This window comes from Olea europaea, chromosome 5 (assembly GCF_002742605.1).
Source record: "Olea europaea var. sylvestris chromosome 5, O_europaea_v1, whole genome shotgun sequence".
Taxonomy (NCBI): Eukaryota; Viridiplantae; Streptophyta; class Magnoliopsida; order Lamiales; family Oleaceae; genus Olea; species Olea europaea.
Window position 1 is genome coordinate 7,924,924 of NC_036241.1, and position 72,089 is coordinate 7,997,012.

Consider the following 72,089-nt stretch of genomic DNA (forward strand, 5'->3'; position numbering starts at 1 on the left):
GATATAGATTATGTAATTTTGAAGTACAATCTAACATATTAAGATTATAATCATTTCATGATAAAAATGAAATGGTAATAAAAACCCCTTTTTTGAAAAATAAATATATTCATTTGTTATCATGTTTGATCTTCATTTTTTAAAATTTATTTTTCTTTAAACATATTTTCAATCATATATTTATGGAATTCACACTTTTGCTCTTGAATTAACCCCCTCAATAAATTATTATTTAAACGGTTCGTAAACATTTTGATTTATATTATTTTTTGGTCTACTGTGACATAATCCTCCACGCCGCGTAAATTGAGGAAAAGCAACAAAGTCACTGTATCAAATACGTAAAATAAATGACGTCGTTTCTTTCTCTCAAGTGAAAAAAAAAAAAGCTACAGTGAGACAAATGAAAGAATCTACTGTTTTTTCTACAGTAGTGAAACATTGCCCTTTATATATATAAGACTCTCAAGAGACAAAATACCAACCTACTTGCGCACTCAATTTTTTTAAAGATTTTTTCGTTGGAGTAAAATTTGGTTTAGATCCATCCACTAGGATGTAAAAGTTGTTCTAGATCTACCAATTTACACTCAATTTTATACCACTATTGAAGATGCTCTTATGTTTCTTTATAAAAAATTACTTTCATCGTCACTTTTTTTGTATTACATTATCCCACAAAGGAAATATAACATTTCAATGATAAAATATAGTACAATAGGTTTAATACAATTTTGTCATCTCCAAATATATATAGTATGGCCCTGCTTGAGCCACATTTTTCAAAAAAAAAAAAAAAAAACATTTTTAGGCAATGATTTGACATCATTTCAACCATACATTTTTCAATAAAATAATATTACACACAAATTCAAAAAAATTCCTTATTAAAATTTAATCACACATTTCTCATCAATACAATATATTTGCTCAAGTTTAAAAAAGAATACAGAGATGGATTACTTAAAAGGTTACGAACTAATTGAATTGTGCTTACTCCACAACCGTCCCTCATTTAAGAGTTGAGACTGAGCTATTTGCAAATAAATGGCTTATGTAAGTGTATTCGAATAATTATTTATTTCTTGAACTACAATCAATGTGTTAAATTACCACTTTGCACACATGAACATGTAGTACTGTTGCATATTATTAGGAGAATTGGCTGGCATTATATTTGAGCTGTTGGTTTCATTTATCTTTTGTCTTTCTAGGATTTTAGGGTCGTCGTCTTCAATAATTTGTTACCGTTGCATATAATTTATTATTCAATTGCTCTTTGATGTATCTAAATTCGTCTTGCTTGTGAATTCTAAAACTCATAGTATCAGTTCAGTGTCAAAACGGAGCAAATGTGACGGTCATAAACTAGGCTATAGATAATTTTCAAAAGATATATCTTTGAAATTTTATGGAGGGTGTCGATATTATGGTTTCATTCGAGCCATATTTTTTGGAAAAATAAAATTTGTAATAGTGATTTTTTAGAAAACGTGTGGTTAAGAAATGAGAAAAACTTTTGAATTTATATGTAAATTATTTTATTGGGAGAATGTGCGGTTGAAATGAGTTTGAGAAAAAATGAATTTTTAATAATAAAACTGCCTATATGCTTGAGCTTGTCTGTTCCTCAATTTAGTGCCCCTTTTCATGTTTTGATATTTAAAATTATTTAATTTGAAAACTTAAATTACAAAAAGATAAGCCGGCACCCCAACGAGCTCTTTGACCCATTCTCTAGGAATCAAAGCTTAAGAAATTGGTTAAACGAGCTTTTAGAGTTCTTTTCATTTATTTATTTATTTTTAACTTATAAGTACTTTTCGCCTGATTTTTGTTAAAAAATGATTTCCTATTGAATCAATTATAGATAGGAACATACATCTCATTGTATACTCTTGTTATTTATCCGCCATACTATCGACGTTTACATGTAACACCCTAAACTTTTATGTTGAATTTTTAAATTTGGAATTGTATATTTAACTATACGTAGAGGGAAAGAAATTTATATTCACTTGTGCACACCCACAACACACGCATATAGATATATATAGGGATAGAGATAGAGAGAGGGAGACTCATAGAGATGTGTAGTTACACATATAGACACGTACATACAAAATCTACACTCAATGATGAACTATTTCTTCCAATATTTCTTTTATCTTCAAAGTAATCTTGAAATTAATTTTAAGACAATTATTGTACATATAACGGGAACAAGAATCACAAAACAATTATTTAAGGTAAGTGGAATTTAGAATGGAAGATGATATTTCGGTTGTAAGTATTATTCAGGTGTAGTTTTTCATGAAATTTATGTGAAACCACTATCTATGAACTCCATGAAATGGTTAAAGTAAATTGCTGTTAATCTGTTAAAGGTATGAAATAGATTACAATATAATCATGAATTATATATTATTTTTATTATGATAAGAATATGATATTGTAGCATGTTACGATCACGATCACGGTTGTAGAATATTATAATTGCAATACGTTAAAGATATGTTTAAGATTGACATTCGGGACAACACATGCATATTTACATGAATGTACCAATCTTATGTTGTTATGTTATGATGGTGACCCATTATATAATACATGATCGTGAGACACACGGTCATGGAGAAATCTCTGATCGAGTAATGTTATGCTTAGTGTAGGAAAAACCAATATGCATAGTTCTGTTCACTGAACTATTTTTCATTTTCGCTAAATGTTGATGTTTTTAGATATGTTGACAACGATGTATCAAAGTTAGTGGAAGGCTCTTCGATGACTTTTAAGAAAACTATATGCAATCGAGCTAGATGACTTGGCTACAATCTAAAGAGTAATATTTGTAAATAGTACGTAAAAATAGTGACTTTATACTCTAAAAAAATTGTACGTTTTATCGTTCAAGATCTATAATCCAATATAATGTTAAAAAATTTCAATTACCTTGATAGGATAACACCAACAAATTCCTTAAAACATCTTCAATACTTGATAGATGTTAGTAAGTTCAAGTTTCGTTAACGATTTTCAAAAATTTGATATTCAAATTTCTGTAAGCCTTTTATATGGTCAAGGCTTAAAATTTTCCAGATATAAGTTTTTATGTAGTCAAAGCATTGATATTATACTTAATTTAGTTTAATTTCCTTTCGTTATAGTTTTGGACATGTTTCTAATCAATTGAAAAAGAAAAATGGGTGAAACTCCAAGTATGGGGACTAACTTGCATCATTTTAATTGTTCATTTGGACCACAAAATGAAGATTGAAGATATTGCGGGTTCAATTGAATTCAATTAGAAGTTGAATGATTGAAATTGCAAGAGAAAATGACTTTAAAAAATTAAGAATTGAATTCAAGGACCAAAATAAAGAGTTTGAAAGTTTTTATAATTGGGCGACTGCCCAACTATAATATCCGAGTGATTGTGTAGAACCCCAAATAATTTTAAACACCTTAGTGGCACTAAAACATGAATATTGGATGGCTAAAGTATACTTGAGATTTTTAGTCTCATTTGAGACCCATTTACGACATAGAAAACATTCGGTTGGAAAATGATATCTAAAGAAAATTTGTAGCTCTTTGAGTTAGCTTTCCAATGCACTTTGAATTACTTCAATCGGATATCGGGAGGAGAAGTTATGATAGAAATACTAAAGGCTGTACAATATCAACCGAAATACGCGGAATATGAAAAATCAAATTTCTACACGATTTTCTAGCACCTTCTTAAACCTATAACTCCCACATAAATATCACCCATATTAATGAGTATTAGACGCTTCACTTGCCCTTAAATTGTGAGATTTTCACCTATAAATAGGCTCCAATGCATACACATTTCTCACACCAAGACAAAAGCTTCTAAGCATAAAAGATAGAGTTTTCAAGTCTAGAAAAAAGAGAAAGGAGAGGGAGGAAAATTAGTTTTTTCTAGAAGTTTTGGTACTATCAAGAAGTGTTTTCTAAGCATCAATTCTCAACGGAGTGTTTTTTTTTTTAACATCAATGGAGTGCATTTTTCAACAAGGTTCAAAGCATCAATCAAGGTAGGTAGAAGTACAAAGTGCTAATTCGTGTTAAGTTATAAGTTTCTTGCAAATGAAGATTTATATTAATGTTTGTATGTCTAGACCTCCGGTACGACATACACCTCCATGTCTAATGGTACCTCCGGGTACGGCATGTACTTCCGGTCGAGGCGTCATGTTAAGTCATGACTCTACGTGTTTGGGATTCTACCGAAAATTCTACTATGAAAAGGTTTCTAAAGTTACAGCTTTGAAATGTATAGCTTGATCACGAATGCACCAATGATATCTATTGAGTTTTTTTAACTCACGGGTTTAACCCCTTCTCTACAGATTAATATGATTCTACCTTGGGCCTGGATGATGGAAAAGATGGAGAGTGGTGCAACGAGCCCATGGAAAATCTAGTGAACAAGTTATTTATATTTATTTTTGTGAACGTTTTCAATATTATTTCTTTAAAGTATTTGAATAACGCTGAACGCGAGAACAAGTTGTGTTTTCTTCAAATAAATTATGTTCCGTTATTTTTTTTATTCAATATTTTATTTAAAGTATTCGAAAGGTTGTTGTTAAAATTATCATTGTAAAAATTAAACTTCCGCTAAAACATATTCTCCTATGACTAAATCACCGATTAGTTAAGTAAGTAAGTAGCGTTCCGGTCTACAAGGGGTCGAGGAGTTACAGATTGTCCGGCTTGATTAATCAAAAGTAGAGGCAAAATTTCATGCCTAGGCGACCAGTTGGCTGTTGCCAATACACGACCAGAATGCTATTATTCGTTTCGAATTTGATTTACGGGACTCTTTGAAGAGAGTATATTTTCCAACTATCAACTCTAAATTAGGGTTGGAAAATTGATTGCAAAAGAGGGGAAGAACACATCAAGATCGAATACAAGAATTTGACATTGGAATTTAAAAATTTTCGGGTGATGAACAATGTTTATTTATTTTGCTTTCTTCTTCACAATATCGTAGGCTAATCAAATTTAGTGCTAAGATTACGATAAATCTTGTATCATGAACATTTGATTCTTATTTTTAATTTTTGACATTTTAACATGTTTATCATTATTGAATGCTTCTCATGGAAATAACAACTTTTTATTTTTAAATACAATTATGTGCACAATAGTTGTATTAATATTGTGATTTGTTTTACCTTCAAAAGATGGAAAATAAGTTAGGCATAGTGTTAGTCGTCGTAGAGTCCGATTGTGAATAGAAATATATTGCTATGCTTCACATAATTTTTAAGTACTTATAAATTTTTAATGCATTCTTGTATGTTCGCATCCATCATAAAAATATAATTGGGCCACATGTGAGAATATGTTTAATTTTACTTAAGAGAGATTGTTGGACATTGTTGGACACTTTAGGAATAGTTATCTTCATAAATGAATTGTATTGTCAAATTGTAAATTCAGGGTTAAAGGGGATTTGGGATCCTAATGTGCTTTTCATCAATTGATTATCAAAAAACTTGCATTACTCGTATCTTTGCATTGAATTTAGTTAATTTAGGTCTTGAATTCATAATTGAGTTCTTTAATTTACAATTTAGTTATAGAAAATATCACAATTTCCATTGTTTCAATTAAGGCTAAGTTTATTTGAATTTGAACGAATACAATTCTATGGGGAAGATACTTGGACTCAAAATCCATTTTATAACTTATTAACGAATCGTGCACTTGCGGTATTTCAAATGAAATAAATATTTGCCTAACAACTGGGGAAAGCAACAATATCATAACTAGCTCTTTGCGAATTTGATTTTATGCTTAGAATATGACTTCATGAAGTGATCTGATTTGAGTTTATTGCATAAGAAGAATGATAGAACGAGCTCTGCATTCACTCAGGATTAATTATAACTTCTGCATTATAGTAGTAAAATTTGTTGGAATTGGTTCAATAATAACCAAAAAGTGGTTAAGTGTAAAAGTGGAAAATGAATAGGTGTGACTTTGTGTCAATTTCGACCAAATATTCGGACTTGATCCAATAGTCAAATTACAAAAGTAAATAGACCAACTTATTTTACTCGTCAAGTATATCGTTGTGGTATATTTGAAATTTTGAAACCAATTCCGAATGAATGAGAAATTGCGGTCCAAAATTGGAAGAAATGAAGTGTTGCAACTTTTTGAAAAGATGTAGGTTTTGGCCAAGTGTTGCAACTTTTTGAAAGGATGCATGTTTTGGCCCACACTACTTTATTTGCACCCTTTCTACATCTATAAATAGGACCCTATGGACATGATTTCAGGTACACCAATTGCATTGAGTACTCATTCTCCTCTTTCCTTTGTAAAGGGAAAATTCTGTCAAAAGTTCGCCGATTTCTTGTGGTTTGAAGTGCTACTACCACAAGTTGTGAATTCATTGTATCTTAGGAGATAAGTGTCATTCACCATGAATATAGTAGCGGGGCAATTTGTTTTAAGGAAAGAGATAACGTCTCGCCTTGGATTATTCTCTATTTTCTACTCCTTAATTCTTATTTTGCATAATCGTTTACCCATTTATATATACCAAAACTCTGTCCAAATTTCTGTTCATATAAATTGTGTTTAGATCATGCTCTTGCTGTTTAAAATTGGTCGAACAAATATATTAAAAACCAACTCTTACATAACCCGTCTCTAAAAAATTTAAGACAAATTTTTGTGTTTTTATGGTTGGTTGTGGACAAAACATTCCTTTGTTTGAATAGTACTTTGTGTACTATTCCTCCACTAATGTTATCATCATTTTGTTGAACTTCTGTTTGTGTAACAGAAATGACTACCATCGGGATTTCGTCAAGTCAAAATAGTTCCAATAATATGATACCGCCCGTGGCCATATCGTTACATAATTCAACCATCTCACATGGGGAAAACTGAAAAAAAAAATTACAGGAGTGGACTTCAAGAGGTGGCAACAAAAAATGCTGTTTTATCTCACTGCTCTTAATTTGGCTAAGTTTCTAAAGGAAACTACACTGGCTGTACAAGAAGGAAAAAATAATCGTGAATTGATTATTGCTTTGGATGCATGAAAATACTCGAACTTCCTATGCAAGAACTATATCCTAAACGGATTTGATAATAAACTATATGGGGTGTATAGTTCAAAGAAATCGGCCAATGAACTATAAGATTCTTTGGAGACAAAGTACACGATCGAGAATGCCAAAACAAAGAAGTTCATTGTGGCAAATTTTTGGACTACACGATGGTGGATTCTGAAACTGTGATTAGCCAAGTGCAAGAGATTCAAGTCTTATTGTATGTCATCCATTAGAGAAAATGGAATTGAGTGAATCATTCTAAGTGGCTGGCATTATTGAGAAACTCCCTCCTATTTGGAGAGATTTCAAAAATTACCTCAAGCAAGGAAATGAATTTGGAAGAATTGATTGTGCGCTTGAGGATTGAAGAGGACAATCCAAAAATCGAACGAAGGCTGGTTGATCAAGATGGTGCAAACTTTGTTGAGATGGAACCAAAGGCAACAAATAAGAAACGAAAGACTCCTAATTATGCACTGCGAAGAGACAATTCCAAAAAAGCTAAGAAGTTCAAAGAGAATTGTTATAACTTTGGCAAGACTGGACATCGTTCAAATGAATGTCGAAAGCCAAAGAAGAATGATCAAGCCCACATGGTTGCAAATGACACTGTATCCAATGGGCTGTAGAAATGAGTTTATCTGTAGTAATGTCCAAATGCAACATGATTGGAAATACTAGAGAATGCTGGATTGACACCGGCGCTACCCGTCATACGTGTACGGACAAGGCGATGTTGTCCAACTATCAAGAATTGAATGGGGAACAACATACATGGGAAATTCTGTAAGTTTCAAAGTTAAAGGGCAAGGCAAAGTCACTTTAAAAATGACATTCGAGAAAGAACTCGTCCTCAACAATGTCCTATATGTGCTTGATATACGAAAGAATTTAGTGTCTAGGTCTCTATTTGGTAAAAATGGTTTTAAACTTGTATTTGTATCCGATAAATTTGTGTTGTCGAAGAATGAGATGTATGTAAGAAAATGATACATGTGTAATGGAATGTTCAAGTTGAAAGTTCTTACAAGTATACCAAAGGAAGTCGTTATGAATAAAACTATAAATTCTATTTTACTTGTTTGAGTCTTCATGTTTGTGGCATTGTCGATTAAGACATGCGAATTACAAATCATTACGCAAACTAACGAATCAAAATTTAATTCCGGCACATAAAATCAATCATAATCATAAATGTGAAAAATGTGTTGAAGCAAAATTGACTAAAATACCGTTCCATTCAATACAAAGGAACACAACCCCTCTTGAATTGATCCATAGCGATATATGCGATCTAAAATTTATACAAACTCGTGGTAAGAAATACTTTATGACATTTATTGATGATTGTACAAAGTTTTGCTATGTCTTTCTTTTGAGAAGTTAAGATGAAGCCTTGGATGCATTCAAAATCTATAAGGTTGAAGTTGAAATACAACTTGAAAAAGAAATAAAGAATATTTGTAGTGATAGATGAGGTGAATATGGGGCACCGTTTGAAAACTTTTGTTCCGAATATGGAATTGTTCATCAAACGACACCTTACTCTCCTAAATCAAATGGTGTTGCAGAAAGAAAAAATCAAATAATTAAAGAAATTATGAATGTCATGTTAATAAATTTGGGTTTACCACAACATATGGAGGGAAGCTATTTTAAGAGCAAATAATCTTTTTAATAAAATATCTCTTAAGAAAATGGAAGAGACACAATATAAACTATGGAAATATCATCTTCCATCCTACCAATACTTGAAAGTGTGGGGGTGTTTGGCTGAGGTTGAGCTACCTAAGCCTAAACAAGTAAAATTTGGTCCTAAAAAGATAGATTGCATATTTATTGGATACGCCAATAATATGACATGTTGATATCTTGTACAAAAATCTGAAATACAAAATGTACACGAAAGGACCATAATTGGATCAAGGAATGTAACATTCTATAAAAATATTTTTCATTGCAAAGATAAGGAAAATACAAGTTCTAATAAGAGAACATATGAAACTACCAATGGAGTTTCAAATGAGGAAGAACCAAGGCACAGTAAAATGGTTCGGACTTTTAAGACGTCTGGCCTAGATTTTCTAACCTATATGGTAAAAGATGATCCAAAGATTTTTGATGAAACAACGTCTACACCGAAAGCACCGCATTGAAAAGAAGCTATCAATAGCGAGATAGATTCCATAATGTAAAACTATACGTGAGAGTTGGTTATTTACCTTATAGTAACAAGCCTTTAGAATGCAAATGGATCTTCAAAAAAAAAATTGCAAGCTGACGGATCCATTGATAAATATAATGCTAGATTGGTTGCTAAAGGATATAGGCAAAAAGAAGCACTTGACTTCTTCGATACCTATTCACCCGTGACTAGAATCATGTCGATAAGGTTGTTAATTGTAATTGAGGCAATAAGCAATCTTGAGATTCATCAAATAGATGTAAAAATGACATTCCTAAACGGTGAGTTAGAAGATGAGATTTACATGGAGAAACCTGAAGGGTTCGTTTCTCTTAACCAAAAATACAAAGTGTGTAAACTTGTGAAATCTTTGTATGGATTAAAACAGGCTCCTAAACAATGTCACCAAAAGTTTGACAAAACATTGACGTCAAATGGATTCAAAATCAACGAATGTGACAAATGTGTATCTATTAAACATACATCGAATGTCTATGTAATTTTATGTCTATATGTGGGACGACTTGTTTATAATGGACAATAGTCATGAAATGTTGCTTAATACCAAAAATATGCTAACAAAGTATTTCGCTATGAAAGAAATGGGTGTAACAGATGTAATCCTAGGGATTAAAATCTCTAGAATGCAAAATGGAATCGTACTTTCATAATCTCACTGCATAGAAAAAATACTTAAGAAGTTTGACGTGTTTGAGGAAAGTCTTGCGAGAACTCCTCTTGATCTGAGTATGCACTTAGTCAAGAATACGGGAAAAAGCATATCACAACTAAGGTATTCACAAATAATTGTCAGTCTTATGTCTATTACAAACTTTACTCGATCGAATACTGCTTTTACGGTGAATATACTTAGTAGATTTACAAGTAATCCAAGCCATGATCATTGGAAGGCTTTGACAAAGGTTCTAAGGTACATAAAGTATACCTTAACCTATGGATTACACTTTACAAAGTATCCTGTGGTACTAGAAGGATATTGTGATGCGAATTGGATATCCGATATAAAGGATTCCAAGTCCACTAGTGGTTATGTATTCACAATTGGTAGAGCTGCTATATCATGGAAATCAACAAAGCAAACATGCATAGCTCGATAAATGATGGAATTTGAGTTTATTGCTTTGGACAAAGCTGGAGAAAAAGCATAATGGTTTTGAAATTTCTTAGAAGATGTTCCATGTTGGCCTGAGCAAGTACTTGCAATAAGTATACATTGTGATAATCAATCAGCAATTGGAAGGGCTCGAAACAGTATGTATAATGGTAAGTCCAGACATATTCATCATAAACACAATACCATTAAGCAACTGATCGTAAATGGTGTTATCTCGATAGATTATGTGAAATCAAAGGAGAATATTGCGGATCTACTTACGAAAAGTTTGCCTAGAGATCAAATACATTGTCTATCGAGAGGAATGGGATTAAAGCCTACTAAGTAAGAGTTTTTGCAATGGTAACCCTACCTAGTTGACTGGAGATCCCAAGATCTTGATTCAAAGGGACAACTAAGTTGTGAAAATTTTATGAAGCACTTAGGAAATTAGAATTTCTAACTCATTCCTATGATATTAAAGTACTTTCTGCAAAGTGGATGAAGATTAAATTTATCTTTTAAAGATTCTTATATCTTGATTAAGTCAAGTGGAGTGGACAAAATACTCTTAATAGGAGGTCACCGATATAAGTGTGAAGTGGGGCACCTTCGATGAGAATTGTTTAATGCTTGCATTCTCTAAACACTTATGAAATCAAGAAGGGTTCAGAGCCAAAATGAACCAAGTCATGAGAACTAAATACATAATAAGAAAGATATATGTGTTAGTACTGTTGTCTTGGTTTACATCAAAGGCTAAGTGGTTCAAAACCTATGGTTCACCAATTAACCGAGTAAATTCGATTGTATTTCACTAAGAGATGTTCAAGGCCAAAAGTCACCATCCCTGATGCAATGTTTTTTTTCTCCCTCTCTATATTGCCTCATATCATCGCATTTGCATATGCGTACCCAAATTTTCATTTATTTGGGGGATTGTTGAAATTAGTCCAAAAATAACCAAAAATTGGTTAAGTGTAAAAGTGGAAAATGAAAAGGTGTGACTTCGTGTCAACTTCGACCAAATATTCGAACTTGACTTGATGGTCAAATTACAAAAGTAAATAGACCAACTTATTTTACTTGTTGAGTAGATTGTTGTGGTATACTTGGAATCTTGAATCCAATTCCGGATGAATGAGAATTGTAGTCCAAATTTGGAAGAAACGAAGTGTTACAACTTTTCAAAAGGATGCAAATTTTGGCCAAGTGTTGCAACTTTTCGAAAAAATGCATTTTTGGCCCACACTACTTTATTTACACCCGTTCTACATCTATAAATAGGACTATATGGACATGATTTTGGATATACAAATTGCATTGAGCACTCATTCTCCTATTGCAATTCTCTCCTTCCTATTTCTGTAGCATTTTCATGCATTTCCTTTTTAGAGGAAAAATTCTGTCAAAAGTTCGTCGGTTTCTTGTGGTTTGAAGTGCTATTATTATATGTTGTGAATCCATTGTATCTTGGGAGACAAGTATCATTTACCGTGAACACCGTAACGAGGCAATCTGTCTTAAGGAAAAATATAATGTCTCATTTTGGATTATTTTCTATTTTTTACTCCTTCTTAATTCTCGTTTTACGTAATCGTTTACCACATTTATATGTATCGAAACTCTGTCCAAATTTTCGATCATATAAATTGTGTTTTAATCACGCTCTTGCAGGTTAAAACTGATCGAACAAATATATCAAAAGTCAACCCTTACATAGCCCGTTTATATAAGTTGTCTTCAACAAAATTCACACTTTTGCAAGCTAGAAAGAACATTACTGGATGCATAAGCAAGTGTGACCTATTTATCAACTTAAGTTCATTAGTCTTCAAGTGGCAAATTTGTTTGCTTACTTTTAACATATCATCTAAATCACTATTATCTTAGAACAATATTACATAATAGAAAAGTTGCCAGATCTTTTGTTGGATTGCGGTTTTATTTACCATGCAAGAATATTTTCAATTTTAAGATTTAATTGGATAAATCTTCACATCTTACTCCTATTTTATTCTTGGAAAGCAAAACGAAATTGATTGGTAGTATATAAATAGAACAAAGTTTATATTATTAAAAATGATTTTGAATTTTATGAAGTCAGAAAAAAATTGTGAGCTAACTCAGCTAGGTGAAGCCTGAGTCTTCACCGAGCCGAAACCTTAAGCCAAGCTACAAAATTTCGGCCGAGTTTTTGCTTAGCTTAGCATGGGCAAAAAAGCTCGAGCTTTGTTTTTGCTTAGTCGTGCATGAGCCGCGAGCTTCAGTTTGTAAGCCGGCTCAGCTCGTTTACATTCCTAACGACCTTTGTCATGTTGTGACTTATGATTTGTGCATCCACTCTATAAACCAACTTGTACTTATTCTTTAACTTTTTTTGCTTGAATAAATATCCTTATATATGTTCTTAGAAATTACTAAATTTTACTAACAATAAATATTTTTTCATCTTTTAGAAAAAAAAAAATCTTTTCAAATAAACCAGACAATTTTGCCTATATCAATTCTTCTATTAGTTATATTTTTATATTTACTCATTTGTTGAAGGGTCATGCCACTTGGACAGAAAGTGATTGACAAATAAAGTGACATAATCTTAGCTGAAAGATGTGATTGGATGAAAAAGTTCACTGTGTTTAAAATAGTCCAATAATGAAGGGGCATGTGACATTATGTCAATGATTATGTTGTTGTAGCATAATTTTTAGTTGAATGGTAACTTTTGAATAGTAATTTTGAATAGCGTCTTACAAATAATGCTTAAAGAACTTACAATATTGCTAATGATTTGACAATTGGAAAATAGAAGTGTTCGTGTAAAAGCCGTAAGCGTATGGGATCACTGTATAAGTAATAAGATTTGTAAGTTAAGAATATCGTTCCCATGAGGAGTAATGCCTGATTTGTAGTGCAATAGTTACTATTAAATTTGAAGTGTGATGATATCAAAACAGTTGTGGTATGTTTGTTATTTATTTATTCTAATTCTACTTTAAAAAAGCAATAAAAAGATATCAAATCTAATGTGAATGTTTGTATTGGAATCTTGAATTCCCTTATTGCCGTTTATTTCAATTCTTATTTTGTAATCTAGTAAACTCGTGTATTCAAAATAATCGATAATCTACTTTTACTCAATATTCTTTTTCAAGATATATTAAACCTTGATTTAATCAGATACCATTTGAAGGATTTTGTAGGTTCATTGATCAGGGTTTGACAGAAGAACTTTATAAGTTTCCAAATGAAGATACAAATCAAGAAATAGAATTTCAATTATTTGTGGAAAGATATCAATTGGTAGAACCGTTAATAAAAGAAAAAGATGCTGTTTATGAATCACTCACATATTCTTCTAAATTATATGTATCCGGAGGATTAATTTGGAAAACTAGTAGGGTTATGCAAGAACAAACCAATTTTATTGAAAACATTCCTCTAATGAATTCCCTGGGAACTTCTATAGTAAATGGAATATGTAGAATTGTGATCAATTGCAAAGTCCCAGTATTTATTACTAATCAGAATTGGACCATAATGGAATTTCGTTCCATATCAGCACCATAATATCAGATTGGAGAGGAAGATCAGAATTAGAGATCAATAGAAAAGTAAAGATATGGGCTCGTGTGAGTAGGAAACAAAAAATATATGTTCTAGTTCTATCATCAGCTATGGTTCGAATCCAAGAGAAATTCTAGACAATGTTTGTTATCCTGAAATTTTTTTGTCTTTTCTGAATGATAAGGAGAGAAAAAAATTAGATCATAAGAAAATGCCATTTTGGAGTTTTATGAACAATTTGCTTGTGTAGATGGGGATCCAGTATTTTCTGAATCTTTGTGTAAGGAATTACTAAAGAAGTTCTTTCAACAAAGATGTGAATTAAGAAGGATTGGTCGATGAAATATGAACCAAAGACTGAACCTTGATATGTCCCAGAACAATACATTTTTGTTACCACGAGATATATTTGTAGCCGCTGATCATTTGATTGAACTGAAATTTGGAATGGGTACACTTGACGATATAAATCATTTGAAAAATAAACGTATTTGTTCTATAGAAGATCTTTTACAAGATCAATTTGGATTGACTCTAGTTCATTTAGAAAATGTGGTTCGAGGAACTATATGTGGAGCAATTCAACACAAATTGATACCGACTCCTTAGAATATAGTAACTTCAACTCCATTAACAGCCATTTATGAATCTTTTTTTTTTCTTGGATTTACACCCCTTATCTCAAGTTTGGATTGAACTAATCCATTGACAAAAATAGTTCATGGGAGAAAATTGATTTAGTTAGGCCCTGGAGGAATAACAGGGCGAACTGCTAGTTTTTGGACACGAGATATCCATCATAGTCACTATGGGCGTATTTGCCCAATTGACACATCTGTGGGAATCAATGTTGGACTTATTGGATCCTTAGCAATTCATGCTAGGATTGGTCATCGGGGATCTCTAGAAAGCCCATTTTATGAAATTTCTGAAAGATCAACAGAGGTAAGGATGCTTTATTTATCAACAAGTAGAGATGAATATTATATGGTAGTGGCAGAAATTTCTTTAGTTTTGAATCAGGGTATTCAGGAAGAACGGGTTGTTCTAGCTGGAAGTGTTTTTCCCTTCCAGTATTTTTGTATTGGAACTTCCTTCATGCCTTTTATCGAACATAATGATACAAATAGGGCTTTAATGAGTTCTACTATACAACGTCAAGCAGTTACACTTTCTCAACCCGAGAAATGCATTGTTGGAACTGGGTTGAAATGACAAGCAGCTTTAGTTCAGAGGCTCTTGCTATAGCTGAACGTGAGGGAAATATCATTTATACCGATACTAAAAAGATCCTTTTCTCGGGTAATGAGGATACTATAAGCATTCCATTAGTTATGTATCAAAGTTCCAACAAAAATACTTTTATGCATTAAAAACCCCAAGTTCAGCGAGGTAAATGTTTTAAAAAGGGAAAAATTTTAGTAGATGGTGCTGCTACAGTTGGTGGTGTACTTGCTTTGGGGAAAAACATAGTAGTAGCTTATATGCCATGGGAAGATTACAATTCTGAAAAATGCAGTACTCATTAGTGAGTGTTTGGTATATGAAGATATTTATACTTCTTTTCATATACGAAATATGAGATTCAGATTCATGTGACAAGCCAAGGCCCTGAAATGATCACTAATGAAATACCGCATTTAGAAGCCCATTTACTTTGCAATTTAGACAAAATGGAATTGCAATGCTGGGCTCTTGGGTAGAGACAGGTGATATTTTAGTAGGTAAATTAACACCCCAAATGGTGAAAGAATCGTCATATGCCCCCGAAAATAGATTGTTATGAGCCATACCTGGCATTCAGATATCTACTTTAAAAGAAACTTGTTTATAACTACCTATCGGTGGTAGGAGCCGGGTTATTAATGTGAGATGGATCCAGAAAAGGGGGTTCTAGTCATAATCCAGAAACGATTCGTATATATATTTCACAGAAATGCGAATTAAAGTAGGCGACAAAGTAGCTGGAAGATACAAAAATAAAGGTATCATTTGTTGCCGGTGTTTGCTTTACATGTATATTTCTGCTTTACACTAGTCAAAATTCATTTAGTTTTCGTTACCGAAAGTGTAAAAACGTGTATTGGATGGTTAGGGAAGAAAAACCTCGAAGTCATCGCAAGGACCCTGTGACCCCTACCTTGACATATTCTAGAATTTTCCATATGCATATGATGAACAATTATGCATTCCGAGCCCCTTTTTTTCCAATCTATTAGGAATTTTATTTAGTTATCATTGTAGTGTGTCCTACACTTGTTTAAGATAATAAGTGAACTATGAGAAGAATTTGATAGAAAATACGAGTGTTTTCAAGAAATAATGAAGTGTGAGCATCACATAAATAAAATTTCTTTATAACTCTTAATTGCATTGCTCACTCTTGCTGAATTCCAATAGTCTATATGATCGCTTGTTATTTAGCACTCAAAAGTGGGTAAACTCTATTTACCACAGATTAGCTTTTCAACCACGTTAAGAACTTGTAGGACCCAAACAAACTTCAATTTACTTCATTTATTATCTCCTAAGTTCCTTGCTGTTAACCTTAATGAATTGCAATCATTTATATGCTTGTTATTGCGTCCTGCAGCTTAAGAGAAGGTTGCCCAACTCTCCAAAATGGTACAAGAGTCCAAATTTCATCTTGCTTCAAGATTTAATGCCACTAAATTATCTATGTTTGGTTTCCAATACTAAACATTTCTTCTTTTTCTATTTTAACAGTTAAATATTATACAATCCGAACTAACAAACATGCCATTTAGGTCTAATGCTTTTCACCAAAAAAAATTAATTAATTAAATCTTGTTGTAAAATTATAAGATGATTATTGATGCTTATTTGGTTTTTTCAGAATAAATGCATAAGTTCTAACTACTCTGGAAGAGTCAATATTACTTTAATTGTAATTCTCAATTTGAACCCTATAATACGTGGCCTTGATTCTTAGTAAAATATACATTTCAGTTTTGATTCTCACTTTACTTTATCTATTTCTTCTCTTATATTTCTTTCTTATTCATTTAGTTTTAAAAATATGCTATCAACAAGATAGAGCTCACCCAAATAGAGAGAAAATTCAAAATCAAGAATGCAAAAGTTGTAAAATCTAGACAGCTTGCATAATTGTAATCAAATTATTGATATCTCAACACTTTTTTGTTCGATCGTGTAAAAATTGGACAGAAAACTCGTAACTCATTGTTCTTAAAATCCAATGATTATGATTAAAATCTAACAATTCATTCGTGAGAACAATAACCAAATTCTTGTAAAAACTTTTCACTGGTCTATAGTCCAAATGTCAAAATATATATTTTGAAACTCCACGAAGATAACCTATCAAGTTCTATCCACAAGTTTAAATTTTCTTTTGAATTTGTTGTTCAATATAAGAATTGCATATTTTCTCAATTACAAAAATTGCGTGATTACTTAAATAATTATTTTATTGCACGCATCCACCAATCAATTCCAATTGATGAGTTGTCACATTTTTCTTTAATTGATTATTATGTATATATTATAATCATTACACCGTGCATATTCCATTTCTGTATTTGATTTGCATGTTATAATTGATCACAACATAAAATATATTATTTCTACACTTTTAATTGATATTTTTAATTTGTTGTTGCACTCGAAGAAGCATAACATTACTATCCTAAAAGAATATTACTCTCTTTAGTAGAGCATGACATTGAAATTTTAATATTTCAAAAGAATATTAACATATTATTCCAAAAGAAACATACTTTTATATTAAACTAATAATTCGAAGAATAATCAGTTGTTGGTCTAGAAAGAAACATAATTTGGATATTTAAATATGTCATAACAATAGTACAAATTGTTTGAATCCGTTTATACAATCAATATTTGAAATAATATTTATTGAATAATATTATGTGGTTATTCTTGAAGAATCATGAATATATATATTTCAACATGAATATTTTAGTGGTCTTGAAGAATTGCAATTTTAATTAAATTGCTTCTAAAGAAGCAAAACATTATTCATCGGCAAATTGGTCCTCTCAGACTTATCCTTCCTTTTGAAGGACATTAGAGGTTCGTTCTTAAAAGCAAAGACTCCGAAGGAAAGGAGGAAAGCTCTCCGTTCCTATATCAATATTTCAAAAGAATATTATTTCGAAACTCCAGAAGAGTCAATAATGCATTATGTGGGAGAATAAAATATTTCTGCCAAATTAAAGAGAAACATATTAAATTTCTAAAATGTGTTTTATGATTGATACTATACAAGTCTTGGAACAAATATTGTATAGAGCAAGAAGTTCAATTACGAAATGTATTATTATTTGGCATGACCAACTGATCATTACTAGATTAATAATGATGGGAAATTGAGAATTTAATTAGATATTCAATGAAAACCAGAAGATTGTGTAATCCAATTATTTTTATATAATACTTGTTCTCAGTATTATAAATTGGTGTCAATCATCACTAGCTAAAGTTGTAATTAAATTTTTATAATCTTGAAATTTAATTAGGGTGGTACATGGGACCCATCACCTAGATGTTGACCATCTATATATTATTTGCATATAACGGATATGATATATATAACTACTAAATGATTGTATAGTGTTCACAAATTGAAATTTGCAAGATTGTTTACTCAAATTTTATATTATGAACATTATTTTCAAACTATACAATGATTACATTGTTGTTGTTAATGCTAGTAAGCCTAAATCTCAACCTTCTAAAAAGTTAGTTGGATAGCAGTAAATGGCATAACACTATTATTTATTAAATGCCTTCAAATAATATTTAAATAATTATTGGTGAGAACAAAGCGAACTTTCTCTGAGGAATTCTAATAGCATCATATCAACACTAAAGTTTTCCTCGATATATTTGACTTGTGGTTAGAGAATTTATTTATTTATTTATTTTTATTTTTTTGTTATCTATTTACTTTGATAGTGCTGCATATGTATAATTAATACAACAAAATACACTAAGATGGAAAAATAAAAAATGCTGAGAATAAAACGTTGTTTGAACCCTTATACAATATCTTAAACTCTAATAGATGATATTTTATAACATGGTTCCCTGATTGTCAATTTGATTGAACAATATTCTCAACATTGGGGGGAGGGGAATTAAGAAGCTGAAAGGTTATATTCATAATGCATCATTATATTATTTATATCATTACAAAAGATAATTCGAATTAGGAGTTCGAAAGGTAATTTATCTAAATACATTTACTAATCAAAAAGATCAATAATATCTCACAAACTAACTTTAAGTGGTCCAACTCAAATTGACATCCAATGAGGATAATTCATTAAAATTATATATATGCGTGTGTGTGTGTGTGTGTGTCACGCCTGAAGCGTAAATACTTTCTATTTTAAGATTAAAAAAATGGAGCAAATAAAGAAGATGGTACCACGTTGGAAGTGTAGTAATGGAGAACATATAGATATAACTAATAATAAAATTTCAGAAAAGGTTCAAGTATTTAAATTATTTAATAATGGAGATATCTCAATAAGTTGTGTATTTATGAGAAAAGAAATGGAATCAAAAGAAAAAATGTATCAACACTTTTGTACATGATTTACCGCTTCATATTATGAATAGCGAGAATATCGAAACAATACATATCAATCGAAAAAATGAATGGTCAAATAAAAGGACACAATCCTAGTAAAAATTGAATTTCTTAGAGAAATTTGAAGTTTCTGGACCTACATTCTAAAAATCTAAATGTGTACATTTATGTGAAACGGAAATAAGAAAAATGAAGTCATAATATGTAATACACAATTCTTAACATAGTTAGTTTTGTAATGACTGTGGTAGATACAATCACAAGTCCATATGCTATTGTCCTGACAATACATAAAATTTGAAATGTGGTTACAACTAACTCATTTGGCATGACTATTAATATTATACTTGAAAATTTTAATATGCTTAAGTGACATTATTATGAGGGGGAGAAAATAAGCATTGTATCCTTTTTTTATTGATCAAGTTTCTGTCCCATTGGATTTTCCTGGAAAAAAATTTTAATAAGACAACTTTTACAATACACTCTTTTTCATTCATTAGGATTGTTCCCGTATATGTTTTCCTATAAAGATTTTAAAAAGTTATATTTTTTATATGTTGAATGTTCAGAACATACAAGATATTTACCCCCAAAATAATACTCTTGTATATATAAAACTTCTAAAGAGGACAACAATAATCGTTTTTCGAATCATCTTATTACTACAATCTTTAGAAAATTAGTAAATATATTCTATGAAGACGATATTGTTGGAAGACTATACAAGACTACATGAGACATTTCACCCGAATATTACAATTTTGAAGACACTGACGTACAAGATATGGATAACCACATATAAGAATTTTCATTTAATAGAATTAGGGGATGCAATTGTACCCTTTTCTTCGATCAAGCTTTGCCCTATTAGATTTTCTTGATGGCATTTTAACGAGAAATTATTTTATTACTCCAATTTTGTTATAACTATTTGTACATTTTCCTTTGTTTGGTATTTTTATCACACTAAGTTTTTAATGCGATAGTTGTTGATAGTCATCAAAGTGGAGTAATGTAAAACTATGAGAAAATTATAAATGGCTATTTGATCTATCAGAATACTTATATAAGTTCTCTCTACTATGAAAAAATATGTTATGTTCTAATTGTAGCTCTCATTTTAAACCTTATAAATACGGGATCTTGATTCTTAATGAAATACCTGCTTAAGTTTTAACTCTCTTCTATTTCTTCTCTTATATTTTTCTATTGTTCCTTTAATTTAATGACACGTCTAATTTTTTCTTTGAACATTGGCATGAATGTTGAAATAGAATTGTTGTATTAAAAATAACTGCAATAGGTGAGACCTCCACATTAGAACATCACTTTTAAAAAGAACAATCAGAAGATCAATCGAACAAAGACGCGTCAGAATGTTACTTCTTAAGCATGAAGTCCACGCATGACATAAATAATCATAGATGGACTTGGGGAACTATTGTTACATCTCCCTACCGAAGCTTAAGAAAAAGCCCACATAGCAGTTAATTAGAAGCTCAGCAAAGGCCCACACTCCACGACATCAAAGGTAAAGATGATGAAAAGGCACGCTTCTCCTCGATTGGAGCACCACATGTAAGCAAAAGCTCTATGACTGAAGCAAGTGACACTTATTGTAAAACAACCAGAGATGTGATCAACCGCTTCAACCGAAGTACTATGTAAGTGGCTAAAGCCCACATTACCAAAACAGAAGTATCTTAAAGATCTAAGAGAAGTGACACGACGTCCTAACAAAGTGTCATATGGAAGGTCGAAGCCTATGTGATCGAAGTGGAAGTCTTCAAACCATAAAATGAGCATCCTTTCCAAGAGATCGTCTGCATAAAGATCTTATGCAAATGATTGATGTGACCTTTTTTGCCACACAAAAATGTCAAGTCTTGTCAGCCTACTACGTAGGTATTCAAACCTAGGCAATATGGTGGCCATCTTTTCAGAAGGCGTTAAATACCGCACAGTCTAGGACGTTTGATGTGATGACCTATGATAGGACACTTCAACTGTTGGGATGAAGCCATGTGCTTCTTCATCCAACAGCCACTAGTTTATCCATGCCACTATAAAAGCTAACATCTCACACCAACTCAAGGGTAATGCAATTTTGACTCTAAAATATTGCAAGATTGCTTTCTCATTTTCCATATTCATATTCCCAGAGTTCCTACACTTTTGTAGCTTGCGCATTTAGCTCATCCCACACTCATTATATATATTTTCTTTTCCATTGATTGACTTGATCGTCGAAGTATTCGAGGTCGGCCCCCATCTCCCGTGAAGGTCATGGATGACTATTCTTATTCGAGAGTCTATTGAGTTCTCGATGAGATCAAGGCAATGTTGTGGAAACCGTTCAGATCAATCAGTGCAATTGGAAAAATCGAGAATCGTATCAAAATCTGGTCTAGTCACACTCATAAAATCGATTGAGAAAAAGCTGTGTAAATTCAATAAGCAATAAATTTTAATCAAAAATTGTGAACCAATTACGATTTTTGCTGGTTCGTCAGTTTTTTTTTAAAATAAAAATAAGAGACGATGAACAGTCCCTACCTTTTTCCGATTGATCAAAACTCACAACAGCTCCAATAAATCAAAATTCTAATTACAATGAAAGAAAACAAGTTCACTTGTGAGAGAGAGAGGGAGAAGGGAGAGATCTGAGTAGAAACGCACCGGCAAGAATTTTAACAGCCGACAAATTTTTTATATGAAAGCAAGAGGGAGCTGTTGAAATAATAGGATTTGCATTCATAAGCCAATGCACCTATACCAAGTTATGGAGTTTTTGGGCCTTTTGGCCCATTTAATTTCCACTTATTCTCATTTGTTGAATTTTTAGAGAGCGTTTGATAGGCATTTTTATGTAAAAATTTATTTTTAAATAGTAAATTGATGTGAAATGTGTGGTTGAAAAAGAAGAAATTTTTTTTGATTTACGTGTAATATTATTTTAATAAAGAATGTGTGGTTGAAAAAAAAAGAGAAAAATGTATTTTGAAAAAAATGGCTACCAAACGGAGCCTTATTTTTTTTTTTTTTAATTTATTTATTCTAAAATTTTTAAAATCACCATGTCAACCCCACTAGACCCTTGACCCTCTCCATTTTCGGAGTCTATGTCCAAGTGAAATTTTAAAACATTTGTAGTAGGTGCATGGAGACAAGGGGACGTGAGGACACTGGGCAGGGTCAACCCCCAAATAAATGATAGTTCTCAGCCTCCACCTCAAGTAAATATTGATACGCAGACAACCAACTTTTTTAGCAGGCATTGAAAGAAAAACCAAGATTGCAGTTTAATATGGAGGAAATCAATCAACTGAAAATTAAACATCATCCTGTAAATTGTCTAAAGATAGATATCAATTGTCAGAAGCAGCAGATTACATTGTGAATTAAAAATCACAAAAGAAGAGACGTGATGAGCAAACGCTAAGCCATAGTCCTAAGTTTCCTTGGGAGGGGCCTTCTTGGCAGCCTCTGCAGCTGCTTTCTCCGCTTCAATTTCAGCAACAATGGCATCAATTTCAGCTTCTTCAAGCTGGTGAAGTCCATGATCTTTGGTCATTACAGCAACTTCTAGGTTCTTTCCACCACTCTCAACAACCTTCGTGCAAAATAAGATTAGATGTCAGCGTCATTATTTTTCCATTTTCCTTTTGTTTCCTTCTTTCTCCTTCACCATTTTTTTTAGTGCGCCTTTCTTTTTCTTTTTTCTTTTTTCAGGCGGAGGGTGGGGAGGTTGATTGTATAACAGATTCCACTAATAATGTTAAAGGTGAGGAAAGTTATACGAAGACAGTCACACCAAGTTTCTGCTCAGTCATCAGTCAGTATAGAAGCCAACAATATATACCTACATTTATTATAACATTCTCCAATCAGATATTCAAATTTGTTAATGAGGCTATTGAGATTTATCATGAAATTTCCACCCAAAAAGATGTGGGGTTCCTAATTCTTTCCATTAAACCATTAACACACGAGAGACCACAAAATGTAGAAAAGGGAACTGTTCTAAGATACTTATCTCCCGTTTGATTCCCATTCTTGTAAAAATAAGAATGAAAAGTATAGTCATTACAGGACCCACACAAGAGAGAGAAAGTCAAATACATTGGTTTGATGTGATGGATAATGATCATATTTTTTATTTTTATAGCAAAGAATGGGAAACAAACGGGGCTTTAATATACAAACCAAAGATTTTCCACCATCTATGTCTCATGACCTCGAACAACTAACCCATATCACAATTCAGTTCACAGAAGATATAATGAAAACAACAGGATGTTTCTGGGTATCAGCAACTAGCAATGCCGATAGCTCACCCAATGCTACCATCAACAGTTAGCTCTAAACACTAATTTAATCAAAGCTATCATAAATTCAGCTCCACAAGTCCGCAGATATTTACTCTCTTATTTAACAGTTAGCTCCATCATTACTCGTATACCTGCACTACTTTAAGGCATGAACTCAACGTGGAAATCACTAGCAAGTTTCGCATTATTTACTCTCTTTTAAGTGAATTATGATGTATAGTACATCTCAAATCCTTGGATTTTTCATACCAAGGTCAAACACTACAGGCAATAAGACACGAGGTTGTAATGGTACCTCCAATGCTTTATGAGCTAATAAAGTTATGCCCGTTCACAAGTCAAAGGCATAGCAAGTAGAGAAACAGAAATGCTAGTTGGAATTTATGAAGATATCTACTTCAGGTTCCAATTTTTAATTCAATTGGACCTATATCCGTAACATTACCCAAACAGCTCACAGACCTCTGTGACAGCACACACTGTCATGGATATTGCATTATCTCTGCAACCAGCTGTGACATGTAGCTAGTCATTACAACCCCAAGGTTCCTAATTGCTATTTCCTATACCATTATTCTACAAGGTAGATCATTCATCTTAATTAAATTTATAATTCACTGCAGGCGGGAAACTATTGGCTAAACTCCACCATCAAATTGTTCAGTGCATATAAGAAAGAGGCAAAGATTCAAAATATTGACAGTTCCGTGAGTTTTTCAGAGTAAAAGTTGAAGACAAACTAATGCGCACAAATTCAGAACACCATTGAAGTACCTGGACATCTAGTTCATTTGCAGCATTTAACAGAGATAAAACATCATACATCATGAAAATCAAAAAATTTACATGAACGTGAAAGTATTTTTCTATTTTTGTTTGATTACATAATATAGGCTCAACAAGACGCTAAAAGAGGAACTATGGATGCAGGAGCCAATTAAAACAGCAATTACATGACTTTGACCATTTTGTACAGGACTACCACCAAAATGATATTACCTGATTTAAGATGCTAGTACAAGTCCATTTAGTGTACATTTTCTTAGATTAATGCGCAGTTTATAGTCTCAGGGTTAAGATGTACATGAGAACAAAAGCAGTATGGTTATCTTATTAATGTACTTCAACCAATTCTCAACATCAACAAAAAAATTTCCAATAACATAAATGATTGAAAAGATAACTCAATATTTTAACCACTTACAAGTTTATGGTGTTCTTGTAAAAAGATGCAAGAATTACCAAATATTAAAGAAGTAGACTGCATCTTGAATTTTCGATAAATAATAGGTGAAAAACCAGATCATATGGTTGAATGATAACAAAAATAAATAGCCAAATTTGTGATATTTAAGCAAGAAGAGAACATGTCATATGCACAAGCCTAAAATTTAATAGCAATACATTAGACCAAGTACAAGTTAAAAGCAATGAGTTTTGTCCACATGGATGACTTACTTCAAGTAAAGCCCGCATGGCTAGTTTGACAGTCTCCTGGCCAGATGTTTCTTTGTAATTCTTCTCCAGAAACTCCCGGATCGAGTTTGAGTTTCTCCCTGTTGCATTGGCTTTCCATGCTGAAAAAGTCCCTGAGGGATCTGTCTGGTAAAGAGATGGGACACTAGTGTAGGGGTCAAAACCGATGATCAAGGTTGAAAGCCCAAAAGGTCTCACACCACCGCTTTGTGTATACTTCTGCTGAAGTCCAGCAATGTAGCGAGTTATGTATTCAACAGTCACAGGATCCTCAACTGTAAGCTTATGACTCTGGCACTCAATGCGTGCCCTATTAATTAGAACTCGTGCATCTGCTTTAAGTCCAGCACAAGCCAATGCAATGTGATTATCTAAATTGACAACCTTTCTAACCGATCTGAAAGCAAGAACATAAAAGTGATAATAAGCACAAAAGCATCAAATTTGGAGTCCAATTGGGAAGGTAACAATAATAGACATATTGCATGCTTGTTGAAAGCTAAGAGCATATCCAATGCATTCTATGAATTGCAATCTAGGTGGCAACTAAATTGAAATGCTTTCGATCAACGTGACATTAATGTCTAACGAATAGATGACCTAGTTTAAATTTCATCTCCAATGGGTTCAATCTATAATTCAAATTTTTGCCTTTAATGTATTTTCAATACGGGGGTACAAAAAAATATAAAGAAGAGAGAAAGAGTGAGGGAAAATAGAGAAATGCGACTCACTGTGTCTAAAAGAGCCTCTACATCTAGAGAATCATGTTGAAAATGCATACATTTTTCTTACCACGTTAGCTAGACATAGTCCTATACATATTTCACTGGAGATGAATTCTTTTATACATTGTTTGTTTTAAGTTATGTAGCAACTTTTTTAGAGCAATTCACATTAGCATAGGAGATGCTCCAAGATAATACAGAATAAGATCCTAACCAACAATTGTAACTTAGAACAAAAAATGAAGTTGGAGTACATGTATATTGAACCTTACATTAAAGACTTAGTTTCGTTTCAACCAACAAACTAGAACCATACGACGTTAACGTTTCACAAATTCCGTTCCCACGAGAATAAATTAAGCCAGCCTTCGAATTCCCACTAAAATTTAACCTTTAGGTTAAATTATGACAACTTTCAATAGAGGATATAAAATATAAAATTATATTAAAAAGAATAAGCAAATAACTTTGGGGGAATCACCTTGTATAAATAAAAGGAAGACTCCTTTAGAATCTCTCGAGATTTAACTTACTTCATTCATTAGCTAAACATTTATTTATAGACAATCTTGTAAGACATCTTGAAATCAAGGGCCAAGATTAGATGGACTCAATGGCAATAATTACTTGCAAGTTGCAAGTCACTTCATATCTCTATGCAAGTTGGCATGTTCCTTTACAGAAATAGTATTCAAGTTAAACTTTGCTTCTTCCTTTAAGCAAACTATACACAAGTTAAATTTTACTTCTATCTCTATACAAGTTGCACAAATTGGCGTTCACCTACGTTCAAAACCAACGATTGTAGCCCACGGTAATTAATAATCCTTTTTTTTTTTTTTTTTTTGAAAAGTAATCAACGTGAGTTTGCAGTGCAATGACAATCACAATTGCAAATTTAATAATCCTTAAAAACAATGGTTTTTGAAATAGAAAACTTTTAATTTCGTGACTGCACAGTCTGCCTGTGTTTTCCCCTACCTGCGTCCCTTGTCACAAGCAGTTCCATTTTTTGAAGCATCCTATCTACACTATTTTGCAATCACTGCCAGGACAAATCGATCGCAACCTAAGAGGATGTAAGTCAATGAACTTTGCCCCGTACATCCACTCTTCTGTAGGTTGTATGAAAACTGGGCAACGTCCAACAATTTTGCCCTAGACTTATACTTTGCCTATTGCCGTTAACTCAGGCCGAAGTCCCGAAGCCTAAAAAATGGCCAAGTCATAGGGAGATCATTCAGACTTAGCTCAATCTTGGATGGAGAAAGCCCCAAAGCGAATGAAGAAATGGGGGCAAACGTGAAATGGCGACCTTTGGAATTTAATATCGGTGATAAAGTTCTTGTAAAAGCGGTGCCGCAACAATTCAAGCTTTTCGAAAAGTTCACAATGGCTTGGTTCGAATATATGAGGGACCATTTCCAGTAGTGGCTAAAGTTGGAAGAGTATCTTACCTGCTTGATCTCCCAAGCACTCTAAAGATTCATCCAATCGTTCATGTAAGTATGTTAAAGCCATATAAGCCAAACATGGATGATGTGGGCAGAAATGAGTCAAAATGGGCACCTCACATTGTTATAAAATCTTTTAAGAAAGATGTTGAAACCATTTTGGTAGATAGGGAGGTTAGATGAAGGGTTTTCCCGTTACACCTTATACTTAATCGAGTGGAAAGGGTTACCCAAGTCTAAAGCTACTTGGGACAATGGAGACTTGTTGTGGTTTAAAGTCCCTGCTCTAGCACTACACCACGACGAGGGCATCATCAGATTTAGTGGAGAAGTAACTTATGTCCTCCCAGGTCGCAACCCATCCGTCCAGTGACGACCACAAAACAGCTAAGATAGGGAGCTTCAATGGAACTGAACTACCTACGGCAAGGGACTAAGGTAGGGAAAATGCAAGCAGACTGTGCAGGCATAGAAAACAGATTTTTCTAAATAAAAAACCAATGGTTTGAAGAATTAAATACCGTGGACTATAAGCATTGGTTTTGAATGCAAATAAGCACTAATTTGTACAACTTTCATGAAGATAAAAAGCAAAATTCAACTTGGCTACAATTTGCTTAAAGGAATAAGCAAAGCTCAATTTGTATATATAAGGATATGCCAACTTACATAAAGTTGTAAAATGACTTGCAACTAATTGTGGTCATTGGATCCATTTAATTTTGGTACTTGATTTCAAGTGTCTTGCAAGATTTTGCCTATAAATAGATATATAGCTCATTTGTAAATATCAAGGAGTGAAATGAGTTAAATATTGAGAGATTGTAAATAAGTCAAGGAGATTCTCCCAAACTTATTTGTTTTGTTTCCTTTCAATAAAATTTCTTACTTTATATCATCTACTCAAAGTTGCCATAATTTATGCATAAAGGTTAAATTTACGTGAGTGTTCGAAGGCTAACTCAACGTATTCTCGTGGAGACGAAATTTGTGAAACATTAAGGCACAGTTCCAGTTTGTCGGTTGAAAGAAAACTAAGTCAGTGACACTTGGCTACTAAAGCCATACCTAATGTTTCAAAGAAATTAACAAATGATTCTCATGTACAACTACATCCTAAAATTTGTACACGCAAGACTGCACTCAAACCACTCCTATCTCCAATTCTCCTTCACTAGTTTCTTGAGATTCACTTTGAGTGCCAAGTAACCTACCTTACTGTTTTCCTTAAACTTACCATTTTACTAATTGCATAATTTAAAAATAAAACAATAACAACTGATTTTAATTTCTCAAACAATAGAACTAAATAGTAGTAATAACACCATAAATAAAAATAATAATAAAATAAAGTAATTTATCACTACACTATAGGAGTAATTAATCCGTTCAGCAATCCTACAACCACAAATTAACTCATCTTTTCAAAATCTCACTCAATTAACTAGATATCAAATACAGAGTTAAATACAAAAAATAAATAAATAATAAAAATCAATTCCAAAATTAAAGACCCAAAACCCTAGATAATCCTTTCATTTACCCCACGGAACCGAATAAATCACCGACCACCCAAAATCACTAATGACATGTATTCCAACGATCTACAAAAGCACGCGCACATTTCAAAGCATAAATAACTTCAGATGCACAATTCTGACCTGGAGTCCTGGAGCTTGGGAGTGGATTTCTTCTCGACGGCAAGGACGATGGTATCGGTGCCTCGAACACCGACGGCGGCGTTTCCCTTTCGGACGGCCTCGAGGGCGTACTCCACCTGAAACAAATGGCCGTCCGGTGAGAACACCGTAATTGCTCTGTCGTACCGCGCCATCTATAACCCTTTTTTTGTATCAAAGGATCGAAATGGAGTTTATTGTATATATGTGGGTCTATTGTTCTGATCTATCACCTTCTTGGCTTTTGTCTGGGAAAAATTTGATTGATTTATGCGAATGCGAGGGCCGAATGGAGAAATAAAGGAAAAAAAAGACAACTTGGGCCACAAGAAAGGGAGCATGTTTGGCTAAGCTTAAAAAAGAAAAGTTTCAAGATGGGCGTATTCATTTAGCTATTGTTTGAGCCACGTTCTTTAAGAAAAAAAAAATTTCAACAGTATTTTGATATCATTTTAATCATACATTTTTCAATAAAATAATATTGCACGTAAATTAAAAAAAATCTTCTTTTTAAACCATACATTTTTCATCGATACACTATTCAAAAATTTATTTTTCCCTCAAAATGGAGATCAAACAAAGGCTTAGGACTTTTAAAGGCTTTTGAATATTCAAAAAGTTTAGACAAAAACCCTTCAAAAGTTTAGGCGTATTCAATTAAGACGATTGTAGGCTTTTGAAAAGTCAATAAAAATCATGAGATATTTAATTGAATTTTTTAAGAATCTCTATAAGTCATGAAGTATTCAAATAGACAGTGATTTTTGGAGAATTCTCTACTTGCTGGACTTTTTAAGGCTTTTTGGTGAAAAATATAAGCATATGTTTGATAACAAGCATGAAATTTACTTGGAAAGAAAATAAATTTTAGACAATTCAATTGCTTAGAAATTATTTCCATGGAAGTTGTCAATTAAGGGCCTGTTTGGTACACATTAATGTAAAAATGAGAATGAAAAATACAGCCGTTACGGATCCCACACAAGAAATAGAAAGTCAAATCTGGTGGCTTAATGTAATGGATAACGGTCATATTTTTCATTTTAATGGGCAAATAATGAGAACCAAATGAGGGCTAAATATGTTTGATTGATTTTATTTTCAATTTAGAAAATGTTATACTTGTTCATTTTTTATTAGTAAGTTGATGAGAGAGGAAGGGAGGGAGTTGATGAGAGAGAGAGATAGAATGAATTACTTGTAAAACAAAAATCTACACTCCCTATAGAAATTATCAATAAGGCTACTTAGCCAGGTCTAAAAACAGGGTGAAAAACAGGCATTTAAATCTGTTGAGCTGGCACTTAAAATGCAATAAAAAAACAATATTAAACAAAAAGGGCAAAAGCAAGCTAAAACCAAACGGAGATACAAAACCAACTGCTACAAGGAAAAAGTCAATTCGGCCGCTTCTCTCTCTAGAACCCCCGTTTCCAAACCCTTCCTCCCGCCGCTGTGGACAATCAGTTGTAATATTAAGCAAGATTTTAGTGCTAGTGGGACATTCTTACTTGGTTTGCTGCACTTATTGTTATTGCTGAGTATCTTCTGGTTTTGAAAAAACTCTTGTTAAAGGTTGGTTTTATTTTATTTCTCTGAACAAAGTGCACCAACTGGATAAGCAAAACATGATTAATTTTCGAAAATAAATTATACTAAAGCACTACTTAAGCACAGCATACACTACCTAATTATAGCAAACAAACGAAGGCATCTTATGAACGAACAAAGCCTCGGTGGAAGCCAAAACTGATGAAGTGTAACTCAGTCATTTTACCAATTCAAGACAATACACAAATTGCGAATACCTAATGAATAAGTAATCACTAATAATTTACATGATGAATTACATAAAATCACAACTAAAACACTACCTAAGCACAGCGTATCCAACAACCAAGCCTCTCGATACCCAATTCAGTTTGGTTACTCAGTGTCAACACTCGGGATAATTTTCAATGGTTTGGCAAAAGAATAGACTATGCAAATGATGCTTTCCCATTGTAATTTGCTCCTACAATGTTGAGGATGGCCGTAACCATGTTGTAGATCTGCACATTCTCGAAAGATGGGACATTTCTCCCCCAAGCAAATTCAAGTCCATGAGCAATAAAAATGGTCCTCATGGAGAAAATTGCATTGTCATATCCATGTGATCCTCCACATTCTTGCCTTTTAGATGTCTTCTGTTCTACCTTAAGCCTATAATTGGTGGAATTCAATCACTATTTGAATAATGCATTCTATTACGAAGCTCCTCCTTCTGATAAACTCTCAAACCCTCATTTATGTACTTTTTCTAACTCCAAACCCTTATTTATCTTGGCCACAATATCCTTCGGTTTAGAATCGGATGGTGGACGAATCGCAAGCACTGGACTGTATGATTGCACCTACTCTTTCGGAATCTCAATCCATTGAGCCAAATCATCAGAAAGACTAGCTTTTTATCTCACGTACCTACCATCCTGAGAAGACATTGACGGAGTCACTTGGTCAGACTGTTTGACCACGATCCGAGATTATGGAAGGAAGAACAGGAAAAAAACCGGTCGATTTTTGGGTTTTCAAATGTGGGAGACACACAAGTTCTTTTTTTTAACCATTTCTCCCACTTCTTGGACGGTGACTAGCGGTCTACTCGTCGACGAAGGGTGCTTCGATCGGTGAAGGCGCGGCGGCAGGAGGGAGTGTTTGGAAATGCGGCTGAATTGATTTTTTTCCCCTTGCAACAGTCGGTTTTGTATATCTGTTTGGTTTTAGCTTGCTTTTGCCCTTTTTGTTTGATATTGTTTTTTTTTTATTGTAATTGAAGTGCCACCTCAGCCAATTGAAATGCCTGTTTTCCACCCTGTTTTAAGACCTGACTGAGTAGCCTTATTGAGAAATTATTTTACTTGTTTTTCAAGAAAAATCAACCGTGCATAATTTTCAAGTGAAGCACACATTTCCAGATGCATTGTTGGACAGAAAGTAGAAGAATTAAAAATGACGCAAGCATAGCCATTTGAGCGAGTACACGTAAATATATATGATTGTCGTACCAAAACTTTTTTCAAAGTTTTGAACAATTATATAATGGTCATTAAAATTATTTTCGTTCGGTAATAGTCATTCAAATTTCTAACTGATACACTAATGATCACTCTGTAACGGGCAATAACATTATGCTCTTGTTTGGTTTCCATTAAATTAAATTTCATTTTTCTTTCTCCTATTTTCAATCACACAATCTTCTATAAAATAATATGATACGTAAATCAAAAAAATTTCTTTCTCTTTCAGCTACTCATTCTCCAAAAAAATACCATCCCACCTATTTCGTGCGGGTAGTCGCTAACAATTAAAAAGGAACCAGACGATTGTGTAAGGAACAGACCTCTTGAGAGAAAGTCCCAAAAATGGATGTTTTATTGGCGATGATTTACAATTGGAACTAAACAGAATGCCTCCAAGGGGCGCAAGCACACGAGTACTAAAAGAAATGTTTAAGTTTAAACTAAGAAATTGAAATTACATAATCTCTGTTTGAGAGTATTTAATTCGGGTTCTTTTCTCTATGTCTTCTCTTCCTTTTATATTCCTTTGATGATTTCTTCGTGACAAACCGCTTGGAAACTACTTGATTGCTGTATAACTACCCACTTTCTTTATGGTGGCTAGTTTGTCATGGAACTGCCGTCCCTAACTGTTGCCATTACTCTTTGTCGTTCAACCGCCTTCAACTAAGCTCCTTGAATCGTGGAATGTGATAAGATCACTCAATAACTGCTACTCTGAATAACCATAATGTTTGTGCTTGCTGAGATCCTAGGCGATTCGAAGGTTTGAGCGAGAACGGGCTCATCGCTCTGGGCTACCGTAGGGTATTCTATTCGTTTAGATTCTGGGCGTCTTGCAAGCTTAGGCGATGATGTTACCGTGTTCGTGGGCTTCCACCTCATTCATCAATAATCCTGTTCGGACCTTTATCATGGGTTCTCCAATTGGACTTCACTCTTTGAGCTATTTGATTTGGGCTGCACTTTTAGTGTATCAACAATTACCCCCAATATGGCAGAATTAATACTAATTATTAATCTTTGTCATATTCACTTTGTATTTTCCAGCAATATTTGAAATTTTCAAGAATTTCAATCATTATTTCCTTCTATAATCTGAAAAGGTGCAACGTTACAAACCCTTATAAACCAGAAGGACACGCCATTTCATCGCACCACTAAACCACGTCACTATTTTTCGTGCTTCTTCCTCGTTATTTTCACTGTTCGTCTTCTTGCTTCTCTGCTACGTTTCTCAGGCAAACCTTATCAAAATCGTACTTTGTTTCCAATGGCGACTTCACAAACTCAATCTGATGATTCTTTTAGTTTTGAAGATTTCCAGAAAATCCTTACTAGGCCATATGTAAATCCAAACTTCCTTGCACAAGCTAGTGCTGACCTCAACGAATTCTATTTGGGTCCATCGTTCAATAATGCTGAAGCCGTCGGACAAGTGGCGGTGAGCCAGTTGTTCCCTTGCACTCAAGGTCTTCCGTTCCTGAACTCTCTGCCATTGAGGCCGATTTGCGAAAAAGGTATTCGCACTTAGCTCAAAGTTGATGCTATTTTTCGTAGATGGCATGCACGTCTTGTGAGTCATGGCCCCACCAAGGCGATTTTTGATCGTGCTAGGATTTCAGATTTATTAGAAATTTCTTTTCAACCCCCGATTTTTGACCCAGTGCTTTTTCCTATTGCTCTGAGTTTTTGGTCTTCTGAGTATAACACCTTCGTTTTCTCTCTTGGTCCCATGTCTATTACTTTAAGGGATGTTGGAGCCCTAGTAAATCTCCCGCCTTTGGGCGATACCATCTTTCCTGGTATCTTGATTTCCAGTGTTGCCCCGAAATTTGACAAGAAACTTACTGAATCCTATTCAAGCCTGCAAGGCTTTTATAATCACTCAACCGCTGAACCTTCCCATGCTGAGCGTGTGGCTTTTCTTCAGATTTGGCTCTGTAAATATATTCTTTGCGTGCCAAGTATGAAACCTTCTATGAGCTATTTACCCATAGCGTATGAATTGGCACGTGGTAGGCCTTTGAACCTATGTTCCTTCTTTTGAGCCGCCCTTTATAGAGGCATGGCTTCCCTTCAGTTTCAACTGAAGAATGGTGCATCTCCCACTGGTAGTGGCCCCCTTTGGTTCACTCAACTGTTGTTGAGAGCATATTTTCCACCACTTGGTGCTCCATCCATTTCCAGTCGTTCTGCTAGCTGCTATGGGCTAGCCATTGATCCACTAACCCCTGTAAATATATCTAGTAGGGACATTTTTTTCATTCTTTTATACCTTAAATTTGATTCCTTCCTTTTTTACTTTTCCTGCTCATTTGACTCCAAATTATGTGCAACCTCTATCCACCCTAGACAGTGCGAGTGTCTCTCTACTTGTTTGGGTTCAGTTTTTGATTGGGAGGGAATTGTTCCACGATATCTTAACTGGAACCAATGCCAAAGTTGGGGTCGAAATATATGCTCCCCAATTTTTTTGCTCGCCAACTTGGTTATGGCCAAACTTGGCATGTTCTTCCCTGTTACTCCAAAAATTTGATAGACCGTTTTCACACTATTAATAAAGCAGAGGCACAAGCTATAGATGCTCGCAACATTCTTTTGACGAGCAAATTTTCATTAGCCCCTTTCAATTCTAGCTGTGCCATCTATCCCCTTTTTGAACAGATTTGGCCATCAGTAACACGTCGATTGTTTGCAACTGATGCTAATTGTGTCTTCTATTTACTGGACCAGCCGAGCACTCCCTCTACTTCTCCCATTCTGGTCACCTCTGTGTCCATTAGGAATCCTTCCTCCCCTGCTCACGCTAAATATTTTATCCGTTCATCTGCTTCTCTACCTGCCAAGGTTACGACAGCTAAAAGTGCCTTAAGCCGCAAACTGCCAGCTTTAGCATCTCCCACTTTGCAGGATGATGATAATGATGATGATGACGACGTTCCTCTCATCATTAGGAGAAAGGTAATTGAATTTGTTTATTCTTAAACATATTTTTCTATGTACTAATGATTTATCTGAATTTCTCAGAAAAGTTCAGCCTCTCCTTCGAAAGCTTTGGTTTTGGCAGTTCCTGCTCCATCATCTTCTGCTGAAGTTGCTCCGTCCAAATCAGCTGGTGAAGGGATTATGCTTAAAAAGAAACCCTTAATCCCGGAACCTTCATCACAACCAGTAGAAGGCCCACTTTCTTCCCAGGGCGCCGACCCTCCAAACGTCGAACCAGAAGGTAATACATATTTTGATGTTTTACCTTTGCTTGTGCTACTGATTTCTTATTCGTTACTTCTTGAATTATACAGAGGCTCTTATGGGCCTTCCCGTTGTGGCCGAGTCTTCTTGCCCAGATAAGGGAAAGTCCCTACGGGTGGTGGAGCCTACTGGTGATATACTTGAACTTCCCAAGATTGCTAATGAGGTAACCTTTTGCTTCACTTTCATTTTCGTTTCGTTTATTGTAGTGAAAGTCCTCAATGTTGGCACTTTTCTCTGCAGGATGCTGATGACATTGTGCGTTCCATCCAGGACTTGTTTACTTCCTAGGAACAAGTCAAGACGTCTCGCCCTACTTCAACCAGTCATCTTTCTGCATCTTCAGAGGAAGATATGAAGTTTCTCAAGCAGTCGGTATTTGAGTACGTGTCTTTCATGGACGTGAATATCGGTCAGGCTAGTGCTACTAAACATAAGGATAAGTTTGAGCTGTTGAGTGCGAAATCCGCGCAAGCACTTACACTTTCGTCGCTTAACGTTTTTGCTGACTTTAAAGCGACGCTGAAGGTTGTTCACTCTGATATCCTCTCCTTGCTAGCCAAAAATGTTGAACTGAAGGCCAGGAGTACTTAGTATCTTCATGCTGCATCTGAAAGAGAGTCTTTGCTTCTAGAGATTAACAAAGCCGAGGATGAATTGAAAGAAATTTCTTCCGACGTTATGGTCGAAGACTCTTTGATGACAAGTTTAGCTGCGGAGATGAAGGAGCTTCAAGCAAAGATGGACGACTGTAGGGCGAGAATGGCTGCTAAAAAGCGTAATGCTTCCCAAGGAATTGAACGAACCAAGTCTTTGGTTGAGCAGTACAAAAAGCTGGAAGTTGATGACGATTTTGTAGCAGAATTAAATGTCGCTTCTTCTCAGCAGAGCGAAGATTGGGGGAGACTTAGGAAAAGAATTTGTTCGCCCTGGGGTAAATTGTAATTAAGACATTCAATGCCTTAACTTTCCTTTTGTAACTTTGTGCTAATCGCCATTGCTAATTTTGAATGTAACAGCAGTTATCGTTATTAATGAATGACTAATTTATCTACTTGCGTATTTAATTGACGTTGTCCTTAATCGTCAACCTCGCATTTAATTGCTTTATGCTAAGATTCATGTACATTCTTTCTTCGTATTTTCGTCTCTTTTCCCAAGACGTTTTAGTTATTAGGCACGAATGTGGCCATTCACATTCTTTCTTTTCACCTTCACGCCTCTATAAATGCGTGTGTATTTCGCACTCATCATTTTTATTTCCATTCTTTTCTTCAAAAACTAATTTGCTGCCATCGTTTGGCATCTCAACAATTGATCCAAAATTTTCATCTTCCATAGAAATGGATCATTTGATCCGCCCATTTTGCTATATGTTTTGATGTCACCTTTGGTATGGGAGATATAGAAAATATTCTTTGATCAGCAAAGTTCTTCCCATCGTCTCCATATTTTTATAAGGAGTTCAATGATGGAAAGCAATTTTTGAGGATGCTTTTCAAGCCACTTTGCTTGCAGAGAGTGCTTCTCAGTCTCCTTACCCATTATTGCAGCAATGCGATTAGGCAGGCAATTTGAAGGTGCTTTTCTTCCTTTGCTTGTTGAGAGTGATTCTCAGCCTCTCTGCCTGCCCTTGCAGCAGTGCGATCAAGATGGCGACCAAGGTCGGTTCACCCTCTTGCTCGGCGATTGACCGAGAAATTAGTTTGCTCTCAATTATAGCTTATAGAGCATTTAGTATTTTGTATCTCACAATTTGTAATGTATATTTGATAATAAAGGAATTTATTTGAACGTATTTTGTTCTGGCCCCATTTATCTACGATCATTCAACGCAATTTGATTACGCTTTTATTTGTTCATTCTCCCATAAAGAAGGAACATATTTTTTTAAATATTTGTCATTAATGAACCTCATGTATTTGGTACCATCTAAATCTTCTAAATGGTAAGCTCCATTAAGCAACACACTATTTACTTTATATGGCCCTTCCAAATTGGGCGATCACTTGCCATACTTTGGATACTTACTATCTAAAGGGAGTATTATTTTCCAAACCAATTCGTTCAGGCTAAATGACTTTGCAATAACTTTTTTATTATAAAACTTAGCCATCCTTCGTTTTTGAACTTGCAATCCATCTAGGACATCCAACTTTAATTCGTCCAACTCCAATAAGTTTTGAACTAATGATTTGGTATACTCACAATCACTTAACTTATGCTGCAAACACACTCCGATTGATCACACATTGATTTCCATAGGCAAAACGGTCTTCTGTCCATAAGTAAGTTGGAAAGGAGTAACATTGGTACTTAACCAAGGCGACGTCCTATAAACCCATAAAGCTTTGTTTAGACATTCGTGCCAATTCCTGGCATTTTTATTTATTATTTTCCTTATGATTTTTTTTAGAATCGTATTAGAAGATTCTGTTTGTCCGTTAGATTGAGCGTAATATGGTGTGGAGTTCACTAATTTAACTCCAAACTCGCTCAAAAATTTATTCACTTGATCTCCATTTAAAGAAGTTCCGTGATCTACCATCAAAGTTTGTGAAATTTTAAATCTATAAATAATATGATCACGGATAAATTCTATGACACTCTTTTGGATGATCTCCTTTAAAGGTATCGCTTCTACCCACTTAGTAAAAAAATCAGTTGCAACTATAACAAAGGTATGTTGTTTGGACGATGGGGGATAAATCTTCCCTATCAGGTCTATCGTCCAACCCTTGAACGGCCATGGTTTGATAATGGGTATCATCTCTCTTGCTGACGCTCTTTGTATCGGACCATGCTTTTGGCATTTTAGACAACTCTTTGCATATTGAACACATGATTCTCCCATCTTCGGCCAAAAATATCAATTCTTAATGATTAACCATCTCATCTTTTGGCTAGCTTGATAAGCTCCACATATCCCTTCATGCACTTCAGCCATGATTGTTCTGACTTCTTGTAAACTTACACATTTTAGTAATATACCATCAAAGTGTTTCTTAAACAACTCTTCATCTATCAATGTATAGTTTATCAAACGCAACTTCATTTTTTACTACCTCCTTTATTAGGTTCTTCAATGAACCTTTTAATCTCTGTCTTCAAATCCATTGCATCTCCATCTTGTATGCAATGAATTTCAATCCTTCTTGCCCTTCTTTGAACTATGAGCAATATTACTCCATATTCATAAATAGATTTCCAATTTAAAGCCTTTGAATACCTTGAGGCCATCTGGGCCAACTCATTTGCTATGTCATTATATATCCTATTAATACATTGAAGCTCTACTTGATCGAATTCTTCCAACAATTCTTGGGCAATTTCATATTGACTTATAATAGAATAACTTTGGCACTTAAAATCACCGGTCAATTGGTAAATTACCAATTGAAAATCGTCTCTAACGATCACATTCTTTACCTCCATATCTATCATTAATTCTAAGCCTACGATTAAGGTTTCATATTCGGCTTGATTGTTGGTACACATCCTATCCAAAGTGAATGCGAATTTGTAACAAATCTCTAAAGAATTTATCAATGCTACTCCTACTCCTGCACCTTTATAGGTTTTTGACCCGTCGAAATATAAACCCAAGGTTTTAATTCGAATGAATTGATTTCTAATTCAATTTCCTCAGGTATGTCAAGGCATGGGTGATTGACCAGAAAGTTAGCTAAAGCCTGATTTTTGATTGCCTCTTGGGGTATGTATTGTATTTCGAATTCTGATAATGCTAACGTCCAAAGGCCTATCCTTTGGTGTAAAATAGGGCGAGAGAACATATATTTAACCAAATTTACTCTAGAAATTAAATAAACGGTTACGGGCCGTAAATAAGCCATTAATTTCGTACATGTGAAATACAATGCAAGACATAATTTTTCAATGACAGAGTAATTACGTTCATATTTTGTTAACCGTCTACTCAAGTAGTAAATCGCCATTTCTTCACCAAATTGGTCTTCTTGCGTGACCATTCCAGCTATTGATTTTTGTTCAGTCGATATATATATTTTCATTGGTCGTCCTTGGATTGGTGACACCAACACTGGTGGACTTGATAAATATGTCTTTAGGCTTTCAAAAGCCTTTTGATGCTCTTCTTTCCAGACGAATTCGTCCTGATTTTTCAGCTCTAAAAGTGACGAAAAAGTTTTAGTTCGCCCTGCACAGTTAGAAATAAAGCTTCTTAAAAAATTTACTTGGCCTAAGAACCTTTGCAATTCTTTTTTATTGCTAGGTGGTTTGGCCTCTAAAATGGCCTTCGCTTTATTTTTATTAAGTTCAATCCCCTTTTTGTGTACTAAGAAACCAAGGAAGTTTCCTGCATTAACGCCAAATGCACATTTCAAGGGATTCAATTTTAGTTTATATTGCTTAATTCGCTCAAATAAACATCTCAATTGTTCAAAATGGTCATCTTCTTTAATGGATTTGACCACTATATCATCTACATACATCTCAACAAACTTGTCTATCATATCATGAAAAATCAAATCCATTGCCCTTTGATAAGTCACTCCTACATTTTTCAGGCCGAAAGGCATAACTACCCATTCAAAACATCCTAGGGATCTAGTGCACCTAAAGGCAGTTTTGTGTATATCTTCCTCGACTATATAAATTTGACTGTATCCTGAATACCCATCCATGAAGGAATATATTACGTGTACGCCAGTCGAGTCTACTAAAGAATCTACCTTAGACATGGGATATTCATCTTTGGGTGTGGCTATGTTTAGGTTCCTAAAGTCTACGCACACCCTTAATTTACCATTCTTTTTTAGTACTGGCACGATATTAGATAACCACTCTACATATCTGGCTATTCTAATAAAGCCTGCTTTTAATAATCCCTCTATTTCTTTCTTAATCTCCAGAAGTACATTAGGAGCAAAACGCCTAGGGGGTTGCTTATGAGGTTTAAAATTTGACTTGGTTGGCAATCTATGTTCCACCAGATCTCTATTTAAGCCAGGCATATGTTCATATTCTCAAGCAAAACAATCCTTATATTCTTTTAATAAAGCGATTAATTTATCACTAATCTCTTGATCGAGTATCTGGCTGACGAATATTGGGCGATCTTCTCCTTCATTGCCAATATTCACTTTAATCAGAGGGTCTTGTGTTTGAGCGTATCCAGGTTTGGTGATCCTCATTACTTTATCGCCCATTTCCCTTATAGGCACTTCTTCTTCTAAACAATCCACCTTGTTGACTTCTCGGCCAATACTTTGCTCCAACTCGAACACTGCCAATTTGTCTCCCAATGCTTTCAAGGCTACTTCTCCTTTCATATTGTTTTTACATTCTGTGTTGAAAGCCATTAATTTGGCTTTGAAGGCCTGAACATTGGCCATTTGCCTTTGTTGCTTACAACTTATTTAAAACTCCTTGATTACTTTTTTGCCAATTACTGGCTCTTCCAGGGCCACTATGTTTGGCCTCATTTAACTGAACATTTCAGTGAGTGCATCTACCGAAAATGGCTCCTCGCTCTGTGCAACAATTTGAGTTTCTTCTCCATCTTGGACCACTCTGACAGGGCCGTAATTTCCTTCGTACATGAATCTTTCCACCTTGTTTGCTTCTGCGACAAAAGTTCTATGATCTGTCTGCACCACTTCTGCTTCACCCTTGTTATTCCAGAAAACCAGGCATTGATGGAGCGATGAAGGTATGCAGCGACTTCCATGTATCCAATCTCTTCCTAATAACACATTGTAACTAGTAAAACCATCTATTACGAAGAAGACTGTGGTCCTAGTAGTTGTCCCTACAGTTTTGTCCAATGGCATAACCCCTTTAGCTGAAGTTGCTCCTCCATTGAAACTTGTAAGGATGACTTCTGTTGGAATCACATCACTTTTTGTCTTTGCAAACTTCCTCATCATCTTAGATGGAATGGTGTTTATAGCTGCTCCATTATCGATAAGTACTTTCGCCACAGGTATACCGTTAACTAAAGCCTTAACGTACAATGGTCTTATAATAAGTCCCTTTGCTAGAATTTTTCATTTGCTCTTCTTCTCTTATTAATCGCTCATATCTAATAACATTTGTGCTCAATTAGAAAAGATCAGAAAATTCCCTGTCTTGGAATTTTTTTTTTTCAAATCAAAGTTTAGACAACTTTGAGCGATTTTGACAAACTCTTTTTCAGGCAAAGGTACGAAACATTTACTCCTTGCTGTCTTGAACCTTTAAAGGAAACCTTCTGCCCATTCGTTCGGCATTTGACGTAGATTCGTCAAATCGATCAAAGTAATTTCAGACTCAGTCTTATAAAACTGAGTATGGAACAATTGCTCAAATTGTTGCCATGTTTGAACAGAGTTCGCTAGCAAATTGATGAACCAAGACAAAGCTATTCCTGTTAATGAACTAGGGAATAACCTCATTTTATGGTAGTCGGTTACTTCACCACTTTGCAGTGTGAATCGCCCTATGTGTTCTAGAGTAGACACCTCTCCTAAACCGGTAAATAATGAAAATTCTGGCACTTTATACCCTCTAGGCCATGGATATGATTGGTCTACCCAATCTGGGTATGGCTTTGTGTAAGTCGGCCTAATGACAGGACGTACCCCAAAAGCCATTTGATCCGTACTATTTTCATAATTTGATTTCTCAACATGACGTTGAGGTCATATGAAATTCCTACAGGTTGGTTGGTCGGTTGATTTGCCTGAGGTCTGATGTTTGGTCCCTGGTTGGCAACAAAGTTGCCATGATTTGGACCATTGTTACCATTAACCTGAATATTTATTCCATCATTGACACGTGGGATATTCTGTCCATTATTTAGGACATTATCTCTTATATTTAGGTTACCACCCAAGTTAGATGAACCATTACCACTATTCTGATTTGGCATTACACCATTCTCCTGGTTTGAAGTACGTGGACCAAAAGGTGATTCTATCCCTTGATTTGGACTTAGAACTGGGGAATTATGTCCCACGATTATCCTAGTTTGAAAGTGATTTGCAATAGGCACAACTGGCTGACAGATTTGACCTACTAACTTATTCATTATTTCATTTAATGTATTCAGTTGTTTGGCCATGTTGTCATAATGTGCATTCCCATTCTGAATAAATTTTTCCATATTATGAACATTTCGTAGATTTATCTGTTTAACAACATCTTGTGTGAGTTCTCCAAGCAATGCACGCATGGTTCGAGGACTCAACTCTGTCATTGGTTCGTAACGATTATGACTGCTCTGACTCTGTCCCTCTGTTCGTGGAGAGCTTTGCCGCTCCTCATATCGCTCCATTACAGACTGGACTCCTCCCTAACTTGTTGCTTCCTTATCAGATTTGTGAGGCATATTGTTTCACTTTTTGTATCTTCAACACCAAACACCAAGGTCCCACTGGGCGTGTCAAATTGTTTCGCGCGAGTAGTCGCTAACAATTAAAAATGAATCAGACGATTGTGTAAGGAACAGACCTCTTGAGACAAAGTCCCAAAAAGGGGTATTTTATTGGCGATGATTTACAATTGGAACTAAACAGAATGCCTCCAAGGGGCGCAAGCACACGAGTACTAAAAGAAATGTTTAAGTTTAAACTAAGAAATTGAAATTACATAATCTCTGTTTGAGAGTATTTGATTCGGGTTCTTTTCTCTATGTCTTCTCTTCCTTTTATATTCCTTTGATGATTTCTTCGTGACAAACCGCTTGGAAGCTGCTTGATTACTGTATAACTACCCACTTTCTTTATGGTGGCTAATTTGTCGTGGAACTGCCGTCCCTAACTGTTGCCATTACTCTTTGTCGTTCAACCGCCTTCAACTGGGCTTCTTGAATCGTGGAATGTGATAAGATCACTCAATAACTGCTATTCTGAATAACCATAATGTTTATGCTTGCTGAGATCTTGGGCGATTCGAAGGTTTGGGCGAGAACGGGGTCATATCCCTGGGCGACCGTAGGGTATTCTATTCGTTCAGACTCTAGGTGTCTTGCAAGTTTGGGCGATGATGTTACCGTGTTCGTGGGATTCCACCACATTCATTAATAATCCTGTTTGGACCTTTATCCTGGATTCTCCAATTGGGCTTCACTCTTTGGGCTATTTGATTTGGGTTGCACTTTTAGTGTATCAACACCACCAATTTTAATTTGAAAAAATGAGGGCCAAACTTATATTATTATGTAAGTTAGCATAATTGGAGAGTTAAAAATTGAGATATAAACATGTTGCAATGAAAAGACGTGATGCGACTTTAATTTTGTCAAAATCTTTGTCCTTAAATCGTATGGTAAATTCTTACTATTTAACATACGACTTTTGCTCACCGAAACAATAAATAACGCTATTTAGTTACTCGTTAACACTTTATGACACCACATAGAACTTAACTTTACTGTTTTTGATCGAGTAACTATTAGTATAACAGTTAGAATAAAATAAGAAACTAACATAAATGATTATGAGTAAAGCCAAATAACCATATTTGTTGACAGAAAGGTTGACACACCTCTCACAGTCGAGGTGTGGATCCCGCGCCAATAAAATAATGCTGACCTCCCCATGCGACTGTGTTGTGTCAACCGATATATCAACAAATGTGGCTATGTAGCATGACCCAATAATTATTTACTTGATTACACAAAACTTTAATGATCATAATTGTAATTTACCCACCTTAGGTGATATGATTAGATTAGAGAATGAAAAGAATTTAAAATCTTGGCTGGCATAGTACCTTACTCCAAAGGTATCTTAATGAATTTTAACCAATAAACAACTAATCCTGACAAAAAGGAATAAACATTTTTATTAATATAGAATAAAATATCTGAGATATACAAATTACAGAACATCCAGCACAAAAATCCTATGTTAAGACAATAATCATACAATAAGTGGAGTCCTGTCAACAAAACCAGCTCTGTGATTGTGATTTCTACTAATTGGTAGGTGAACATAAACCTCATGAACCCCTTGTTTACAGACTTCACCTCTGTCCCTGTCTATAGCATAGCATACATACACGGTTTCAATAACGTTATCCAGCACACGCACGAAGAAACCAAGAATCACAAACAGCAGTACCCATGCCATAAGAGAGATGAGGTAGGCCTCGACCCCGAGATGAATAGCGGCTTTTAATATGACACAGACCTGCATATCAGGGAAATAGAATTTTTAGTTGTAATTTGCAGCTAATGCAAGATACAGAAGGAACAAATGTGCTAAATCATCCGGCCACATAAATAGTTGAGGGAAAGATTCATTAGCCAATCCATGCAAAAAGAAAATCGTCCAAGAGTGAAACGATAACATCAACCTATGAATGCCTGAAAGAGTTATATATATTGCATGGGAACCTCAATTTTCCATCAAACAAGTTAGCATATGTCTTGAAGACAATTGGAGAAAGCACGAAGCCATTGGCAAAATGACAAAATTCAAAGAGCCTGAGGAACTGAATAGAATTGATCAAACTATGTAGCAAAGAGTAAATCTGCAGAATCTGATTCATTTTGCATAGACATTGAAACATGATATAAACTAGCATTTAAGCCCCCTGTTTGGTTTGGCTAGAAATCAAATTTCTAATAAATTTTGATAAAAGTAAGGTTTATCAAGTTGTGGGTAGGGGTGGACAAAAACCGACCCAACCCGTCCAAACCGCCCGACCCGACCGGGTTGGGTCGGTTTTTTTTGTTGTTTTTAAGTGGGTTCGATTTTTTGGCAACGTAGGTGAGTTGGGTTGGGTCGGGTTGTGGGTTAACCTATAAAAACCAACCCAACCCGAACTTAAAAAAAAAAAAAAAAAAAAAAACGAAAAACTTTTCAAACAATTCAAACCAAACTGATTCGGGTCTAATCACTCGGTCATTCCCAAATCCAAAAGAAGCCCTAAAATCTCTCTATTCCCTCTCCCTCCCCCTCCCCCTCCCCCTCGCTTTCGCTCTCACTCAAGCTCCGAAAGCTTGCGAATAATTGTATTGGATTGTAAGGGTTCATGGTGTTCCATGCTATCGGTGGGGGCATTGGATCTGGACTTGAATCTTTTTTGCTTGAGAGGCTTTTTGTTGAATGGTAAGAAATCAAAGTTGGGGTTCACTATTTACCCATCCTCGCAAGTTTCGACTGCTGTGGTTGAGCCATACAACTCTGTTCTCTCGACCCACTCTTTATTGGAGCACACTGATGTTGCTGTGCTTCTTGACAATGAGGCGATCTATGATATTTGCCGCAAGTCACTTGACATTGAGAGGCCAACATATACTAATCTGAACAGACTCATCTCTCAGGTGATCTCTTCTTTGACTACATCTTTGCTATTTCTTCTTTGCTGACACTATTTAATGATTTGGAGCATGTTGTATTGATGAAATTTTTTTACCTTATAAGTTCCAATCCCGTCCCACTATTAGAGAATTTTGTGAGAAACCAACTTCTAAATTGGTTGTGATTTCTGCTCTTTAGTGTCTCAATTGAATTTTATCTATGCTGTGATAATTAGTTTTGTAAATTTTGCGGCTCTGGGACTATATTAGTGATGCTTTACACCCAAAAATGAATAACTTTAATCTTTATTAACAAGTTGTCCTAAACCGACCAACCCAACCTGACCCAACCCGACCGATGCTTGATTGGGTTGGGTTGGGTTGGGTTGGGTTGGGTTGGGTTTCAAACTTTACACGGGTTGGGTTGGGTTGGGTTAAATTTCGACCAAACCGATCATGTTGGGTTAGGTTAGGGTTGGGGCGAAAACCGACCCAACCCAACCCACGCCCACCCCTAGTTGTGGGTCTAGCAAAAGGTGGGGTTAAAAATGAGTTTGGAGAAAAGTGGCGTTTTAAAAATTGGGGCCAAATAGGAGCTTAGTAATATCTAGCATTGATGAAAGTGAAGAAATAGTTTCAAATGGACTAGGGCTCAAAGTGACACAAAATAACCCAAGAACACGGCCTTGAATATCAACTACAGATCGGTAAAAATTGAAACAATTTCGGTTGAAATAAGCCCCTCGAAAGCTTGATGCAACTAAACCATGGATTCTTTTTTCTCAATGATATTCCACAATCAAGACTATTGGCTGAATGTCGTGAAACCATGAGAGGCACTCCATGAATGTCCCCACTATATTAAAACTAAAGCAGACAAACTGACCATCCAACACCTTGAGCAGTTGTTGAGATTCAACACTCACGATATTGAAACCTCCATTCCCAAATGATAACAAGAAAATTACAAACAGTGAAAGTAAGGATTTTCAGAACTAAATTGTCAGCTAATGGTGACCTAACAATGTTTTGAGGTTTCAAGACTGCATAAACCTGAATAAACTGGTACTAGACAAGAATCATTGCATGTTTGCCTGTGTTCAAAACTTTTACGTTACTTATTTTGTCAAACATTTTCAATGTTGCCTTTTTTTTCTTCCTCAAACAAACCCCACTTTAGAAAGTGTCTTTAATTTACTTTTTAAAAAAGTAACTTTTAAGCACACCCAAACATACTTGCTGTCAAGTACAATTACATCCACCTTACAAGACATGCCCCAATACGAAGTAGCATGCATAGGTTAAAATGGATATGGTTAAATAAATATAGTTAGACATTATGTCAAGCTGCCAAGCCATAGAAATTCCAGTCCTTCTATGTGTTAATCACAAAAATTCTGTCAATCCAGGAAAAAAAGTATTAAATATAGCCATGAAGGAATTACCAGAATAGCATATATCGCTGATAGAACAAAAATGATCCCGGCAAGTATTCGAGTAGATACAGTCTCCACAAATACAGTCGAGAGAAGATTGCGTTTTAGCAGTTCGTAAGTCATTCTTGCAGAAGTGAAGTATGCTTCACCAGTTATAGCCGCAAAGTTTATAGTGAACTTATTCAGAAAATCGACTGCTGACAGTAGGTATTGACGCAGCAGCGAAGAACAAGGTTGACAATTCCAGGTCTATCTTCCTGTCTTGCATTGTCAACCATAGAGCGTATGACACGTACAATACACATAAGCAACCCAGATAAACATATCGTCCCAGAGGAGGGGCCAAAAGCATTTCTGCAAATGTTAAGGTCAGCAAATGGGGAAGCATGCAAGAATAATAGCGCGCAACTACAAAAATAACTGTATCTGATGCACAAAGAGATATAAGTTAATACATTAATCTCCAGCTTTCATAGAGATCCCTCCTAATTTTTTAATGTTGCTTCAAGACTGTCCACAGAGAACAAGCTCGTTAGACGACAGAGTGCCAGTTCTATACTGTTTCACTTAACCTGAATTTGATTTTTGCACCCCCCAACACCAATATTAAACCTTTCAAATAAATTCATGTTAATTTAGTCCACTCCTTTTTTCTAGCTCTTCTACCAGGGATCATTCGAGTAGATGGAGATTTTTGAAGTCTATGGAAGACATTTCTTAGTTATCTAAATCTGTTCTCTTAATTTTATTCTCACTTGGTGTCACCTTCACAGTTGCACGCCCTCAATCTTTACATCATATAATCTCATTTGGCTATGGATTTATCTTACTATATTAACATTTTCTCTATGTTAATCTTATCTAATCATCTAATATAACTGGTCTAATGAATGTCCTCTGCCACTTTTAACTTGAAATCATATAGAAGCTTGTAGTCCTTCTCAATTTCATCAATCTATTTATTAGAATCTCTTAAGAGTCCTTTTTCCAATAATTTGATTAAGGAGGTTTACTGTTCTAAACGTTGATCAACAATATGCCCAAGGCAACAATTCGAACTAGTTTTCCAGTTCACTTTTTAATTGAGAACATAACCAAGAATACCATATCTGTTTTCCTCTGATAATCTACTACAGTAAAATGTCACAAAATATATGCTCCTAGGACAAAAAAATTATATTGGCCAGCTAATGTAATAAAGCAGTACGGCAATTAACATCATCTTACTATAACACAAACTTTACACAAAAGTGGGAGTTCTTCACAGTTAATTAATGAGAATAAGTGTCAGAAAATCACCTTAACGAACTTCTTATTCCCCGCTTGGGGCCGATGTCATCCTTAGAGAAGTACCATTGCGCGATTGTCCCACTGATCACATACACCTGAGCTTCCACCATAGCAGTGGCGGACCACAGCATCGTCAAAATTGCTAAGGTATAGTATGCGGGCACCCAACTATCCTGTTTCCAAACACAGTAGTATTCCCCATGCTTTTCTTTCGGCACAACTTTCCCATTTAACCTTGCAAGTATTAGAAACACAACAATTGGTGCATAATACACAAACAAACTCAAAGTTAATGCTGGGAGAACCCCAAACAATCCTAAGTTCTTGGACAGTGCATCGGAAGCTACCCCAATTATACTTACAGTCAACTCAATTCTATGCCAATTCACTATGAAAATCCAAACAATCACCCCAATAATCAAGAACACGAAAACGAGGACTAATATTCGATAAGCTAAGGGAAATGTATCTCTGCAGCTAGAGCTTACTGTACAAGCAACAAACCAGTAGACATTGATAAACACCGGGACAGCTACAAAGAAAGGAAGTGAAGCATAAACTATCTGTTTTGTATAGTGTTTAAGCAATAAAAGCACAACTAATACAAAGGGCACACTAAGAACTAGAGTTATTACAAGAACCCATATCAAGTTCTTCAAAAGACTCGACTTTGAAAAGTACAAAGATGTGGGATTGTTTAGAAAAGACAAATTTTCCATAAAACCATTAAAAACACAAGCTTCTGAGGAAGTTAAGGAAAGAGGTTTGACAGAAAACGAGAAATTTCCAATCATTCTCTTCGAAAGACTCAATTTTAAGGTATTTAAAGAAGTTGGATTATCAGAAAAACTAAAATTCTCACTCGAACTACTAAAAAGATTCGATTTTGAGGGAATTGAAGAAATGGGATTGTGATCTCGAAGAAGATTGCAAGAAGAGGAGGTGGCATTATAAACAAAAGCAGATGCTTGGTTATGATGGGGGTTTCTATGAACAGACGCGAAAATTCCAAAGCCAAAAGTGCACAAAACAAGAAGTGAAAAGACAATGAGAAAAGGGATGTCCTTTATCGATCGAGGGCCATAATTGTAGGAGATCTGGAAATATTGTGTTTGGTCATCGTCTGGTTCAGAGGTGGAAGCTGTAGGGGGTGGGTCAAGTCTAGGATACAGGTGGGAGAGGAGGGGTTGGGTGGTTGTAGGGTCATGGAGGGTGGAGGAGAACTTGTTTGGGTCTTGAATGCTGTCCATCGGCGGCGGCGGCGGGGTGGAGGTCGTGGGTTCTGGCTAAATATTTTTGAGTTGACTATCTACCTGAGATTAGGCTTTATCAAAATGATGAAGATCATTAGGAACGACGATTTCCAATTATTATTAGGAAAGAAAACAAATTTGATTCAAGAATAACAAGACACAAAAGATTAGGGAAATGGGTTGGTATACATAAATTTTTGATGTCCCATGCTCACACGAGGTGTGAACGCTCAAATATTTTATTTAAATGAAATCCACCTCATGTGAGTATATGAATACTCAATAGCATTATCCAAGGGAAATTGGGGAAAATGGTCTCAAATCTTTGCTACAAATTACGTTTTGGTCCAAACCTTTCAATATAACGTAAATGATCCCAAACCACTCAATACAAAATGTAAATAAATAAATAAAATGAAATTTTTAAGAAAGATAAAAAAGTTATCTTCTTCCTCCATCACACCAGTCACAATCTCATCCCATCCCACATTGTCATCACTAATACTCCACACTTAGCCACAACTGAATCGTCGAAAAATCAATATAGATATTTTTGGTTCTATATAAGCATCTCGAGAAAAGACTGCATATTATATCTACATTGACCTTCGTATATGTTAAACTTGAAATACTTTGGATAGAACGAAGAAAACTACAAACTACACAATTATATATCTAAAATTTTGGAAATAATGTGATCTAGATCCTCCTCATAATTAGATTTTGCAAGCCCAATTTCATCTTCTCCACTTTCTGCACTTCTTCTAATTCCAATTACATATTCATTATCATTTTTATTTTACTGATTTTTAAAAATTAATTGAAAAGATTTTTCTTTTCGTATGCCAGAAGGATAACTCATTATTTATTTGTACGAAATCTATGTCAGATGTCAACTGTTTTATGGTTTCACAATATCATATTAACAAAAATCTCTTTTAATTTTTTTTTCTTTTTTTCTTTTTTTACATAACACGAGAAACTCCTTTCATATTTTTCTTTTTTCAAATGAAAATGTTAACCATTTTTTTTAGTAAATTGGAATATATAACATCGAATCCAGAAGCACTCCTTGATCCTCGTGGCTGAGAAAATGCAGTGTGTCTATTTTGCCCATTTATCTTTATTGCATATTATTTTCAAACTATCAATTTTATAGTTTTATTCTTCATCTTGTTTTATACTTATATGTTCGTGTTTTTAGGCCTAAGCAAAAAAATTGAAAAATCAATCAATCAATCAAACTGAACCAACTCGGATCAGTTTGGTTCAGTTTGACACAACCATAATGGTTTGGTTCGATCATGTTGAAGTCTCAAATCACTGGTTAATCGAACCAACTCAACATACTTACTTGTTTACCCTTTTTTTTTTAAGAAAAATAAAAATCAAAAGATAAGTCTTAATCTCATAACTATATCACGATTCCCTCCAATCTATGATATTGTCAATAAGTAATAGTACTGAAAATTTCCTTTCTTAAGCTAACTATGTTATACTTAAGTCTTTTTTCCCTACTCAGGCAATCAGTCTACATAATGTATAAAAAAGCAACAAAATTCTTAAAATTTATGTTGATTTGTCTCTAGTAACCTGATTTTATTTGTTAGTTAATAATTCTTGTGATATAAAAGTGTTTGATTGATATGAAAATATCACCTAGAAAAAAATATTTTCCTTATTTTGAAACAAACAAAAACTCTACTCCCCCTGAAGAAAATATTTTCCTTAAAAACAAGAAAAATTAGGCATATTTTCAAAAGTTGGAAAATATTTTCAATTGAAAAAAATTTCGATCAAATATTCAAAAGTAAGAATTTGGATGGAAAATTGATATATTCCATGGAAAATTAATACAATCAAACACACCCTAAAGTTATTTAGTTATTTTAGGTCTTGTAATTTAATTGGACCAAAACTTTAGACATTTTTTTTCAAAATTCAATTTGAATTAAAAGTGCAAACCGACTAACCAAATTAAACCAAACCAAACCGATTTGATTTGGTTCAATTCGATTTAAAAGTTAGTTTCGGTTGAAATTCACCCAAATTGATCAACTTAGTTTTGGTTTCGGGTTGGAGTCGAAACCAGCCCAAATCAAACCGCGCCCAAGCCTATGTGTTTTAACTTTTTAAAATAGGTATTGGAATTTGGAGCTTGTTCTTATTTTCTTGAAGATCTATTGAAGGAATATTTCGACATAATTTCAATGATAAGAATTTTGTATTACAATATCGATTGCATTATCTAAAATTTGAAAAATAGTGACTATTAAAAAGTATTTATTGTTTTACAATAATTTAGTCTTTGCTTGACAAGCATTATTTGAATCTTTTTTTTAATCATACATTCATACAATAAAATATTCTATACGTAAACCCTAAACTCTTCTTTACTTTTTATTCTTACATTCTCCTAAAAACAAAAACATTAATCAAAACATTGTTTTTCTCAAGTCTGATTGTCAAACATAGACTTATTAAAGCTAGTTTATTAATTGGGTGGGGATGGAGGGGTGAGGTGGATGGAAGCCGATGAACTTTCGTATATTATTGTTTTTTTATTTTATTTTTTCTACACTTATTGGGTGAATAGAGTTATTAATGAAATTGCCTCTTGAATAAATAAATAAACATAGGGGCAATTGCATTACTCCCACAAAAATAGTGGTTCTCTAGGATTACTGTCATCCAAAATGATCATTTGTGCCAAAAATAAAAAGGTTTAATTACGATCATTTGCGCTACTTTACCTAAAAATAATAATAATAACATTTGATGAAAAGGTTGAGGATCATGGAGAAGTCGTTGACAATTACCCTAAACTCAAATGAATGAACATTGTTAGGGTTGTGCTACACTACCAGGTGGGGGCTTACAGAACCCCCACTGGCTACACATACATAGGATGGATGGGTATTTTTTTAAGGGGAAATTTGTTAAAAAGTCTAGTTAAACAATATAATTGGTTAAATAACCTCATTTCAATATTTTTGGAACAAATAGCCTTCAACTACTAAGCACAATAAACAAATAATGTCAAATGGCATATATACCCTCATTATTGGAAAAGACCTAACACCTTTATCAATCCAATTAAATTTTCCAATTCAATTTTTGGTCCCCAAAATCATAATAACCTGAATTCTTCTCTTCAAATATTCTTACTGCTCTAAAATCCTATTCTTCATTATAGTTTTCACATATTTTGATAACCTATGAATATTTATCATCTATATTGAAAAATCTCATTTAGATTTGAAGAAAGAAGAAAGATAATTTTAGAAATTTTATATAAATTGTACATTTATTATTGGATATAGTATTGAATAATATTTAAATTGGTGTTGTTTTTGTACTTAGTATGTTTTGTGTGTTGTCTGCAACTATTGGATGGTAATGACACTACAACTATTATTCGAAATGTAAAACGTCACTCCAGTCATTTTTCGTTGCATAAAACGGCACTATAGTCGTTATCTACTGTGATTTGATTTTTTTCAATGAAACGATCTCTAATAGTGGACTACTGACATAAGTAAAGTAGAAAAATTGACCATATCACAAAGAAATATTGAAATGACATAACTTTTATATCATCAAGATGGTGAAATCACAAATTGTCCTACTCATATGTATCGATTAAATTAATGAGCATATCTATCAACTTTCGTACATGTCATGTGTATATTACAACGTAAATAAGTTCAACTCATTATTTTTCAGGGACACGAATGGATCATGACTGCTTATAATCGTGTTTACACATGTAACATCACATGTGCCGTTTTCATGTCCAGTAATGACACTTGTACTGTTCATAAGTTTTCACCTATATTTAATCTTTTTCAATTAAATAACCTCTAATGACGGACTCCATAATGTATGTAACATAGAAAGGTTGACCATATCATAAAGAACGGTTGAAATGACATAGCGTTTATATTTTCGAAATGGTGAAAGCACAAGTCATCCTACTCATAGGCGTCGATTAAGTTAATAAGCATATCTCTTAACCATTTTACATTTCATGTGCATATTACAACGTAAACAAGTTTAACTTATTATTTCTTGAGACAGGAATGGGGCGTGACTGTTTGTATTCGTGTTTAAAAATAAAATGATACAAGGGTCGTTTTCTTCTCAATAAAGGCACTTATGTCTTTCCTTTGAATTCTCCAATATTTTGATTTATTTTCAAAGCAAAGACATCAAGCATTGGACTTTTTAATGTAACTAAAATAAAAAAGTTATTCACATGATAACGAACGGTTGATCATGAGATAAAGAACGATTGAATTGACATAAATTATATGACATTGAGTTGGTGAAATCTCAAGTCATTGTATTGATTCGTTAGAAGATATAATCATTGAGCACATCTCTCAAACTTTTGTAAACAGAATGTTCATATTGCAATTGAAATAAGTTCCACTTATTGATTCTCGGGGCATGGATGTGTTGTGGCTACGTATACTCATGTTTTTAGACAGAATGACACAAGTGCCGTTTAAAAGCTCTTGTGCCGTTCTGTTGATTTCTTAAATATTTTGTTTCTTTTCTGACGCAACAACCTCAAATATTAGATCTTCTAACTTAATAATGTTAGAAAAGTTGATCATGAGACAAAGAACGGTTGAATTGACATAGATCATACGACATTGAGTTAGTAAAATCATAAATTATAATATTGATTAGTTATAAAATACAATCAATGAGCACATCTCTCAACTTTTGTAAATTGAATGTTCATATTGCGATCGAAATGAGTTCAACTTATTTGATTCTCAGGGCATGAATGCGTCGTGACTACGTATACTCGTGTTTATAGACAGAACAACACAAGTGTCATTTAACAGTTATTGTGTCGTTCTGCTCAAATATTTTGCTTCTTTTCCAAAGCAGTGACCTCAAATATGGATCCTCTAACTTAAGAAAGTTAGAAAGGTTGAACACATGACAAAGAACGGTTGAATTGACATAGATTATACGACATTGTGTTGGTGAAATTATAATTCATTGTATCGATTCATTAGAAAATATAATCAATGAGCACATTTCTCAACTATTGTAAACAGAATATTCATATTGTAAGTAAAATGAGTTCAACTTATTGATTTTCAGGGCATGAATGAGCGTGGCTACTTATACTCGTGTTTATAGACAGAACGACAAAAGTGTCATTTAATAGCTCGTGTCGTTCTATTGATTTCTCAAATATTTTACTTCTTTTCCAATGTAGAGACCTCAAACATAGATCCCCTAACTTAAGAATTTTAGAAAGGTTGATCTGTAACAAAGACCAGTTGAATTGACATACGTTATACGATATCGAGTTGGTGAAATCATAAGTCATTGTATTGATTTGTTAAAAAATATAATTAATGAGCACATACCTCAATTTTTGCAAACGGCATATCCATTTTGCAGTTGAAATGAGTTTGAAGACTATCTATACTCGTGTTTATAGATAAAACGACACAAGTGTTGTTCTTTTTGCAATAATAGCATAAGTACCGTTCTAATGGAGAAATTTTATTTCAATAACAGCACTTGTGTCGTTCTTTTAGAACTTTTCATCTCAATAACGGTACAAGTGTCATTCTCAATGACCTTTTCATCCTTTAAGCGGCGCTTGTTTCGTTCTCTTAGAACTTTTCATTTCAATAACAGTACAAGTGTTGCTCTCAATGACTTTTCATCCTCAAGCATTGGATCTATAAAGTACGCGAGAAAAATAAATCACGTAATAAAGAACGATTAAAATGATGTAAATTATTTGATATAAAGTTGTTGAAAGCTCAAGTGATTTCATTATTTTCAATAAAATAAAAGTAAAAAGTATATCTCTCATTTTTTTTTTAAATATCATGTCCACCTTGCAACTTAATTGAGTTCAACTTATTATTTCTTGAGGCAAGGACGGTTGTGGCTGCTTAAACTCGTAATTATAGTTAGAATGGAACAAGTGATGTTTTATTATTAGTAACGACACTTGAGTTATTCTATTGATTTCTTCTTTATTTTCATTTGTTTCCAAAGCTACGACCTTTAGAATTGAACACCTTAAGTTATGTCGTTTTTATAGTAATAATAGAAGTTTATATTTTGGTAACATCACTTGTGACGTTCTCTTATAACTTTTAATCTCAATAATGGAGTTAATACCGTTCTCAGAGATCTTTTAACTACTACAAATGGCACTCATGCCATTCTCGTGGACCCAGGTAAATCAAATATAATAGCAGTTGTGCTGTTATCATAAACGTTTTCATCTCAATAACGACGCAAGTGCCATTTTCATAGACAACTATATTTACAAGTTTAATGATAGTTGTAAAGTTGTTATAGACGTTCTCAAAGACAAGTAATTTTACAATCATAACGGCACTTGTGCCATCATTGAGAGACTAGACTGATAATTAATGAGTATATTTCTTAACTCATATTTATAGATAGAACACAGAATGATTGTTTTCATTTCAGTAATGGTTCTTGTGCAATTATGGGATTGTTTGACCCCCCCCCCCCCTTTTTTTTCAAAAAATGAATTTTATAATAGTATTATGATATAGAATGTATGGTTAAAAAATAAGAAATTTTTTTGAGTTTGTATGTAATATTATTTTATTAAAAAACATGTGATTAAATTACTATTTAATAATGCATTTTGATAAAAAAAAAAATGAAGCTCAAACAAGGGCTATATGTGTAAACACGAGTATAAGTAGCCACGTCTTATCGGTGCCCTTAGATCCAATAGTGGAACTCGTTTACGTTATTTATGACATTATCAAACTTTCCATGTAAGCGTTAGGGAGTTCATTATTAAATGTTATTTTGTTGAAAAAATTGGATATAGGTGAAACTTTCGAAACAACACAAGTGTCGTTAATAGATATGAAAACGACACTTGTGCTGTTACGTGCCTAAATACGAATATAAGCAGTTACGGCTCGTTTGTTCCCTAAAAATAATAAGAGAAACTTATTTATATTATAATATGTATATGACACGTACAAAAGTTGATAGATATTTTCATTAACTTAATCTACACGTATGAGTACGATCACTTGTGCTTTTACCATCACGATAATATAAAATATATCATTTCAATCGTTGTTTTTGAATAGTCAATCTTTTTGTATTATAAATGTTAGAGAATCCATTATTAGAGTCATTTTATTTAAAAAATCAAATTATAGTAGATAACGACTGCAGTGTCATTTTACTTTACAGATAACGGCTGGAGTAGTATTCTATATTTCGAATAGCAGTTGGAGTGCTATTACATCCAATGTTGCAAATTACACAAAAACCACACTAAATACGAAAACAATACCAACTAAATATTGTTTAAAAATAAAAATACAATATAGATACGATTTCTAAGAGCATCTTTCTTCGAATGTAGATGTGATTTTTCAATGTAAGTGATATGCTAGCCAAACCCTTGTTCAAATACTCAAAAAATATCCAAAATAAGTGAAGAATATAACAAAGAACATAATTTTAAGATAGTAAGAATGGTGATTGAAGAAAGGAAAATAGGTGATAGTAATTTTGAAAACCTAAAATTGAAGAAAATGAAAAGGGGAAGAAAAAGACGTTATTTAAAAAAAGAAAAAAGAAATTTGAATTTTAAGGTGAATCTGGAGGAGAAATGACAAAATGAAATGAAAAAAACTAAAGGAGAATTTTGTCATTTTGCCAACTAAAATATTTTACATTTTTCTATTTGTTTTTATTATTGGTCAAAGGTCATTTAACAAAATACATTATCTAATTAGACTATTGGGACAAATTTTCCTTTTTTTTAATGGGGGATTCATTTAAAAGGCTTGGTCAAACTAAACATTTGTTCAAGAAGACCAAGAACTAAGACTTTTAGTTGAAAGGCCTAAAGTTATTAAATATGGAAAATAGAATTTGTAAAAGACTAAAATATCCTTGTATGTGAAATGATGATATTGCCTTTATTTTCATTTCAATTTCCTTTCAACCCTAATCTCCCTCCCTCCTCTACGAACGACTCAACCACCGTAGATGCCTCCATACTGATTTTCTTATCATCATCTTCTTCTCTACTTAATAAAATCACAAAATCTACATTCTCATTCCTTTGAACATTCATTTGGTTGAAGTGAATAATAAAGTCTTGCTATATTTTTATTGGGCATTTGGAGAAGAAGAGAGGGTATGGTAAATTTTTGATATTTGAGCCACTTTCTTTCTCCATTGTTTTGAATCATCCGTTCATGTTGTTGTATATGTGTTTGTGGTCTTCATTTTTCAATAATGATTTTGAATTTATTTTATGATTTGATTGGATCTTTAAATGGGTTACTTCCCAATCTTATTCTCATTATCCCTTATTTGTATTCCTTAGTATTAATTGAAGTGAAATGTAAAGTGGTGAAGGATGATTGGCTTTTTTCACACTGTTTTCACGTGAAACGTGTATTTGATTTTTTCAGTACAGAATGACATTCATATCGTTTTATGAAATTGTGAACAACATAGATATCGTTTTCTGAAATTCATGACAACGTACATATCATTATCAATACTGTATGATGTTTAAAATTTGATGAAATTTATATGTTGAGTTATAGGTTACGGACGCCATGGACATGCTATGAATATCGGTTTGTTATCCAATTGAATATGAGCGGACAGTTGAAGGTGGACGGAAATGGAAGTATTCTAGAAATGGCAAAGGGAAAACAATACATATTCTTGTTGCAAAAACAATTTCTTACATGGAACTATATGATAAAGTTAAGGAGGCATTGAATATCGATACGAGTCTATACAAAATGGAGATTTCAGCTCTTGTCCCGATAATGTCTAAAGCTCCAGCTGCACCAATCATAATTGATTGTGACAACAACGTAAAGTGGTTTATATCTACCTGTACAAAAAAAATTCTTTGTGTAAGTATTTTAAATGAAGTTGTTGAGAATCAGGAAGATTTTGGTGATGAAGGATGTTTATTAGTAATAGATGGTGGAGAACAAATTGAAAATATGAACAACGAGGAGGAACAAGATCGAGCAAACAACGATGGTAATGATGACAATGGTGATGGAATATTTGTAGATTGTAATGGTTTTGACGTAAGTGAAGATAGTCCCCGAAGGGTAGATGACGAAGTTAATTCTTCTGTGGCAGATGACAATAATTTTGAGTTACGCACGCATGAACCTTGTAGTAGGGATATAGTGAATGGTAATGATGTTGAATACACTCAGATTGTATCTGAAAGTGTAAGTTCGCTCTGTTACGAGACATCAGTAAAAATACCGGAACGATTAGATGTGCGAGTCAACCAGTTGTTTCCATCGAAATATGACCTAATATCAAAATTACAGCTGCTAGCTATGAAGTGCCAGTTTGAGTACAAAGTTAAGAGGTCAAATAAGAGCACTTATACAATTGTTTGTATTGATGAAAATTGCAAGTGGCGCTTACGGGCAACCAAGATCGTAGAAAGTCCCATTTTCGAAGTTCGAAAGTGCAATGGTCATCATTCTTGCTCCATGAGTGTTCGTCACAGAGATCATAGGCATGCTTCATATATGATTATTGGAAACCATATCGCTCCTAAGTATGAAGATGTCAACCGAGTTTACAGACCAAGGGACATTATTAATGACATTCGTCGAGAGTTCGGCATAACCGTAAGCTATACTAAAGCGTACATGGCTAAAAATTTTGCTTGTGGACTGATTCGTAGGAAATCCCGTGAGAGTTATGCGAAATTGCCAGCGTATTGTCATGTTTTGGAGATGCAAAATCCTGGTACAATAACATTCATTCATACTAATGATGATCGGCGCTTCAAGTACCTTTTTATGGCATTGGGACCAAGTATACATGGGTTCGTAAACTCAATGCGAAAGGTAATTTCTGTAGAAGGTGCATTCTTGCCATCGAGAATGAAAGGTATTCTACTCGTAACAACTTCTCAGGATGCAAATTTTCAAATATTTCCACTCGCATGGGGAGTAGTTGATTTAGAGAATGATGAATCCTGGACTTGGTTCTTTCAGAAGTTGTGGTTAATAATAGGTGATACGGATGACCTTGTGATTATATGTGACCGTGCAACGTGCATCAAAAATGGAGTTAGAAATGTGTTTCGATTTGCTCATCATGGTAATTGTACATATCACTTGCAAAAAAACTTGAAGACAAATTTCCCACGGTGTGATGTTGCAACTTTGTTTAGGGTAGCGTCAGAGACTTATATTGTAACCAAATTTGAGTCCTACATGGCAGCTCTATGCAGTAAAAAGGAGGGCATCAAAGAGTACCTATTAGAAGAAGATTTTCAATGTTAGGCTAGAGCGCATTTTACCGGGATACGTTACAATATCATGACTACAAATAATGCAGAATCTATAAATGGTTTGTTGAAGAGTGCTCGAGAACTTCCCATAGTTGGTTTACTAGAATATATTCGTGGAATACTACAAAGGTGGTTTTATGAAAGGCATGTCGAAGCAGAAAAATGTGTGACCCAACTCACGCCAGCATTAGAGAAAAAGATGTGCATGACATATAATGAGTCAAATGGGTTGGAGATAAATCAGGTTTCTCCGGACATTTATCAAGTTGGTGACAATTTAGAACACCACCTTGTGGATTTTTACAAAATGACATGTACGTGTAGAAGATTTGATTTGGACAAGTTTCCATGTGCGCATGCAATTGCTACAGCAATGTTTAAAAGAGAATAGGGCTATAAATTATGTACCCCCTTTTACACTAGTATTTGTTGGAAGCAAGCTTATTCTAAATTCGTATATCCTTTGCCGAACGAGGTCGAATGGCAAATTCCTAAGAATGTGATAGCCAGAGAAGTATTTCCACCATTGATATGAAAACAGGGCGGACGACCATCAAAAAAGAGGAAAAGGTCGGCCAGAGAGACGCGTGTGGCTCGTAAGTGCAACATGTGCAAGAAAACTGGTCATGTTCGATCCACTTGCACGAGCCAAGCAGCTAGTAGTGAACATTAATGTTGTAGCACTATCATGTTTTGTAACTGTACGACTTCGTACTTATTATATCAACTGAATGAAATCACTTACTAGATTTTGTACTCATTGTGTTATTGAAATATTTTTGTACCGTTGGAATCAAATTTTAGTATTTTAGATATTCATGTTCCTATTTTCTCACAAGGAATGCAAACTACATTCATGTCGTTACAGTAGACATGAATGCCGTTCCAATTCAAAAATTGTACAGATTAACATAACGAGTTATAAACCGTTTGTGAGACACAAAACGACATTATCGTTTCAATGTCAAATACACACTGCTTCTCTGATTTTTTGTAACGACTTAGAAGTCGTTATGAACATAAATAACGACTTAAAAGTCCTTTCAGTTAAAATTGATACTAAAACGATTTCTACCTCGTTTTCTAAACAACAAACGACATTCATATCGTTTCAATGTCAAATACACACTGCTTCTCTGATTTTTTGTAACGACTTAGAACTCGTTATGAACATAAATAACGACTTAAAAGTCGTTTCAGTTAAAATTGATACTAACACGATTTCTACTCATTTCTGGGACATAAAACGATATTCATATCGTTTCAATGTTAAATATACACTGCTTCTCTGATTTTGCGTAACGACTTAGAACTCGTTAGGAACATAAATAACCACTTAAAAGTCGTTTCAGTTAAAATTGATATTAAAACGATTTCTACCTCGTTTCAGGGGCACAAAATGACATTAATATCGTTTCAATGTTAAATACACACTGCCTCTTCGATTTTGAGTAACGACTTAGATATCGTTATAGGCATACATAATGACTTCTAAGTCGCGTCAGTTAAAATTGATACTAAAACGATTTCTAACTCGTTTCTGGGACACAAAACGACATTAATATCGTTTCAATGTTAAATACACACTGCTTCTCTCATTTTGAGAAACAACTTACACCTCATTATGACCAAAAATAACGACTTAGAAGTCGTTTCAGGTAAAATTAGTACTAAAACGATTCCAAACGCGTTCTTGAGACACAGAACGACATGAATATCGTTTCAATGTTAAACACACACTGATTCTCTGATTATCGTTTCTTCTCGTTCAGAACGACATTGATATTGTTCTAGCGTAATTGTTCCTGAAAGTTGATCCATCTCGTTTTATTATAAATCGGCCGAGTTCGAAATCGTTTCAGATGAAATTATAAGTGCAACGACATCGGTATCGTTTCTTCACATTTGAAACGACATTAGTATCGTTATGCTTAAAAATGGCGTTTCGACCATCCACATCCATCGACATACGTCCCACCGTACATATGACGATGAAAACAGGTCATCAAGCCGGCTCAATCTCACTTGAACGACGCTATGGTAACGTTTGTTATTTTATAGTTTTCTTTCACACTCAGGTTGTTTCGATAAAAACAGGGCATCTCCGTTGGCTCTTTCGGGCCATTCAAAAGCTACCAGCCCACTTGTTACGCTCTTTCGATCGTCACACACATTTCGGAGGTATGTGCAGCGATCGAGGACGGTCGAAACGTCGTTTCTATGTATAACGATATAAATATCGTTATGTTCTTGAAGAAACGACTTTGAGATCGTTGTACATATTATATAAACTGAAACGGGTTAGAAGTCGTAAAATTACACAAAGAACGACATACATATCATTATGTACCAAGTACTGAAATAACATAACGTTGTCCATCTCGTTTCTTTACAAATCTGACGAGTTCGAAGTCGTTTTCCCTGGAATAATAAGTACAATGATATTGGTATCGTTTCTTCACAGTTGAAACGACATTAGTATCATTATGCTTAAAAATGGTGTTTCGACCATCCACAGCCACCGGCATACGTCCCATCGTATGTCTGACAATGAAAGCAGGTCATCGAACCGGCTCAATCTCACTCGAACGACGCTATGGTAACGTTTGTTATTTCATAGTTGTCTTTCACACTCAGGTTGTTTCGATAGAAACAGGGCATCTCTGTTGGTTCTTTCGGGCCATTCGAGAGCTACCAGCCCACTTGTTACGCTCTTTCGATCATCATACACATTTCGAAAGTATGTGGAGCGATCGAGGACGGTCGAAACATCGTTTCTAGGTATAACAATATAAATATCGTTATGTTCTTGAAGAAACGACTTTGAGGTCGTTGTAGATGTTATATAAATTGAAACGAGTTAGAAGTCGTAAAATTATACAAGGAACGACATAAATATTGTTATGTACCAAGTAGTGAAATAACGTAATGTTGTCCATCTCGTTTCTTTATAAATCTGACGAGTTCGAAATTGTTTCACCAGGAATAATAAGTACAACGACAACGGTATCGTTTCTTCACAGTTGAAACGACATTAATGTCGTTATACCTAAAAACGACATTTCGATCCTCTTTGATCGCTCCACATACCTCCGAAATGTGTATGACGATCGAAAGAGCGTATCAAGTGGGCTGGTAGCTCTCGAATGGCTCGAAAGAACCAACGGAGATGCCCTGTTTCTATCGAAACAACCTGAGTGTGAAAGACAACTAAGAAATAACAAACGTTACCATAGCGTCGCTCGAGTGAGATTGAGCCGGCTCGATGACCTGTTTTTATCGTCATACGTACGGTGGGACGTATGCCGGTGGTCGTGGATGGCCGAAACGTCATTTTTAAGTATAACGATACTAATGTCGTTTCAACTGTTAAGAAACGATACCGATGTCGTTGCACTTATAATTTCAGCTGAAACGATTTCGAACTCAGTCGGCTTATAATGAAACGAGATGGATCAACTTTCAGGAACAATTACACTAGAACAATATCAATGTCGTTCTGAACGAGAAGAAACGATAATCAGAGAAGCAGTGTGTATTTAACATTGAAACGATATTCATGTTGTTTTGTGTCTCAGGAACGCGTTTGAAATCGTTTTAGTACTAATTTTACCTGAAACGACTTCTAAGTCGTTATTTTTTGTCATAACGAGATCTAAGTCGTTTCTCAAAATGAGAGAATCAATGTGTATTTAACATTGAAACGATATTATTGTCGTTTTGTGTCCCAAAAACGAGTTAGAAATCGTTTTAGTATCAATTTTAACTGACGCGACTTAGAGGTCGTTATGTGTGCCTATAACGATAACTAAGTCGTTACTCAAAATCGAAGAGGCAGTGTGTATTTAACATTGAAACGATATTAATGTCATTTTGTACCCCTGAAACGAGGTAGAAATCGTTTAGTATCAATTTTAACTTAAACGACTTTTAAGTCGTTATTTATGTTCATAACGAGTTCTAAGTCGTTACGAAAAATCAGAAAAGCAGTGTGTATTTAACATTGAAACAATATGAATGTCGTTTTGTGTCCTAGAAACGAGGTAGATATCGTGTTAGTATCAATTTTAACTGAAACAACTTTTAAGTCGTTATTTATGTTCATAACGAGTTCTAAGTCATTACGCAAAATCAGAGAAGCAGTGTGTATTTAACATTGAAACGATATGAATGTCATTTTGTGTCTCGAAAACGATGTAGGAATTGTTTTAGTTTCAATTTTAACTGAAACGACTTATAAGTCGTTATGTGAGGTTATAACGATTTCTAAGTCATTACTCAAGATCAGAGAAGCATTGTGTATTTAACGTTGGAACGATATTCATGTCGTTGTGTCTTGGGAATGAGGTCGAAATCATTTTAGTATTAATTCTAACTGAAACGACTTAGAAGCCGTTATGTGTGGTCATAACGACTTCTAAGTCGTTATCCAAAATCAGAAAAGCAGTGTGTATTTAACATTGCAACGATATGCATGTCATTTTTTGTCTCATGAACAAGTTTTAAATTGTTTTAGTATCAATTTTAACTGAAACGACTTCGAAGTCATTATGTGTGGTCATCACGAGTTCTAAGTCGTTATGCAAATAAGGATAGCAGTGTGCATCTTACATTGCAACGATATGACAATGGACGACAATGGAAGACAATGGAAAACATGTAGGCTTGTACATGTAAAACTCAACAACCTGACATGGACAATATCTAAACTTTAAAGTTATAGAAGACAATGGAAAATATGTACATTGAAATTGTATTCAAACTCCAAAATAGCTGCTACTCCAAAGCCAAAACAACCAAGTGACTACATAATGTTATAAAAATATAAAAAAAAAAAATACAAGCAAAACACAATCTATGGCTCAAAATCCCAAGCCAACAACTCTGATGCCAGTTTCTTTCTCCATATTGGTACGTAATCCGGTCGAATTGTATTTACGTCCATATTTGCGTGCAGAAAGTCTATGAATTTGATAGCGAATATTCCACAATAGGATCTACAAAAAAGTTAAAAAAATTTTGTATTAATTTTCAACACTCAAGATAATATAGTACTACTAATTATGAAATTAGTCATTCTTACCCGTTCACTTGTAGGAAAACATATTTTACGTTCACAAATTTGAAGTTCTCCGTACTATATTTGCTTTCACTGGTGACATGAGATTTTATTATCAATGGAATAAGCACCTGTAGAGGCAAAAAGATAAGCTTCCAACGCTGCCCGACGAATATGACCCTTCAGACTATCAAATATTAAAATGACCCGTTCCTCCATGTTGACTTGAACTGCAAACCAATGGTCGTGGGTCCAACAAGGAAGATACAAATATTTATAGTCTCTCCAAGTTTTACCGAGCTTCGGAGTAGCCCCTCTCACATAATTCATTAGACTCTTACTACATTTGAGCTCTTTACTGAACTGTAGTTGGCCATATGCATTGACAACAAATTGATAGAAATAAGTGTCCAATATGCAACAGTCTTGCCGAAACAGATTGGGAAATCTGGAAGCCCTTTCTCGTATCTGATATAGGGCCTCGTTCATAATCTATAAAAATAAACTAATAAATTCAAACTGAATTCTTTTGTGACATTATCGTAAAATCATTAAAGTTGGATTACTTACACTGTCATTAATCCAACCATCCTCTTTCGAAAGATCCATCAAACTTTTTGCTTGAACATCATAAAAGAGCAAGGTATAATTTGGCTGTGCTTACAACAAAATCAACACGAAGTTATATTTAGGTAATACTGTCATTACTTTCACATGTACTTACAACTATATGTAATAATTTACCACGAAGGTGTAGTTTCCATCCATTTGCAAAAAGCCTCAACCTTGCTGGGATCTACTTCTCGACAAGGATTGTATACATTGATGTCCGACAACTTTCTCCTCTTCGTCAGGTCAGTGTACGGAGAACACAATAAGCCCGCTTTTCTTTTCCGACGATACCCTCGTCCTTTCGATGGATCGGATCCCGCCTCATCGATTTCTACAACGTCCCCTATATGTTGCAAATAACAACAATTAGAAGTGGAAAATTTGTTTCATTTGGATATAAAGATGTAAAACTTAACTTTGAATTCATTATACCTTGCGTGGATGAATTTGTATCTACATCATGCTTTTGAGGCATCACAAAATCAACAATCTCTTTCTCCACGTTGGAATGCTCCTCCTGTAATATTATTTCTTTTCCAACACTCTCCTTGATCATTTTTTCATTTTCTTGCTCACCTATATCATTCCCAGACCCAGCTTCCTTTTCCAAGTCCTTCTCTCCTACATTTTTGCCGCTGACCTCCTCCTCTAACTTTGGGTCCTCCTCACGCGCTTATATATCATCTCTCACATCATCAAATCCAGGCTCAATTTCCAACTCCTTCCCTCCTACATTTTTTCCTCTAACCTCCTCCTCCTCCCCTAACTTTGAATCCTCTTCAGGTAGATCTACCTTTCTTTCAATAGCATGCACATCTGTCATATCATCAAACCCAACCTCCTTTTCCAACCCATCCTTCGGTTCATTTTCTGGTACATAAGCTGTGCTACTAGTGGCACCATCAAATGCACTAGTTGCTGGATGGAACTGACCCGCCACAGCCAATTCAACTAACCTGTTAACCTCTTTCCCCACCCGATCAAGTCGAGTCGATATAACTGCTTGTAGCCTTCCCTCAAGTTTTTCAATTTCCGTTCTCAATAAATCCTTTATGTTGATCTCAAAACCACGCTGGGGTGGTTGAGCTGCTCTAGGAGACTCTTCGTGGTATGCATGCTGTGGCTCGGCATCTTGCTTAGCTTCGTCTCCTTCGGCATGATGTGAAACACTCTCATCTTCTTCCACGATTGGTTTCAACTCTTTCCAATAGGCCTCTTTGAGTTCAGTTTCGGTGGGAATCAATGTGGAATTAACCTCCAACTGCAAATATTAAAAGGTGCAAGTCATTAGTCATTCATGAAGCTAATTCCACAATTTGTTCCCATTAAACTTAATAAAGACAATTTTACGTCCTTCGAATTCAACACGTTCTCAATGGCAGCAGACGTTAACCTCTTCGGCATTTCCCAAGCGACCATTCTTGGTATTACATCTGGATATTTCATACCAAACTTCATTCCCAAAGTTGGGATCGCTTCAAATGCCCAAATCTATTGCAAAACAAACATTTTTATTATCTCATAACATAAATTTATATATATAAAAAAAATACGAGTCAAGTGTATTATTTGTTCATACCATTATAGCGAGGGGGAAGCCATGCAATGAATATCGACAACGTGATTCGCCTCCGATGTCCGAACTTTTCAATTTATCTCCCATCTCACGTTTGAATATACTGATCGTGTATTCAAATGAAAACTTTCTCCATGGATACATCTCAAACCTATCTAGATCGTTCACCAAGTCTAGCCACCATAAATCGATGTATATATTCTCCTCTGTAGCCCACAGGACGTACGCCAAGATTACGATCAATCCTAACTTATACTTATCGCTCTTTCTTTCTTGCAATTTACAAATGCATTGTAAGGTCTTATCTACGTCGTTATCATCACCCGCATTTAAGCCCGTAACTAAAATAAATTCTTCCAACCCAAATTTTGTATTTTTCTCTAATGTCTTAAACCAAACTTCTTTTTTGTTGGTCCTTATCTTTCGCAATAATAACTAATGTACAACTTGTGAAGCCAACTTTATGTCCTTCAACCTAAGGAAAGATCCAAAGCAGCTTTCACTAAGCTTGTTTTTGTAATTTGTATCGAGCTTCTCATACACATCTCGCACTATTTGCAATCTACATCTCGTCGTAATCATAACATCTACTTTAAGAATCTTCTCCATAGCACTGCAAATTATAAAATATGTATTAATATTAGAACTGATGATAGTAAAGCACATAATAACAAATATAAAAACTAGAAATATTAAAACAAGCAACCTAGTTCTTCTTGTAGTAGAAATTTTTTTGAATATGAAATTTAATAGCAGGTATTATCATTGCTTACAACAAAGTATATTTTATTTGATATTCACTTATTAGGCGTTCTTAGCTTATGTGCTTTATAGAACTTGTAAGTACAATGTATTATAAATTGTGCATGCGGTGGCTTTATAGTTAAATGCCTCACCTTAGTATAGTAATTTGTTTACAAATTCAGCATTTTTCATTTTCTAAATCATTTAAACCTAACAAAAAGAAGTCATTTTTTCTTTTAAACATTTGGTAAACTTTCTACAAATTATTCGATCTTTCCTAGAAGAATGAAAAGAGATGGCTTTGGACTTGAAGAAAAAGAGTTAAATGTCGAAGAAATAGCCAATAACCCAAACAAGAATAAGAAACAAAAGAATGATGGAAACAAAATAACCATTAATCCAAACTTGTAAAAGAGTTCATGGACGATGCTATTAAAGAATCAAGAATGATCTCTTTTACAAGCAACGGCTGGAAAAAAATCAAACTTTAAACTATCAAGACAAAATTGAAATTGAGAAGCTCAAACTTTTCATTGCAAGAAAGAAACAATTAGCTTTAACCTTACAAATCACATATATGTAGCTATCACCACCATTAAATTTTTCAAGAAACTACACCACTAGTATGTAGCAAACAAATGCAGAATCAAATCTACCAATAGGAAATCAAATATGTGAGACTTTTAATCCAATCAGCATATAAATTACAAAGTACTTATTGCCAGGTGCTTAGGTGAATCATAATAACACAGATGAAAAGAAACATTAAAACAGTGGAAAATAGAACCATCATTTTTTTTCTTTTCACAAAACATTATGATTTTTCTCTCTTACAAAAAGAGGAAATCAGAACATGACCTTTACAAGCACACCGAATATTGTCAATTTTGTGCCATAAAACTATCATAATGTAGATTAATCGCTCAAAAGATTTGGCTACAGGTACCGTAAAGACCCTTCCATATATAATACAGAAGTTTTGGCTTCCTAAATCTGAGAAACAGAAGTTTTGGCTTCCTAAATCTGAGAAGGGGGTGGGGAAACAAACTTCTACTACAAAATCGGAGGTGGAGAAACAAACAAAATACAAATTCAGCTGCACGATACACATTACCTAAAGGTGGTCCAGTGAGTTTCAAATTTTCGAGAACAGAGATAGAAATTGATCGACGACGAGCCTCAGAAGTGGAAAAAGATAGTGTTTTGATTCTTTAGACCTCTAATTTGGGAAGCATTGGGTTCTTTCTTCTTTCGGGGAGAAATAATGGAAGATTATAATTATCTTTTTAAATATTTGCATATTTATATTTTATGTTATTTTCAAGATTATGGTCAAAGGCCTTTTAAACAAAAAACCACTTGAAAGTAGCCTTCCCAACTCATTTTCCCTTTTTTAATGACATGGGACCCACGTCATGTATAAGGCCCTGTACAGTCCTATGAATAGGCTTAATTCACATTGTTAATTATACACCTTTTTTTTTTTTTTAAAATTAAGTTACCGACAACATATTATAATAATAACTAACGATTACATTATTTTATTTTGTTAATGAATTAGGAACAGTGATTTCATTGTTAATATTTAATTTTTTAATCCTATTTACTGTCACTCAGAAAAACTTTGTTATCCGTTGCATAATATTTTTGTTAATTTTATTTATTTATTGATGGAGTTAGGCGTTATTTTATTTTTAATATTCACTTTGGTTTGTATCTTTTGTTTTTTCAGCCGAAATTAGAGCAAGGGAAAACAAAATTTGTCTAGAATAGAACGGTGGTCAAGCGTAAAGCGTGAGATCAAGCTTCAGACTCTACAGGCCTAGAATTATTTAATAATTTACATAATATATACCAAAAATCAAAAATTATAAAATATTATATTAACTTAATTATACAATTTTTAAAGAAAAGTTAAAATTAAAGTAAAAAAAAATGGCTTAAAAAAAATTATAAAGTCCACTAAGTTACGCATTAAGCCCCTGTTTGATCCTCATTATGTGGAAAAATTAATGTGAGGAATAATATTTTTTTGAAAAATAAGTGGTTGAAAAAGAATGAAAAATTTTCGATTTACGTGTAATATTATTTTATGGAAGATTGTGTGGTTGAAAATAGGAAAGAGAAAAATAAAATGTAATAGAATTTAATGTAATGAGACTCAAACAGGGGCTAAATGATCATCTATCAATTGATCCCTTAATTCGTGCTCAGTATAGCGCCCTGGCATTTCGCACGCATCTCATCCCTATGTGCCATCCAGGCGTGCTTTTTAGAGAACTGAAATGAAGACAAACGTGATCAAATTATAAGTATTTATTCATTTCTTTCACTTACAAGCATTTATTTTCTAGAACAATACAAAGACTTATTTAATCATGAGAAAGAAAAAATGTATATTGAAACAACTAATTAGCTGTTTTTAATGTTGTCCAATTCAACAAAGACCTAATCTGTACGGTAACACCTCACATTTCACAGCTCATACCATTCCCAACAGAGCTGCCCAAAGAAGCATAAATATTTCAAAAGGCCCCTATATTTTGAGCTTAAATTATCAAAAAAATTCAAAGCACCACAAAAGCTCCTATAATATAGTGCCAAAAGATGAGCAAAATTCCAATATTATACCATTTCCTTGAATTTCTCTCTACAACAGCCAACCATAATATCTGCAAATTAACAAAATGAACAATTTACAGTTTCCCAAACAAAAAGCCAAATAGCTAAATGTTAGATACTATAAATAATTTAATGAACAAAATACAAAAGATTTATAATTCTAAGCCACATTAATAAGTTAAAAAGTCCAAAATTTGCGGCCTTTGTTCTGTTTTCATGAAGCTCGACTGTCCTCATCCCACTTGCTCTTTGGTATCTCCCCAGAATCAGCAATGATTACCTTTTTTCTAGGCTTCCCACTGTAAGTTCCTGCTCCACCCTCGATGGCGTACACAGTATCCATGCCTTCAATGACACTGCCAAAAACGACGTGCTCACCGTCCAACCTGTGCAATTATCTTAGTGGTGAGAAGAAGTTCAGATGATGTGTTGGGCTAAGCTTAAAAGTCACTTTGTCAATAGTACGATTTACTGCAATATCAAAACTTACCAGCTGGTCTTTACTGTGGTAATAAAAAACTGTGAACCGTTGGAATCAGGTCCCGAATTCACCATGGAAACAACACCTGAAACAATTACGCGTGGCAAAATATGAGAGAGAAAAGGAGTTGTAGTCATGCAGATAGATCATAAGTTTCTTATACAGCTTCAGTTTTATAGTCCATTGCATGAAACAAGACAAAAGAAATCAGTTACAGAAGATCATGCAGACCCGGATGAGAATGCTTCAGCTTGAAATTCTCATCACGAAAGGTGCCTCCGTACATAGAATGATTTCCTCTCCCGTTTCTATAGACGATATCTCCACCTTGTATCATGAATCCAGGGATAATACGATGAAATGGTGTTCCCTTGTAGTGGAGAACGACTCCATTAGCATCCTTTCCCATCTCCCCTGACACCACAAAAAGCAAATTACGTGAAGGAGATGAAAGGTAAAAGAGCAGCCTGTACATCTGAAGTGTTTATTACTAATATACAAAACCGAAAATACCTGTGCACAAAGCCCTGAAGTTCTCTGCAAATAACACAGATAACATAATCAGGAAAAACATGCAAGGAACCATATAATATGATATGTGGGATATTAGATTAGCTAAATATTCCGGCTGAGCACACAAGGATTTTAGCAGAAGGCCGAAGACATACCCACAGTCTTTGGTACAACTTGACCATATAAACCAATTGTGATTCTTCCTGTAGGCATTCAGGAGCTAGATTAAAAACTTGAATGTATGAATGAAAACAATACTACTTGCACAATATAAGTCTAGATTATCTCTTATTCATTACGCAATGCAAGTAAGTTTTCTA

At 34.3% G+C, this 72,089-nt stretch overlaps 3 protein-coding genes and 2 pseudogenes across 3 annotated transcripts in view; 1 reads left to right on the forward strand and 4 right to left on the reverse strand.

Moving 5' to 3' along the window:
• Window positions 1–22,875: 22,875 nt before the first annotated feature.
• LOC111394539 (proteasome subunit alpha type-7) lies at window positions 22,876–29,553 on the reverse strand. Its single transcript, XM_023020392.1, has 3 exons — window positions 29,231–29,553; window positions 25,370–25,784; window positions 22,876–23,193 (listed from the first exon to the last, which is right to left on the reverse strand). The coding sequence occupies exons 1-3, from the start codon at window positions 29,401–29,403 to the stop codon at window positions 23,032–23,034; spliced, it is 750 nt and encodes a 249-aa protein (XP_022876160.1). The 5' UTR covers window positions 29,404–29,553; the 3' UTR covers window positions 22,876–23,031.
• Window positions 29,554–31,203: 1,650 nt separating this feature from the next.
• Window positions 31,204–31,935, reverse strand: LOC111394203 (annotated as a pseudogene).
• A 12,409-nt stretch (window positions 31,936–44,344) lies between these two features.
• LOC111394540 lies at window positions 44,345–49,989 on the reverse strand (annotated as a pseudogene).
• An 8,581-nt stretch (window positions 49,990–58,570) lies between these two features.
• On the forward strand, window positions 58,571–60,154 carry LOC111394204. Its single transcript, XM_023019967.1, has one exon. It carries the CDS (start codon window positions 58,571–58,573, stop codon window positions 60,152–60,154), a length of 1,584 nt encoding a protein of 527 aa, XP_022875735.1.
• Window positions 60,155–70,748: 10,594 nt separating this feature from the next.
• LOC111394541 (peptidyl-prolyl cis-trans isomerase CYP21-1-like) overlaps window positions 70,749–72,089 on the reverse strand; it is a 1,552-nt gene continuing 211 nt past the window's right edge. The window contains exons 1-5 of the mRNA XM_023020394.1: window positions 71,925–72,089; window positions 71,770–71,793; window positions 71,488–71,670; window positions 71,266–71,341; window positions 70,749–71,161 (exon numbers count right to left, since the gene is read on the reverse strand). The exon at window positions 71,925–72,089 is cut by the window's right edge and continues 211 nt beyond it. Of these exons, the coding sequence (XP_022876162.1) occupies window positions 70,990–71,161; window positions 71,266–71,341; window positions 71,488–71,670; window positions 71,770–71,793; window positions 71,925–71,982 (513 nt within the window). The 5' untranslated portion in view covers window positions 71,983–72,089 and the 3' untranslated portion in view covers window positions 70,749–70,989. The remainder of the gene's footprint in view (window positions 71,162–71,265; window positions 71,342–71,487; window positions 71,671–71,769; window positions 71,794–71,924) is intronic.

What these genes read in the sequence shown, in the direction of transcription:
- LOC111394204 (XM_023019967.1), top strand. Translation starts at nt 58,571, where the DNA reads ATGGAACTATATGATAAAGTTAAGGAGGCATTGAATATCGATACGAGT.
- LOC111394539 (XM_023020392.1), bottom strand. Translation starts at nt 29,403, where the DNA reads ATGGCGCGGTACGACAGAGCAATTACGGTGTTCTCACCGGACGGCCAT. An exon ending in CCCAAGCTCCAGGACTCCAG is followed by an intron (nt 25,785 to 29,230) that starts GTCAGAATTGTG and finishes TCTTGCTTTCAG; the next exon opens with ATCGGTTAGAAAGGTTGTCA. An exon ending in CCATGCGGGCTTTACTTGAA is followed by an intron (nt 23,194 to 25,369) that starts GTAAGTCATCCA and finishes TTTTGCACGAAG; the next exon opens with GTTGTTGAGAGTGGTGGAAA.